The sequence below is a fragment of the Catharus ustulatus genome, chromosome 1 (genome assembly GCF_009819885.2).
Source record: "Catharus ustulatus isolate bCatUst1 chromosome 1, bCatUst1.pri.v2, whole genome shotgun sequence".
Lineage (NCBI taxonomy): Eukaryota > Metazoa > Chordata > Aves > Passeriformes > Turdidae > Catharus > Catharus ustulatus.
Genome location: NC_046221.1, coordinates 33,233,154 through 33,294,101, shown reverse-complemented (window position 1 = coordinate 33,294,101; position 60,948 = coordinate 33,233,154). Strand labels below are relative to the sequence as shown.

The 60,948-nt window shown below is 40.2% G+C and overlaps 1 protein-coding gene across 2 annotated transcripts; it reads left to right on the top strand.

The window, feature by feature from the left end:
• Window positions 1–10,176: 10,176 nt before the first annotated feature.
• On the top strand, window positions 10,177–54,193 carry FAM126A (family with sequence similarity 126 member A). 2 transcript variants are annotated; one of them, XM_033065475.1, is made up of 11 exons: window positions 10,177–10,256; window positions 30,151–30,230; window positions 31,079–31,180; window positions 35,680–35,859; window positions 38,524–38,604; window positions 39,010–39,125; window positions 39,449–39,544; window positions 41,195–41,311; window positions 42,053–42,140; window positions 42,631–42,790; window positions 49,836–54,193. In XM_033065475.1, the coding sequence occupies exons 2-11, from the start codon at window positions 30,180–30,182 to the stop codon at window positions 50,390–50,392; spliced, it is 1,548 nt and encodes a 515-aa protein (XP_032921366.1). In that variant the 5' UTR covers window positions 10,177–10,256; window positions 30,151–30,179; the 3' UTR covers window positions 50,393–54,193. The 2 variants fall into 2 exon arrangements, with proteins under 2 accessions (XP_032921366.1, XP_032921374.1); XM_033065483.2 differs by lacking the exons at window positions 10,177–10,256; window positions 49,836–54,193 and adding an exon at window positions 48,678–49,787.
• Window positions 54,194–60,948: the final 6,755 nt, after the last annotated feature.

The following is a 60,948-nucleotide window of genomic DNA, read 5'->3' as shown; positions in this document are numbered from 1 at the left end:
TGCTCAGGAAGTTTCACAAAGGGCACATCAGGATTCCTACCCATTTGTAGACCAAGCAACTGCTCAGCTCATATCATACATGGTTCTCTCTCTTGCAGACTCTGCTTCATCCCAGTTTATCCTGCATTATCTCACACTGCTGTCAGTATCAAGATCTAATTTTGCCATTTAAAGCCTTCAATGTCTCTTTATTGCCAAGTTTAAGATACAGGGCCTTGCTGTCAAAGACCCTTATGATACTCATTCTAGCCTCATTTTTTTCTCTTTTTGCTTCCCCAAAAATAATTCCTTCATGTTATTCTTCTGTCCTCACCTCTCACTCTTACTACAGTGAATATTCCAAGTGTGGAAAAAATTTTCTCATTTTGTATACAGTGATCTTTCTGAAGAATTCATTAATATCAGACTACCCCCTCATCTGCAGGCACCTGTTACTGTTTCTCTTCCTGCACAAGAAAACAATGGGAGCTCTAGGAGGCAAACTAATTATTTTCTTAATTAAAGCCCTCTTTTACAGTGAATTTATTTTTGTGCAGACTTATTTGCAAGTTTATTTAATCGGGAGGATTTGGGTTATTTGTTTGCAAATTTATTTGATCAGGAATAGTTTAGTTTGGTTTGGTTTCATGGCAAAATCTGGCCTCTACTGTGCACTTCTTTCCTGGGAAATTCCTCTATAAACTTGCTCAGAAGCAAGAGCCAGCATCCATACACACCCTCTCTATCCCAGACACAGACTGAGCCTGCAGACACCACCTGCTATCACACAGCATTTGCCCCACCTTATTATTCTCTGCTCCTGTCCATTGAAAAGGAGCAGAATAGAGTGAACAAAAGGACAATAGAATGGCTTGGCACATGCCACCCCTCATGCAGGTGGTGGACCTCTAGTGGCTAGGAGGAGGCAGCTAAGGTGCAGCCATAGCCTGGCAGTGGAATGGACTTAAACCAAAATAAGTGTGTTTCCCTGCATAATTTTATTTTGAGAAAATGTCTACAATGGGTAGTAACTTCAGTTTCATTTAAACAAATTGCAGAAAGTATTTCCAACAAGAGAAGTCAGATATGATGCTTGAGAAAGCGTATTAATTCTCAATTCTCCTTTTCAGTTATTGTGAAGATCTATTTGTATTTTTGTATTTGCAAATATGAAGTGAAAATGTAACAAGAATATACACTATTTTTTTCACAGCAACATCTGGTATTTTTATTGTGGAGAAAACTAAACACCTCATATGTAAAGCATTGCATATATGCTGGTTTGCATAACTGATTTCTAATATCTCCTTTGTTTTAACAAACCTGTGCTAGAGGTTACCATATCTTTGGAGTGCCTCAATAATACATATTATTGTACAGTTAATGCATATTTGAATCTTTCAAGAGATATTTAACAAGTCTCTTTTCATATAATAATTTTAAATTATATGGATGTGCCAGTTTTATTTACAGATATTAGATGAGGTTTGAATTGTTTCTTCTAATCCTTTTTCTCATGTGTCTCTTGAGGGACTTGCAATTTAAAATATCTAGAACACTAACGCTGTCATGTTGCTCTCCACACATTTCAATACTGTAGTAGTTCTCAGTGAGTGAAATTACACCAACCCTGCTGATGTTAGACGCCTTCACACTCAGACAGCAAAATCCTTGTTCAACCCAATCCCCTCCAGTAGATGTCATCGTGGCAATGGAGAATACTGCTGGGGTACTGGGGATTAGATCTGCTTTGCTGACGAAGGAACAAAGCTTTGCAGTAATGGACTTTGTTTCTGTACATTTTTACATTTATACATTCTGTACATTTGTTTCTGTACATTTATGGAGAGCTTTTCCTTTCTATAGTGGTTTGAAAAACACGTTGAATAATAAAACTGCAGACCGTGGTCAATGGTAGTGGTGTCTATACGCTCTGAAGATGATCATAAGTGTAGAGAGATATATATAGGGGAAGAAATGCATGTGCAATACTCAGTTTGTGGTTTCTTTGGTTTTTGGGTTTTTTTCCACAATTATGCAGTTTCTTGTATACGAGACCCCTTGCTCAAAGCCATTGTATCCTTTCTGTTCTACCTTCCCACTCCCTGCCCTAATCCTCTTCAGAAATAATTTCTCCAAAGGAAAACCCAAATCCTCCTATTTAATTTTTATCACGAGTGAACTTCTCCACACCCATCAGCAGCTGAGCTGAGTCCAATCAGTTTTAAGATTCCTAGCTGCCTGAGTGGGTCATTGAGCAGTGAGTAAATCCACAACCCTGTATTATTACCAGGTGTAATTTTAATCTCTCAAGCAGAGAACAAATCCCCAGAAAAGCCAAGAGAAAAGTCAGTCACTGGCAGTTTTACCTGTGCAAGGGCTGCAGGGGTGCAAGACGAATCTACACATCCATGTAATTTGAAAATCATATTGAAAACATACTGAGTTATTGAAAATATGTTTAGCTATTGTTCAATAGCTGATCTGAGTTTGCCACAAAGGTCATGCAGTTCAGGATTAGGAAAAAACATCATACACTTTTCTCCACCTTGGAAGTCCCAACAGGTTTGTTTGAATGTGTGATATGTATTTAGAGTGTGTTGTCCCTCTTAAATTTTATTAGAAGTGCTATATCTCTGTTTTTCATGACAGACTGACAATATGTAAGATGTCATCAGATAAAATAGAGCGCAAGCTGAGCTGAGTGAAGCAAGCTGCTGAGCTGAAATGGGACTTTCTAAAAATCAACAGGGTGCAGCTATATCAAACAATAAGTACATAATCTGAATGTTCTCTTTTGTCTAGATAATAGCTCTATGAATAATAAGTTTTTATTTTTTTTAAATGACAGGCTTTGGGGAAGCAGATAGCAAGAAGGCAGAGCAGTAATGGCCTGATTAACTTAAGAGTCTGCTTCTCCTCCTTAGTCCAGTATGAAGCAAGTCTCTGTGACTAACATAAATTCTAGAGGAAATGGCCTGATAACTACAACAAATTTGTGACCTTGCAACGCTAAGAGGAAAGTAATTCTTACTGGCAAGATTTTTGTCATTGTTCAAATTCTTAAAAAAATGTTGGCTGGAATTTTGTCCTTGACCATGTGGAAAGGCTCTCTGCTGGCAGGAAAACAATGTATTTAATAAAAACAAAGCAACTGACGCTTTTGACAGAACGAGAACAGACATCTGTCTGGCTGTTCTGAGTAAGCAAAAATAGCAGAAAAGCCCCATGAAGTTCTATTAAAATAAATGGGGTAATGAAAGGGTTGCAAAGAATGCATTTGTTTCTAAGTTACCACCTCATCTGGGTACTATCAAAGAACATGGGGGAAAAAATATGTCTTTTATCCTCAGGAAATGTAGGACGTTATATTATCAAGGTTAAAAATGAAAGTAAACTGTAAAAAAACCCTACAGTAACATTTTAAAAACTGTGAAGATACAGCTATTAACTACAAAAGCAGAAGACAAACTCAGCTATAATCTATCAGAAAAGGTAACAAAGACAACTGCTTAGCTCAGGTTCATTTTGGATTTTGCTTCAAATATTTGAGATTTTTGTTAGATATATAGTCCTATTTAAGAATACTTATGTTTCCATTAACAATGTTCCCATCCTTTTTCTAAAAGCATTTCATAGCACTGCAATTTAATTTCACTTAAGTCTTAAAATATTCAGTCTCTAACTCACTGCTTTGAGATGAGAGAATAGGCATCACAGATAAAAGCCCAGAAGCTCAGAAAGGTAATCAGGAAGAGACATCACTCTGTTCTCTGTGTCTGTCTTAGAGCAAATATGCCCAAACTCTTCTTAAAAACCCGAGCTGATGGTAATTCCACATTTTTCTCCAGGGATCTGCAGCTGCAGTGCTATCAGTACAGTTAGAGCAGCTGCATAAGAAATATGGAGACAAACTTTTTACTACGGCCTGTAGCAGTCGGGCAAAGCAAAATGGTTTACAGTAACAGTGTGGTTGAGATGGGATTTGAGGAAGAAATTTCTTATAATGAGGGTGGTTAAGCACTGATTGCCCAGAGAGGTGGTGGACATCCCATCCCTGGAAACACTCAGGGTCAGGTTGGATGGGATTCTGAGCAACTTGATCTAGTTGTAGATATCCCTGCTTGCTGCAGGGGTGTTGGACAAGCTGACCTTTAAAGGTCCCTTCCAAGCCTAACTGTTCTATGTTTCTATGATTTCCTAATGCCAACCTTCTGTCTCCCTGGCAGCTTAGCTTTCAATTTGTCATCCTATCTGCTCTAAAATAAACATTAATCTCTCTCAGGATTATGAAACTTAGTAATGTAATTGAAGCCTTAACTTTTCCTGGGGGAATTGCTTGAAATGTGAGTCTCTAAGCCAGTGCTGATTCTTGTACACTGGAAGAGCTACAGCTGAGAGCAGGATGTGGCCATGGCAGTGGAGCTGGGTCAGACCAAAAGGATGCTTCTGTACAGACACACTGACGCTGTTCAGGGCTGCTTCCCCAGGTCTGCGTGGAGCCAACCACAGTACACGTCCTGAGGATTTCCTAACACTGCCTGGGTGTCGGGCTGTTTCTCTGGATTAGAGGACACATGAACTTTGTAGGCTTGGCTCTAGCACCCTGACTTTGGGGCTAGTGGGCTTACATCAGGAAGGAGAGCTTCCAATACAAAAATGTGACCCAAGAGCCAGCAGTGAAATGTCACCGAGTGGAACCACAGCCCCTTGATGATCTCAGCGCTGGGCGAGGGAGGAAGCGGTGAGTGCGGCCGGGCAGCCTCGCACACCCCGCCCAGCATCCCCCGGCTGCGCTGCCCGGGACACGGGACACGGACACGGGACACGGACACGGGACACGGACACGGGACACGGGACACGGGACACGGACACGGGACACGGACACGGGACACGGGACACGGGACACGGGCGGGTTCGCTCCCGGGAAACAGCCCACGGCTCTGAGCTTCTCGCAGAAAGAGTATGCAGCCCCCGGGCTCGCCAGGCTGTCTCACGGACGGCCCTTGTGAACCCTGCTGCTAATTTTCTGTAGTCCAGCAGCGAGACAATAAATGCACGCATTCAGGATGCTGCCAACGTGCCCGAGCACACAGGGGCGGGAGAGGAGTTTTCTGTAAGAGTAACAATTAGCAAGCATCTGAACAACCATGAAAAATTTAAATATCCTTGAATCCTTTGAAACATTTTTCCTCGTGTCTCTCAGAGCATCCTCACCAGCCCTCCCTGGGTACATGGCGAGGAGCAGCCCCCAGCCAGGCACTACCAACAGTTGTGGTTAGGGAGAGGAAACGCAGCTCAGCCGTGATAATTAAGATAGCTGTGATATTTTAATTGAGCTGCCAATACCAAGGCAGAGGTGTTGCGTGGAAGGCCTGTGGGTAGCAGCTTTTCTTTGAGTCCTTTGCTGAGCAGGAAGGACTGTAGTGCTGTGTACGTGGGGACTGTGCCACAGGACTCACAGGAGATGCTCTGTGCAGTGGATCCTTATCTCTTCCTTCTGGCTTCCCCCTCCCAAATGCAGCCTCTCCTGCTGCCAGCTCTCTCATGATGCTCTATGTTTGTCTGTGCTTCTCAAAACAGCAACCTCCACGTTGTTCCTCTCTTCCCCTCCCTTACCTTGAGGGCTCATTTCTCAGATTTTTGATGCAATGCTTGTGTCTTTCCAGTCAAACTATTAGTCTTGTTTGAGTCTTGCTGTGCTTACAAACTATTTGCTTTTAACGTCAGCTTTTTAAGTGTGAGGAAGAAAAAGTAATGGATATCCTATCTCTTGTGTCGTGAGGCTAGTTTATTTATTATTTATGTTAATGATGATTTGGTTGCTATGTTTTTAAATACTGCCTTATGTTAGTGGTATAGTAAGAAAAAGACTTTTTCTGTTATCAAATCCTTATACCATTTTCCCCTTGAAGTTAATAGTAGTCAGAATCTATGATCTTGTATTTTCAGGTATTGTAAGCATCATCCCTTAGTGAAAAATACTGATGTGGAACATACTGTTTAGATAACAAGCCTTCAACAGCAAGTCAGATGCAGTTTTAAATTTGAGTTACATGAATTTTTAAATTTGAGTTACATGAATTTAAACTTTTGGAAAGCCTTTGCATAGTAAAGCAAATTATTTTTTTTAGTTTCAGTTCTTCTGTAGTGGTTTTGATATAAATATTTCTTTGCAGTATTAGCAAATCAAGCCATAGTAGCACTGTGCCTATAAGCTTTGCCATGGAAAGTGAAGTATGGAGAAAACCAGGTTGTCAGGAGAACTCCCAGCTAGTAAGAAGTGTAAGATGAAAGCTATCTTTATTTAGATTATATAAAACTTACCCCAAATTATAAGTAAAGAATACTTCTCTATAGTTCTATGCTAATGTATGACTTTTATTTTTAATTTGACGTTCTAGCAAAACGATTTTATTAAAAAATTAATCAACAAAATGTTTATAGAATCCTTCCTTCTTGAACAATTTCCTTTAAAATGTTTAAAATCTGAGACTGTGAGATATTCAGTGTTTCAGAGTCAAACAGATGTTAGCTAGCGATTTTTCACTTTCTGAAAAGATCTGGTAAAGAGCTCTCTGCTGGAGCAATTTTCTGTCAAAACATGGATTTGATAAAATGTAACATTTTGTAGGAAAATATTGATTTCTTTTATGTTTTCAAGAGAAAGTTATAGAAATATTTTATTTATGGTTGAAACAAGAATAGGACTAAGAAAACCGTAAGTCAAAACTGAACATCTGACACTGTCAAAATATCATAGTCAGTTGTTTCTGAGGTCCTAAAATAAAAATTGCAGAATTTGTGGGTTTTTTTAACAGAAAGTGCTGTCATCTTATTTCTATTAGAAAGGAAATTTCTGTTTTTTATTCCTAGCTCAGCATGATTTTCAAACTTTTTTTTTCCCTTGACTTTTTCATGCCTTGGTTACTGAAACTGTTTTCATGGAAAATGCCAGACCAGGAGTCTCCAGAGCTTTCTGCATTTGATACAAATCTCTTGGACCTCTGCTGGTTTGAAGAATGACTCGATGCTTCCTCATAGAGCCAATTAGAGGAGTTAATCAAAGGCTCTGTAGGAGTGCAATGCAAGTTCTGGGCATCTTTGAAAATCTTAGCTGAATTTCTAATCAAGATTACTGATTGCTGTTAATTCTGCAGCCAGTGTTGCTCCATCCTAATCAAAACAGAAGGGCTGCTCCACAACGGTGCTCCCATCCAGGGAGCAGTGTGTGCTGTTACTGTGGTCACAGCCAGCCTGGCACTGGGACAGAGGACCAAGACATTGTCACTTCTGGAATTCTGTCTCTCTCCCTAAACATGCCCTTCTTGTTGTCTCATAGGCTACAGATTTGGTCCAAGATCAGATGACTGGAAATAACTGGTGTTTTTTTCTCCATGGCCCAGATGCATTATCTTTTAAAAATGGTCTCTGTGTTGGATTGAGCTTTAAGAACATGGTCATATGACAGAGATTAAGGTTGTTAGGTATTTATTTATCAAGGATTTCTAATTTTAAAGAAGCTTACAACTCCATTATATATCTAAATATAAGAACTTGTAATGAATAGGCAGAGATTGAAAATTATGAAGCAGACGGAAGCTCTAGGTTCCAAATTATATTTCTGAGAAATGAGAATGTTTTATGAAATCTGAACAGATCTTCTTCCTGGAAATACTGTTTGTGGAACAGCACTGAGCAGTCCTGACTGCTGTGAAAGTGGAACAAAAGTTCTGATTCTTTGTGGCCCTCCTCAGAGAGAGCAGTTTGAAATGGCCTGCTAAAGGTAAAAAAACTCTAGGATAGACATAAGAATAAACTCCACTAATTGATGTGTACATCTCTGCACAAAAATGTAAACACATTAAAAACAAAATGTGTTGCATACTTTTTTAATGCATCTAGAATATTTAAGGCTAATGTGCTAAGAATGCCTGAAACACTAAAATAATTTAGGAGGTAAAAAAAGAAAATCTGTGGAAGCAATATAAGCTGAACTATTTTCCTTTGCTAATGTGACCTGACACCGAAGGACAGTTTGCTGCATGAGAATAATTTGCCTTTTGTTTGCAGACGATTCATTACTTTTGATAATCATTAGAGTTGTAACACATTATTAAAAGTAAAATTAATAACTAATGATAGCATGATCTCAGTACCTCTGTTTGCAGTTATCAGGGTCACTTAGTGTGTCACAAGCCACACCAGCAGCCAGTCTCCCTCCTGACACTGGGTCTGAGTGTGCAGGCTAATAAACTCCTGCACTACTGCATCTTTGCTTCCATTGCTTGTCCTTTGGTCCTCTCAGAACTGCAGAACTGAGCAGTAAACCAGCTCAGGGGACAGAATCGTGTTTAAAAACACTTGGGGTTTTCTCCTTGATTCTCTTCAGACTGAATTGACTTGGCCTTTTTTGCAGCTGTTGGGTCACAAAAACCAGGAGGGTCTCGGGAGCAGCTACAGGCAGCAGGTGGGAAAGAGACTGTGATGGAAGCTGTGTATGCCTGCAAGGCTGTTGGCAGAAAGAGTGATGGGAGTGCAGAGAAAGCCAGTCAGGTAAAAGGCTTTAAAAAACCAAAATCCCCAAACCGTTAAGTATTCTGGCTGTGATACAGATGTGTACTCTTTCAAAGGTAAAAGTTTATTGTCTCCCTTTAAAAGTTCCACTTGGTTTTCCTAAGATTATGGCATTTAACTGTCTGTCTTCATCTTAGTGAAATAATAAAGCCTTTGTTGGAAGGAATATCTATCTTTTCAGGAGAACAGACCTATTTTATCCAGTGTCATAGAAACTGATGACAGAATGAATTTAGACCATAACACAGTGGGAGTATTCTGAAGACAAATGGCTTAGTAAGACATTTATACTCTAAAAGCAATTTTTATGTATTATGGTTTATATTATAAAAGGTCCTTGAAAATAACACGTTTTTTATTGTCAACAATACCTATGGAAATGAATGGTACAATAGCACAAGCCTAGAAACAGCTCAGACAGAGTGATACTGATGTCCACGTGCAGGATGGCCAAGAAAGTGGATTGAACCTGGTATTTTCTCAGGTTCCAGGCTCCAGAGAAGTCAATAAACTTGTGTGTGAGCACATTATCTACCTGTACAGAGTAATTGAGGAAAAGAACCTGTGCAAGGCATAGAAGACCATGGCTTTTAAATGAGACAGCATTTAAATGGGACAGCACTTTGTGACAGTGTTGGTGGTGTTAATTCAGGCTCTGTCATTATATATTTGACACAGATCAAATCACAGCCTCCTTGCCTTAATTTCACCACACAGCAATTAGATTACTGATTAACTTAATCTTTATTAATCCAGAGGATTACCACAAGTGCGTGCTTCTGAGGAAGAAAACATCCTGAAAGCATATTTACAAAGAAACACTGGTGGAAACAAAAAAAAGTAAAAATAAAAAGTAGCTATTTGTGGGACACGTTTTATATTTCAAGACGCAGAGTAGTCCAAGAATGTCAGTAGAAAAAAAGGAATAGGGGAAAAAAATAGTACTTGAATTTGAAAAGGCCTTGGGGTGCTGTGGAGTGAGATTTGCCCACAATTGCTTCACTTGGGGAAGGCTGGTAAGAACCTAGTATCCAAGTAATGATTAAGACACGCCTGATGAAAATTAAGAGGCATTCAATTCCTGTCAGGATGCCCGTAAGCATCTCCTGCGGAGCTGTCAGCCGTACCTTTGCTGGGCTGGGGCACTGAGTGCTCCCCTGCTCCTGCCCCAGCTCTGGTTGTATTTCCAAGTGACAGCCGGGGCAGTGTGTGCTTTGGGACAGGGGTAGAACACAGCAGCTCCGGCGCTGCTCTCTCGAACCCATCCCAAGCGCTGCCACCCGCGCTCGCAGAGCAGTTTCGGGAGCGGGCGCTGCCCCGGAGGGCGCATCTCCCCGCGGGGCACGGCTCTGCCCAGCGCTCCGGACTTCGCCCGAGCTTCCCCCAGCACCTCGCTCCCGGCCGGGCCACAACGCGAACCCCAGCCTTGTGCGGCTTCCGTGCCCGCCCCGGGGCGCCCTCACAGCGCGCCCACCGCTCCCGCCCGGCCTCGGGGCGGGCCGGCCCCGCCCACCGGGGAGCGGGGCGCGCGCACGGCCCGCTCTGCCGCGCCATTGGCTGGCGTGACCGCGCTGCGCGCTGCGGTTGGCTGCGGCCGCCGCCAGGCAGCGGCGGGGCCGGGCGGTGTCCGCCCGCCGCTGCCGCTCCCGGCGGGAGGCTGAGTTTGAGTCGCGGCCGCGGCGGAGCCGCCGGGCGGGAGGGTGAGTTCGATTCCCGGCCGCTCCCGCGGGGACAACTTTTTTTTCCTGCGCGGCGCTGGCGCATCCCGACGGGGCAGCCGCGGCTGTCGGGCAACTCGCGGCCGACTGAGCGGAGCCCCCCGGGCTGCGGGTCCCGCGCCCCACCCTGGGGCAGCCGGCGGCGCGCGGCTGGAGCGGCCGTGACTCGCCGGGGCGGCGGTGGGTGAAGGGCGCCGGGAGGGAGGCCGGGAGGGAGCGGCGGAGTTCCCCGGGGGCAGGGCCGGTGTCCGGGGGCGATGGAGTGACAGGGCGGCTCCCTACCCCGGTGCGGGGCTGCGGGGAGGCGCTTCGGGCACCGGTTGTAGCTTCCCCCCTTCCCGCGGGTCCTCCGGGGCCCCGCCGGCATCCCGGCCGCGTCTGGCCGCCCGCTGGCCACGCACCGCCCGCGCCCGGTCCGGCTGCGGCAGGGCACAGCGGGCAAGCGGCGGCATCGCCGAGGCGTCTGGGGGCGGCGGGGCAGCGGCGCCTTGTGCGGCCGGGGCTCGGGAGAGACAAAGGAGCTGCTCCCGCGGTGTCCCCGGAGCGGGGCGGCAGCGCCGTGCCTGGCAGCGGCTTCCCGGCGCCTTGGCGGGGAGGCTCGGGGCAGAGTTGGGCGGCGTGCCGTGTGTGCGAGCCTTCATCCCAAGCCGTGCCGTGGGTGTGCTGGGCGCTGTGGCCGCCGCGGGGATGCGGGAGGTGGCAGCAACAGTTAGAGCCGCGGAGTTGGCGGCTCGGAGCGGGCAGCGCCGCGGGGCTTGTGCCGCCGCCGGCTGCGGGCTTTAACTTGGCGCACATTGCATCCGAGTGACCTTCCATGTGCTTTGTGTATCCAAGGTAGCGGTGGAAGCAGGGATAGTGCCCGTGGATTTGTCTTGTCCCGTGTAATCCCGACAGCCATCACGTTTGTTTCCCGTCCAATTGAATTCTAGCTCCCTGCCGAAAAAGCTCCCCAGCCTTGGGTTCACAGGGAGAAGATTTGTGTACTTGAAGGTTATGAAATCCTGCTAGTATCGAGCTTTCAGAAGTTTTAACTTCACTGCCAGTGTGTCGGGAGATGACTGCAGAAGAGCAAAATATGAAAATTTTTATTGTATGATTAGTGTTAGGGTCGTTAGCTGCAAATTCAGATTTAGTGACTTCTTTTTTTTTTAAGGCAAGCTGAGCAAATTGCACTGCAAAGAGGCAAAAGGCAGAGTTATATGGAGCAAAGTGTAGAGTGACATTGATGACTGCATTTAGTGGTATCTGAAAGGCTTTTCTGCAGTTTTTCCCTCCAGTAACAGACTTGCATGCTACAGTGACTTTTCAGAAGTTTGTGCTTTCCACAATATCATAGAAAGGTTGGGGTTAGAGGAGACCTTAAAGATCATACAGTTTCACACCCCCAAAGGTGTCTTGCTTTTGTTCTCTTCACCTTTCAACAAGTTCTTTTATGTTCCAGAAAGTAAGTAGTGTTGTATAATGTGGTCAAATGAATTTGCAATCTATTGTAGTTTCATCAATGAAATAGTTTTGGTAAAAGTAATATACTTTGAGGTTGAATTTTAGATCCTTCTGGCAGTGTTTTTGGATATATTTTTTCCTCCAGAGTAGAAAAAAATATGAAAACGCTAGTTTTGAAATACAAAACTGGTCTCCTTCTCTTCTGTGATAATCTCTTTGTGAGGCAAGGGACTTCTAACAGGCCTTCTATATCAGGGGTGATAGTTTTGAGGAAGTTGGGTACTACTTGGGATAATCTATTAACTGTAACAATTCATTTCCTTACAGTGGTGAGCTGTTTTAAAGGGACATATTAAATTTAATCAGAAAACCTCTTGCAAGGCAAAAGGCTGTCAGGGGCAGAACCACATTGAAATTCTGCTGTAGCCTCCTGAATGGGTGGGTTTGCTTTCACTTGAGAGAGTCCATGGGAGACGTGTTCCCAGGCATAGCTGGGTAGTTAAGTCACTTGGATTCTAATTTTGTGAGGTCTCGTATCACAAGCATGTGCATGAGATATTGTAGGGCTGGGCACTACAAGTGGTGTGTGTCATCTGTGTTTTACTTAGCACGGTGGGGCTGGCTCTAAGCTGGGAGACAAGCCCATTTGCTGATGCATGTGACTGGGTCAAACCTGATAGTAAGTCACCGAGTTAAAGTCTCATTCATTGTGCACATTCCTCTAAACCCCCAATATCCTGAACCTTCCTCATGTTCCTATCAGGAAACTGATTTTCATTAAAGCCTGCCTCAAGGTGCATATTAGGTTGTCTTCTTAACCTGTCACAGACTTTAATGCAGGTGATGTGAAAATCACCTTGTTCATTCTGGAGGTTTAAATTACTACTTTTGAAATGTTGGCTAATGTCTGGTTATTTAAATTAGAAAATAAATGGTCTGATGTGACACTGTTTTTTCAGGTTGTATGGAGAATGCGTAGTTTGCAAAATGATTTTTTAGAGAAAAGTCACAGTTCCCAGGCTTCCCTTTGGGACTAGGAGCTTGTGGAGTATTTGAGGCTTTCAGATGAAACTTTCATGAGGCATAAATGTTTACGTTGATGAGAATGTTAAAATGTAATAACTCTTGGGCTCTTGACAAAGATCACCTGTGCGCTCAGCAAACATACAAAGCCTCCATGGAGGAGCTTAGACTTAAATCCGTTAGGTGAATTGCCAGGTCAGGTTTCATTCCCAGCCCTTCCCTTTGACAAATGCATAACCTGGCGTGCTTCCTCTCTCACAAATGGAAGATTGGGTACAAAGCTTATCCTCAGGTCTCCCATAGGACTGTGTGGGTAGTTTTGTTAGCAGAAGTGGAAGTTATACCTGTGAATCACTGCACTCGCGTGCATTACATCCAGTGTTACCAAGCAGTCAGTCTTCCAAGTGCAAGGTGCATGAAATTCAAGCAGATCTGATCTTGCTGTGTAGGAAATGAGAAGCCTGACAGTGTGACCTTTCCTGCCTGCATACTCTGTTTTCTTTGAAGACAACTAGAGTCCAAGTCTTGTATACTTAAGAAAAACAGAAGACTGCCCATCTATATCTTCTGAGGTTACAGAGTTTGACTGGAGTGACTCTGTCTAATCTCTGATACTTCCATGGGATTATGGAAAGACAACGTGGTTAAAACCTGCAGTTTATATGCAGTGTCTTTCATTCAGTGTGTCAGTTTGTACTTGGTAGGATGTACTCTGAAAGAGTTTGCTGATTTACTGGAATCTTGTAGTTTCCCTGCTTAGGATAATTACAGCTTTTGTTTTGTTAATGCTGTTCTGTTTAATTATGCAAGTATATATATATATCAAAAAGACCGCTTAAATTAGAATTTTAGGCATGAGATCTTTTCTTTAAGTCTGTGTTTTCTTTCTGTTCCAGGAAAATAGCCCCTTTGCTATTTGCTGTCCTCAGTTGCTAGAACTGAAATGGTGATGTATGAAATGCACATTTGGAAGTGGAGAATGTGTTGAAATTAAAGCATTTTTAATTAACATCAGTTATTTAGAAACTTAAATTGGATTAGTTTATTTGAAGTACTTTGTTAGATAATCTTGGAAGGCAGCAACAAGGTGTCAGGATAAGGACAGAAATCTGTGTCAGCGTTGTTGAAGACAAGGAGTACTAAAGTATAAAAATGTTTTTCATGTGTAGCAACTGCGTATTGCTTCTAGGCTGTGTTTAAAGCTGCAGCTCAAGCTCTGCATGCCATTAAAATGTTTATCCCTGTGATGGCCAGACTCTTTTCCGTACTCTGTAATGTGTAAGTGTAGGTACACACTTTTTAGATGAAGTACTTCTGCATGAACTTGAGATTTTCTGTATAAACAACTGACACTTGAATTATATAAAGTTATTTGAAGACATTTAAAATTTTGCTCAGGGCTGACAGGTGAACTGCTTCTGCATTTGCTCTTTCTGTAAATCAGATTTCGATCAGAATTTGTTGGAACTTTGCTAGTATGAAAACTCAAGTACTCTTGGATTAGATTAAAAAAAAAAACCCAAAACACCAAAACCAACATCTGAAAGATGTAACAACTGTAATAGTTTTCATTTTATAGCATTTCTAAATTGGTGCTGGATATGAAGTATTTTCTTGTGATGGAACTGGTTTGGAGCCTTTGCCCTAATCAGGACCACGTTCAAGAGGAGCAGAATAAAAATAGCATCTTGGCTGAGTCTGTGAGGGCAGCTGTTATTTATGGCAATTTCTTTAGTCACATCCCCACATGAACTTACATGCTTTACTAACAACTGGAAAGACAGTGAATGAAAGCACTATAACTTAAAGCCAATTGAGTCCTGAAATTGTCTGAATGTGACCTTATTTTGTCTTGTAGTGCCAGAAAGGGGAAGGATGTTGCTTGTAGGTGTTTGTGTGATGAATTAAGGATTCTGTTTATAAGGCTTCAGCATAACTTCTAAATGATGTACAAATCTAAAACAGATGAGTTCAATAAACAGTTGTTACTAGTAGCATTATTTATTAGAACTGGAATCAATAAAGGACATGGAGTTTGGATAGATATTTAATTATCATCACTTTTGTGTATGGAGAATGCCACGGAAAGTGAGGGTGTGCATGAAACGTTTCTTAATTTGTAAAGGACCATCAATGCTGAAGAATCGTCTGATTGTTGAGACGAAGACTTGTAAATGGGTTATCTCTTCAAAACAGATGCATGTTTTTGTTTTTCTGTCTCTAACGTCTCATGACATGAAATGCTGTGTAGCAACTGAAGCATAGCAAAGAAATTTAGGTGCAAGTAATACCAGTAAAACGTGCTTAATGCTGGTGCAAAGGTTGCGAAGTATCTGTATTCCATCCTGATGGGCACAAAAGCTCTCATTCTAAACTTTGTGACCAAAAAAATGTATGTTTGGGGCACTTCTGGTAGCTATTAAGGGCAGCTTTCTTAGGCTGTCTTATCTCTTACATTTTGTAACTTTCCTCTATTTGGAATATAACCTTTATTTTAAAATAGCATAGCATGCTCTGAAGCTGCACTGGGTACTAATTAACACACTTTGGTGCTTAAAGCCATGCTGTCTCCCAAGGTTTCCTGCTGTTTGCACTGGATAAATATTTATGCTTCAGCAAGGCATTAATTTCAACCTGATGAACAGTACATACAACTTTAATATTTTGCTAATACTAAACACCATGATTCACTACTTTTGCTCCATTTTATTGCAGTTTTTTTTTTTTTTAGGAAGGGGGGAAAATCCCATTACACTTTAAATATGTGGTAGGCAGTTATATCTAATACTTAACAATTAAGCTGTCTAGTAGTCTGAGTATTGTACAGGAGCTAGTGCTGGATAATATAAGGTCTCCATGAGTGTCTGGTTAATGGACAAGGCTGTACTATGTCATTGTGATTTGTTTTCAAGCAGTTGCATCCTGTTCTCATAAGTAAAAGCAATTGTTTTCTATTCTTAATTCTTTTCAATCCTTTAATACTATTTGCTATATTAAAAGAGATGACTGGAATATGTGTATAAGTGTTAAGTTGACCTAGTAAATTTTTAAAAATTGCATTTGACAGGTTTTTGACACCAGCCACCTTCTCTGTCAGTTAGGATACTATGAATATTTTCAGTGTACTGTGTGAAACACAACATGTATGCTACAGTCACATCTATACCTGAGGAAGTAGACTAAACTATCTTCAGGTAGAAAAAATAATTTTTTTCCTCCCCAGCAAATGCTCCTTCACAGTATTTGCTGGCTGAAGGAAATTGTTTCTTCCAGATTTGAAGTAGGTAGACAGCAGCATCCTGTATTTGGTGTTAGGCTGATGAAGGGGAGAAAAATGTGATTAAAGCGGGGGGAAGAAACAGTATTGGGGGGTTCCTTAGCTCTTGGTACTTTGTGCTAAATTTTTCTTGCAGTCAATTTAGACTTGATTTGCCAGTGAAATTTTGAGTATTATCTTAATAATAGAACAATACTTCTGTATTGTGGCTAATAGCACATCTCGTTAAACCAATTACTATATACTCAGTTAAAAGAATATATTTCTTATTGACTTCCTTTAGGCTGTACCAAAATACCTGCCTGTTTCATGTCACATGCTGCAGATGTGCTACTGTTTTTACTCAGTTCTAGCTTTTAGGCTCAATAAGCCACAGTCTTTCCGCTCACATCTCTTGTGTTCCTAATTATATCGACTCCGTATGTCAGGTATGGAAAGACTAATAGGCTCCTGCATTTTTTTTCCCCACTTTGAACTAAATTCCCAGTGCAGCAGCCAGAGGAGCAGGTGAGAAGCTTTTGACAGTAATTCTGCACGTCTGCTTATATGTGCATCTGTAGCTTTGTGAGTGCTGTTAATCTTTACGAATTTCTGCCTACCTTAAAAGAATTTGATTTCTATTTAATTGTAAAGCTGAGGGGGAAAAAATGAGTTTCTTTACCTCACTCCCTGTTTTCTCACCAGCATTATTTGCCAGTACTGTAAATGAGGGGTATTTTCACAACAGTTGTGTTGTGATGAGACACTTCAGACAATCAAATTTGTTGTTACTCAGTGAAACACAACAAAGGAAACATCTGTTTTGCTTGGTCTGTAATGATGCAGCTTGAAGTAACAGGATTCTGTTGTCTCAGCTGGAATTGGTTGAAGTTTTGTTGAATTTTCAGTTATGTGTACAAATATAGCAGAACTACTCTTCCAGCACTTCTGCATCATGCTGGGGATTTGCTGAGTAAATTTGCAGTCTCAGCTACTTTTAATTCTTCTGCTGCTTTACTTTAGTTTGGTATATGTATTTTCAATATAATTCTCTTTGTTCTTAGGCTAAAATTTAATAATACCTGAAGCATATGCATTTGCATTGTTTACCAAGGGTTTTTACTGGAATGGAATGGTTATTTGTGCAGTGGTTTTCTCCCAGACTGTTACTGGCAAACTGTAGCTGCACAGGGAACAATAATTATGATTTTCCACCCAAAACAACACAATCAGAGGAGATCTCTAAAGTGTGCTGTTCTCTTGCATTCATAATGCACACATTCATTCATTCATTCCTTAAGGAAATAATGGAAATCTTTGGTTCATTCTTATTTTAGTGGTATTCGAAAGTGACTTAGAGGTTTTGTCCTGTTTTGGTAAAGAAGTGAATGCTAGTTCACCTGTGCTCCCAGAGCTGTCCAGTTCTGTGAAACAGTGGCAGGGACTGTCTTAACCATTTACACCTGCTTCTTGATGTGTTGGAATTAAAGCCCTGTATAGATTCCGTAGGTGGAGTTGGATGTGGATACATTTGATGTCAAGGGAAGAAGGAACACCTGGAATGGAGGTCCTGCTTGTACAGTAAATAGGGGAACTGGAAAAAGTGAGAATAAGAAGTTAACTGAGTGTTGAAACAGAAACCAAAGTGATGCCACACTTAGCCTTTAAGTTCCTTAAATGCATGTATTGATGTTAAATAATAGGTGTATGATCTTTTTGTTTTGTGCACTTAACCCCCACCCCTCAAATGCCGTATTGTTTGAAAAGTGGCCATTCACTTAGATTATATTTGGGATTTTTTTCATCCAGTGTGAGGGAGGCTGCTTTGCTCTTGTAGTTCATTGTAACGCTGCTTTCATGTGCTTATGGCAGTTTTTACAAGCAGAACATGTTGTGTCCAAGAGTTGTCAGGCTGTATTGCTGTCCTTTGGCTCTGGTTCATCCAGTCCACTGTGCCCCAAATACATGTGCAATCAATGACTAATTTCCATGTATTGTCACAACTGTGTCTGCCATTCAAGTGACTTCTCCGTTGCTGCTTGTAAGCATAATACACTAAATCAAGTTCACAGACTTGAGATTATTATAGAAATAAATTTTGACCACTTTGTAGTTGGGCTACAGAAATATTTGCCTGGCTCTAATATTTAAATCTGTTCTCTAAGCCAGAACTCTGAATTGATGCCCGATTATTAAAGCACCACTCACTTCTTCTAGAACTACTCCATATGTGGGATATGTAAGAATGCTCTTAAAAATCAGGCCTGAAGAAGTGATTTAATGAGAATGCAAATAAAAGAAACAAAAAGAAAATGCATGTCCTGTTATTTTAAATCTTAAACTGTTTTCTGCTACTCAAGTGGTAACAATGTAAATTCCTCAGAAACTTTCTGTTGTGACTTTGGAATAATGGCTGATTACTTGGTAATACAAATTATCCTGGAAATCTGAACTCAAATAAAGAGTCCTTCCAGAACCTGTATAATTTGAGTTTTATTACCTCTGTTTCTTGGAGTAATTAATATTCTGACCTTCAGATGCTTTCATGAAATGGGAACTTTTCATTTTAAAAGCTTTTTCATCTAACAAGAATTCAACCTAAATTAATACATCTCTTAACATAAGACAATTATAGTGCTTTTATGCTTTGACACTATTATGCTTTTGGGATTTGACTTTTTTTAAAAATTACAATGCAGAGCAAGACGTACAGAGTAGTAAATTCTCTAGAGATTCTGAGTTGCATATATTTTGTCTGTACTACAGCATTTGTATGTGACACTAGAGCATTTAATGTATTGGATCCATCTTCTAAATGAGACAGAAGCATGGGTCCTGCCCTTAAAATTTTTAGTTGTGATGTCATGTTTTTCTGTAGCTTTTAAAGTATGTAAAAACCCCAAAAAATGTTCTTAGTTGCTCTGAAATGTTTTTCAAATGAATGTGTCTGGTCTCGTGAGTATATGCAGATGGGCTGTGGTGGGGGTGGGGGAACGTGAAGGGATGAGGAAGAATAAGAGAACTGCCATGAAGAGATAAAGCATGTTTCTCCTGAAACTGTTTAAAACAGCTAAATACATGCATTGCATGCATATATGGATGGATAATTTTAATTCTGTAATTTGACAGAGAGCAGTTATCAACCACTAAAACTAATCCTAAGGTTATTTGCAGTACTGATGCACCCCTCTTCTGGAAAATGTACATTTGTATAGGTTTTTTTATTCCCTGTGAAAATGAGCTACTAGCACACCTGTCAGTAGACTATCATATACCTCTTTTTCCTATAAAATCTGAGGTGTATTCCTGATAGTAAGGTTCCTGCTTTTCTTTTATGATCTTTGAGGAAATGGTGGAATCGCATACTGGAGGTGATGCTAATGCTGCTGCACTGGTAGGGTTAGGGTGATGGGATGTATCATAGCACTTACTTAAAATAAAGGCTCTGGAGCCAAATAAAATCTTTCCATTGGAGTTGTATTTGATAATGTCTGATATTTTGCTGTATTGTGGATCTTCCCTTGGGAACCCAGCACAGTGATACAACGATCTGGAGAAGCAAATGGGAGCCCTGGGGAGAGTTCTCTTTTCTTTGTGAAGGGCTGGGTGCCCTGGAGTGGGTTTGGCCTGAAAGAGGGGTTTGTGCTTTACCAGATAAGGCTGTCCTGGCATAGGAATTGTATTCCCCAATTTAATGTTCCCACCGAAACCTTCCAAACCGCGCCTACTCGCTCAGTCTCCCTTTCCCCCTCCCCTGCGTAGTGATGGAGAGGAGAATTAGGGGCACAAAAAGTAAAGGTTACAGGTTGAGATAAGAACAATTCACTGGAAACAGAAATGAGATAAGAAAGCAAACAGTAACAGCTACACTATCAATAACAAAGTGTACAAAATAGGCAAACGATTCACACATGATTGCTCAACATGCAGAACAGGCTATCCCGAGTGCTTCCCCTGGCAATGATGAGGTGGTATAGAATGGGATCTGGATTCTGGTTATGCCCTTCCTAGCTACTGCAAAAATTAACCTTGGCCTGGCCTGGACCTGACCTAAGTCACTTCTGAAGCACATGTGACTTTTGCAACCCAGTTCCCAGTTTGTGGGGCTCCTCACATTTTATGGAAGCAGAAGGAAGATTCAGTTGAAATGAAGTCCCAAGAGCTGCTACAAAATTTGTCCTTCATTTGGCTTGTGTAGTGTCTTCTAAAGTTAGTGTCTGGCTTCCAGATAGATATCTCTGCTTTCCAAATTGGATGAGGTGCAGATACCTAGAGCAGGGTTGGAGATAGGCAGTCTCTTAAAATCTCATTCTCAGCCAGCAGAGCTGGGAAGTTTTGGTCAAAAGTCTTGCATTCTTAATGTTGCTGCTAAAAAGTAAATGAAGACTCTCAAACTCCTTCCTGCTTTGGCAGCTATGTCTTTTTCCTTCTGATAGGTCACTTCTAAACTACTTGCCAGATGAATGCTTCTGGACTTGTACTAGCTGAAACTATGTGCTGTAATGGTAGAAGGTGCTAAAATTGTGTCTTTTACAGTCAATGCTCAGAGATGGAGTTCAACCCCTGCTCAGTTCTCCACATGGTTTTTAGTCATACTCAAACTATTGTGCAGCATCTGCCTGTGCATGCTTTACTCTGAGAGTCTTTCAGCAGCTGAATTACCCAACACCTTTCTTTTCATATGACAATGTTCTGAACAAACTCTAACATGAGATGACTTGCAATTTTCACTTAGAAAACAAAACTTGGTTTTTAAAATTAGCTTGCTGCGACTAGACTTCACAAATAGATTAAGTGAATAACTGCCTGTAAAGGTAATACTGTGGTAGCATTGAAGGTTGAGGAGGCAAGGAACTGCATGTCACAGCATTGCTACCAAAATAACGCTCCATGCTTTTCAAAAGACCATTGGTTGGTTCAAGACTTACATGCAATACTAAAATTAAAGCTGCAACACAATTATTCTCGCTATAGTTTGTTATATTTCACTGTTTTAAGTTTGCCTTTGGGTTTTGAGAAAGCTTCCTGACTTCATAGGGATGTAATATACTTTGGGCTTAGGGAACTAAGATATAAAAGAATAGTAAGTTTGTTTGGGGTTCTGTACAGAATGTTTTTTGTAAGTGGTGGACTTGTGTAGCACTGCTTTCCCTTACAGAAAAGAGTGCTGTGTCCATGTACTCTGGAATTGCCAGTTCACTGATGTCCTCAACACAAGAAGTCTTGATACATAGACAACAGGCAAGATTTCTGAGGCTTTCTAGTTCGTTTGGTTAAGGTTGTGCTTGTACTCATTTTAATGTTACTTAATCTAAACTCTGTTTCTGTATGATGCATATAGTTATTATCTTGGTTTTTCTTTGTGTTGAACAGTTAATTATATTAATCCAGAAAACATAAGGATTTAAGATTTTTCAATTATGTGTGCTTTATTCTGAGATTATGCTGTTTATATACTGTTCTTTCTTAGAGAGTCAGTAAGATGTAAACAGTAATGTTTACATGAAATTATGAAGAGAAAGCAAATATATTTTAGCTACTTAAAAAACTGCTTTGAAAGTAATAAATCTTACTTTATTTCCCTATTATGAAACTATTGATGAATTACAGGTTATAGAAAAGCTAACACTTGAGGATACACCCAGATGAAATAGCTTGAAAGAGGATACACTCCAGATGAAATAGTTTGAAAGAGTAGAGATTCTGCATGCCAGAGAGTGGGGTGTAAGTGGGGTAAGTTGACTTGCAGGCAATTTTGACTGACTGTGTGTCCCGGTTTAAAGGGACAGTATTACCAGGAAAAGGAAATTCAGGAACTCTCAGGCACAAAAAAGGTATAGGTTGGGAATAACAGTTCTTTACTGATATATTTATAAGACAAACAAAAACAGCATCAGCTATATGAAAGAAAAAAAACAGTGACAGAACAGAACGGAATTCAGTCCCAGTCCCTTTTTTTTCAGTCACCGATGGCTCTCCGAAGGAGCAGGGCAGGCGGCTTCTCAGTCGCGGCTGCTGCAGGGGCAGGGGAGGGGGCCAGGTGGCCTCACCGCCCCAGGTGGAAGAAAAGGGTGAGGAAGGAACTCTGCTCACCGTGGGCGTCCCAGTTCCCAGTTGTTCAGAGGAAGCAGGAAACTTTAGCAGTCCAAATCCAAGAAGCCTGATCCCAACAGGAGAAACGGAACCTCTCTCCTCGAGTTCGGCCGGGGAGCTGTGTGAGTTCTCCTACCCCCAGTGTCCTCTTGCTTGCCGAAAACAAAAGCAGGACTCCACCTTTCCCTAATGGGGCCATCAGGTTGCTTCAGCTAGTCCTTTGTCTCCAGCTCTTAACGGCTAATAGGAGAGCCATCCCGGCTAGCTTAACATAATAATGGGAAAAATTTCTAAACCTCGCCAACCCACAACACTGTGGTTATCAATATGGCAGATATGCATTTGGGAAGAAATAGTAAAGCAGGATTAAAAAAGGTAGCAAGGAAGAAGTAGTAGAGGATAATGAAAAAATAAAATTCAAGCTGTGGAAGTTATTTCCTCTTACTTCATTCTGGCACTATTGTTAGGGCTGCTTTTCTTCTGCTTAAACAATGATTTATTATGGCTTGTATAAATTCAAGTGAAAATATCAGTAATTGTAGCCTCATATCTCTATCCTGGTCACTTGTTTGACTGGCATGAGTAATTTGGTTGTCTTGGGTGACATTTCCCCTTGATGGTAAAGGGTGAATACAAGGTTAGTTGAGTGCAAATGTGGTTTGTAACTGATTGCTAATCTAAAATTGAGCAAATGAATTTGCCAGGAGTCAAAGATCAGGATTAAAATCTTCAAATACCTGTGCTATTAGGAGTCTTACAATCTGCTTGAGACTTTTTAGAAAGCTTTCATCAGTAATGTTTTGGGTCATATGTGCCCATGTGACTCTACCAGCAATCTAAATAGCCTTGTGGTTTCATTACCTCAAGCATAGGTTTGTTGGTTTTTTTGTTGGTTTTTTTTATCCCCTCTTGACAGAATTGGAAGACTGTAGAAGACTGAGTTATAATTTGATACATCAAGTTTTGATGCTTTTCAGCCCAGAAACCTCCAAACAGTATCCTGTGGTACTGGATACTTTGCAACAAATGCATTTAAGACAGTATTTGTAGTTTCTGTATGGTCTAGTTGACATATGGTTGCTTTCTGTAGACTGTTTTTTTCATTAATTGCTGGCATCAAAACTGAATTGAGATCTGTCCTCTGTGGCTGAATATTAATAGATCTATTTTTTTTAAAAAAAATTAATGGATATAATTCAGGAGAACTTTTCCTTTTGGTGGGCAAATATGTATCACTTTGTCATAATCCCAAAGGTAAATTATTTAAGGAGCGCAGGATATGTGGATATGTGCACAGGATTGGGAAATCTTATTTAACTCTATGTATGGAAGAGTCCATTGACTCCTGACTCCTTAAGGCTCATGTTCCACATTGTGATGTAAAGTATAAGATTTAGATAAGAGCTTTTATCTGAGGTTACTTCTATCACTGAAGAGGGGAGGGGAAAATGGGAAGCAAAACTGAATAATGCCCTTGGCAAGATGAAATTAAAATTGACTGCAGTTTCACTTCCTGAGGTTCAGTAATCTTTACAAACCACTGGAAACAAGTGTTCAGAGCAGTTATCTTTGTGTGTTCACTACTGTGCTGTGCAGAAGACTGCAAAATGACCACAGTGAATCAGACAAGAATTTCTCAAACCTTGTTGTCCAGCAGTGGCTGCTACTAGAGGCCAAGAAAGGAACTGAGAGAAAACTGGAAGAGTGTGCTTGGGAGCAAGCTTTGACTCCAGCTTTCTGAACTAGAAGTGCTTATATATTTAGTGTCCCTGGGTGGATTTTTCCATGCACGTGTCCACATGGGGGTTTTTTTCTGTGCGTTTATGTAAGGTTCATGTACCTGGACCTCAATGCATACTTCCTACATTGGTTTTGGTAATTCTTGTTTGTTTTGAGCCTGTCACCTCTAGTGTCACCTAAAACTTGTTACTTCTCTTGTCAGAAGACGGTAAATAACCGTCTCTCATTTTAGGAATTTGCTTGAGCCTACTCAGTGATGCTTGGTGCAGCATAGCTGTCTTGTCTTGAAGATGGCAATTATCAGAGAATATTTGATACCGAGTCTTTGAGCACTGTTTGCAGTTGTATATTTGAATAGTGCATGTGACTGTTTCAGGCTTAGCACAATGGGGTGTTTGTTTCTTTGTGGAAGTTTGAAAAATATCAAGAAGTCATACCTGACCTTTGTGGTTTCTGAAACCCGTCAGAGTGGCTGTAGTCACAATAACATCTGTTTCTTTTCTCAAGAGACTTCAAGTGTTTTGTTGTCTGTTATTGCGCCTACAAGTGTCTGAACAGAACAGCTTGGCCATATTAAAAATTGTATAGAAAATGAACAGATCACTGCATCACTGAACTGAGCTGTGCGTTGACATCAGGAAAATATGTTCTCTACTTTGGCAATTGAATCAAGAATATACCTGCCTGAGTGCTCTTTCTTGTTCTGTGGCTTAACAAGGATTGTGTCTTTGTCTCTGAAACAAAGGAGAAAAAAGGGTTCAGCAATGTGACTTTGAAAGTGTAGACTGTAGTCCTTTAAATGAACTTGATGAATCAATAGAGCTGACTAGAAGGTTTCTAATATTTCTTGTACCACTTCAAAAGGGAAGAAAAGTTGAGTCCTAATGGGCCCATCCCTACTTCAGTGTGCAAACTACTGTAGAAAGAAGCTGAACATTTACTAGGGGCTGGATCCCTTATGTGTCTGATGCATCTTAATGGAATGCTCCCAAGTTTACTTTGTTTGTATTCTGGGGTGAGTTGACGGATTCGGCTGATGGTTCATAAATAGCTTAACTTTCTGCTACATGTTTCCCTTAAGCAAATTATTTTTTAAAGCAAATAATACAGACTTCCAAGCAGATACTTTACAGATTAGGTCAAGACACAATATATGCTTACTTTCCTCTTCCAGTAATTCCCAGAGGATGAGACTTGAGCAGTTTTTGGCTCCTGGTTTTGTTTTTTCCAGCTCTGTGACTCTGTCTGGCAGATATCTAGTACTGTGGTTTCAGAAGGTCAGTTCTGCAGAACTCAGGCATTCATTCTTTATCCAAGTCCAACCTCCTTGTACTTAATCCAGATTTCATTTACACACATGCATTCTGTGCATGAATTCTGCAAACACTGGATAGCTGTAAAGTGCAAGAAAGCTACCTATTATGAGAATTTATTTTTAAAGAAAAATCTGTGCATGTGTTGTCTGGGATTTCACTCAAAGACATAATTTGATGTTATGTTGAAGTCTTGTGTGACAGGTATGAAAATCCAAAGCCATTTAAGTAGATGGATGCATTAGTGAGTTTGCTAGAGAACATGTCTTAATTTGTCTTGGCTGGCCCTCTACCAACTCAGTGCCTAGTAACTTTTTCTCCCTCTTCTATTAAAAACAGGAAATTCAGTAAGTTCCTGATGTATTTTGCTGTAAGGGAGGGGGGGTGCGAAATTACCTTTTTAGCGACTTTGTAGAAGTCTCCTTCTAAATGAGACTTGCTTTTGTCAGATAAATTTCCTTGGTATCTTACTCAAGTTGTATTACTCACCTTAAAACAAAAACTGGTATCTCCAAAGAAAGGAGACCTACATTATTGTATTAGAATAGAGCAAGACCAATTAACAGCTGTCAGAGGCTGGTTAGGACTTGGAAACTTGTTAATTATTATTTATTAAAAACCTTATCTTTGGCTGCTAATCCGGGTTGCAAGTCTTGTGGAAAATACTCCAAAGTGCTTTTAACTCACAAGGCACAAGAATACAGGTTTTATTAGCCATATAAATGTAGACAATTAGCCATGTCTTACCTAGACTGCATAAGCTATGCCTGCTTTCATGTGTCAAATATGAAGATAAGACTTGCAAAGCAAGTGTGTCACCTAAAGTGGCTTTACTTAATTTCTGAGATAAACTAAGAATATATATATGTCTAATAAAAATTCAGCAGTGCTGAACCGCCTGGCTCTTACTTAGCCGCATCACAAGTAGTTTTGTGGTGTTTACATGATTGAGACTTCTCTTTCTTGTAACAATCTTCATCAGGACATCCACATGAGCAAGGAGTGTGGGGACATTTGAAGCTGCTCTTCACATTTAATCAAAATATTGTTGTATTTGTGGTGATAAAAATTTATTTTAAAGAAAGTCTCAAACTCCACTCATTTGAAATCTTTGCAGGGACTTAATAGGAGGAGACCAAGAAAAAATATTAACTTAAGGAGAATTACATGCTGATGTACCTCAAAACAAGATATTTTTTTGGGAAAAATGCTGTGTAGTGTTTGCTGTGTTATTTGAATTTCCATTACAGTTTTGGTATTTATAAGGTTTCTTTAAAATTTCTTAATGAAATTTTACTTCTTTTTTTACTTTCTTTTTTTTTTTTTTTTAAATCCTCAAAGTAGCAGGTATTTATTTTATTCAATTGATATTGCTTTAATTTTTGTAGTGACTGGGATATCTCATGCTTACAGTGGCCTATATCTTGCAGTTATATCCACTGAAACAAAGCTGTAATTAAGGCATGCTTTTTTAATCCTCTGGGTCCTTTTTTTTTTTTTTTCTAAAGGTTAACAGATGCTATAAATTAAGCCTTATTTTAGTGCACTTCGTGTTAAAAATCCCAGTCCAGAATTACTTTCTAAAAAACTTTTTGTGGGCTTCAGGAAAAAATTATGTTGTTAACTGAAACTTCTTAATCCTTCTTTTGGAACAGTCTTGGGTTTTCCAACTCTGTCCAAATATTGTGCCAGTCCAACTTGATCTGTTATTTAACAAGGACAAAATGAGGCAATCCTCAGTAAAGCAGTAGGTTGTCTGCCTGTTTAAATAGATCCCACACAGCTGATATATGGAATTAAAGCTTTTTTTTTTTTTTTTCTTCTGGGAAACATCAATTGAACACATAATCCTTGTCTTCATGGAAAATAATTGTAAAGTTGAGTTCTTATTATAGTCAAATGTGTGTTGTTGTGGTTTAAGCAGATATATATGGATTTTTTAAAGCACGAAGGTAAAATAAGGACAGTGTATCCCCTGTATGTTTCTACTGCCTTAACTCTCAATGGAATGCCTCTGCTACTTTAAAAATAAATATAAAAGATCTGATCAGCAAAAACTTTGTCCTGTTTCTTTTTTATAAATGTCATTTCAAAAGTTCATGCTTTTGCCAAAAAAAAAATAGAGTCATCTTTAAATACTTAGTCATAAAATTAGTCATAAAAACTTGAAATATTATTCCAATGTATAATGCCAGCCAAAGACGCTTTTACTGTTTTTACTGGTCACATGAAACCTCTGTACTCTGGGAACCTTTAATCTGAAAATAGTGCTTGATGGACCACTAGAGAAGAGTGAGAAAAAAATTAATTTCTTGGATAAATGTGGTATCAACTATGGATTTGTTGTATCCAGCACTCTTCTTGGCTCTTCTAAATAATGGGATTTTTGCTTTGAGCAATCAAAGCAAAATTATTTTGTGTTTGTGCTGTTAATGGTTCTCAGTAGGGAATGGTTACTATTGTCAGCCTTGCTGAAGCATGAGACACTGCAAAAGCCTTTCTCCACCTTGATAGGAATGAAAATAGCGCTAGTAAATTGTGGGATTCTGTAGGAACTGGAGAGGTGATTGCTTCAGTAGTTGTAGTAGGACTGGTCTTTGTATTTGTTAGCACATGGTTTTATCCTTAAAAGCCTCACTTCACAGTGGGGTCTCACACACAATCTGTGCTGAGCATTCAGGGGCTGCTCCTCTGTATTGTCATTGGTACAACTTCAGAGGCTGCCACTGCTAATCAGAAGGACTTGGTATTTACCTAAATTAATATTCTTCATGGCAATCCTTCCCATTTCCTCCTTGATGGAGGATGACAGAATAGATGAGGTCTGAGTGGATCTTTGGTGATCATGAAGTCCAACCTCCTTTGTACACAGTAGTGAAAATTGAAACAGGCTGCCCAAGGTCTTACCAAACTGGGTTTTCAGTGTCTCCACAGATGGAGACTCCTCAGCCACTCTGGCACTTGAGGCAGTTTTTTGTGCTCTGAGATGTGAGGTTCCTGGGGGCTGCTCTTGCTGGTGACAACAGAAGCAGAGGTGACAGTGAGCACCTTGGCCTTTCCTGTATCTTCTCTCAGCAGATCCTCTGCTAATTCAGTCATGGAGCTCTAGTTTTCCTGTTGCTGCTGCCGTTTTTGCAAAAGCCCGTGAACCAAACCATTCTGGAACATTCTTGATCATCCTCCTTGCTTTGATCCTTCTTACTGGGATCCTGTGATCTGTTTTGTCGTGGTCATTGCAGCTGTGTCTGTCCTGACCTTGATGTCACTAGCCAGTTTTTACACGTGCATTTTCAATGCACTTGTTCCCTCTTCTGTTTTCCCTCCAAGAGACAGAAGGGTAGTTTATGTTCTGTGTGAGGATCAGGTGCCTGTAATGTGAGGCTGCTTCTGCTGTGTAGGAAGAGGGCCTCCTGTGTTTTGTGTTGCTCAGGTGATGAGCAGCAAACACCTGCCATAATGTCACCCATGTTGTTCTGCCCTCTCATCTGTGACCTGTAAGCTCCCAGCTGTCTCATCATCCAAACTCCATATATCCCTGCTGCTCTCCCAAATAAAGGGCAGCTTTCCTCCTTCACAATCCTTGAAGAGCCCATATCCAGCCATGGCAGTGGTTTGGTCTCTAGGATAATGCTTATGCTTCCTTGGCCCTTCCCTGCTGTCCTTTCACCCTCCAAGTGCAGTGTTTGGTAAGCTTTGTGCAGGCTTGTGTGTCCTAGGGATGAGAGAGGACATTGCCACAGCTGGTTCCCTGTAATTTCACTCTGGTTGCCTTATGGTATTACTGTATTAAAGTGATTCTGGACAGCTGGTTCCATTTTACTCCTTTCATCATTCATGTGTTAACAGTAATTTCCTCACAACCTTGTCTGTGCATTGAAAGATCTTGGTCACTGCTTAAAGCCTTATTTAAGTTTAGGCTTTCCCCACTCCCCTTGCTTTGGAAGGTTATAGTGAGCTCTTGCTATTGCCATATCTGGTTCTCCTCCCCTTAGGCTTCTTAAAATACACTGTATGTAGTCTGTGTATGCTCTACTGTAGTCTGGATTTCAGAATAAAATATTTGTGTCTGTGTTACAAAATGCAGTTCTTGTCATTCATGGACAAGCTCATACTTGGATATCAATACTTCAAAACTAATTTTAAACTGGCAAAGTAAAACTTGATGGGATATCTCCCATGACTGAGCCTTTCACCAAGAAAGTGTTGATTTTTTTCTTAGGTGAGTATTTAATTTTGTCACTGGTTCAAGTCCATGGGCACAATTTGGATAAACTAACAGCATGCTCTTTTAACTTTTAGTAGTTTTGTGTCTTTTGGTCTGTTTTGGTCTTTTATGTCAGAATAAGCTGCTCCAAGGGACAGTTATTTTTAAGTGATTTCTCAAAATTGAAGAGAAATCAGAAATTAATTTCGGTAGCCACTCTGCATCTCCTGTGTTCAAGTCCTACTGCTGATGAGCTCTGTCTGTGAGAAACTGGGCAGAATGTTGAGCTGGGCAGCCCATCTTAGCTCCATGCTGAGGCAGCAGGCTCATTGTCTTGCAGTTGCCATGGTGGGAGAGGACTGAAAGGTTTTCCATCTGCCTTTATTACAGTGACCTTTTCCAAGCTGGGAATAGCAGTTGACTTGAAAAAACCTAAACAGTCGTTTCTCTTCAGTGAGTCCATACAGTTTCCGCTTGAGTTTTGTAATGAAAAATAAATTGAAATTGAGGAGCTAATATTTTGTGTTTTCAGAATGCCATTTCTGAAAATCTTTGACTTACTGAGCTTCCCACGCAATACATAGTTGGAATTTATTAAACTGCTGTATGGGAAGACTCCTGTGTTTAATGCTTCCAGCAGCATGCCTAAGTGAGGTACAATGAAAGTTCAAAGTAATGTCAGCATGTAAAATGTTAACAAGTACAAGCACGATAAGATTCTTTAGATATTCACAGAGACTTAATTTTTCGTCTTCTGCTTAGTGCTGTGACTGGAGTATTCACAAAATGTGTTTGTTCTTTCAGGCTGAAGGTTTTGAAGCAGATGTTGGAAGATGTTAGCTGTGGATACTGGGGTTGTGGAGGAGTGGTTATCAGAGTTCAAGGTAATACGCTCTTCAGTATTTAGCCAGAAGTGTTTGAATCACTGCTGATGAAATATGCAGGAGTGCTTGCAACCTGTAGAAAATAAAAGACAGTAGCCTTGGGCTTGACTGAGATCATGTGATAAACACAATGTTTGCCTGAAGTTATTTTTTTCCTTGCCTCTTTGGGTTGACAGACTTCCTGACAGAGAACAGTGAAAATGTATATCATAGATGATTGATATTATTGGTTTGAATACCAGACATGACTGTAGGTTTTGCTCCTGCTCTGCTTAGATGAACTTGAATTTTGTTTTCCTGTCTGTAGAGTGGAGTCCTTTGAAGGACTGGAGATAAGAATTTCCGTAAGACTTATGTACATTTAAATGCACATCTTCTAAAGGATTGTTAAAAAGATTAAATTTTTACCTTCTTCAGAACTGGCAGAAAATATGTTCAGTGTTAGAGAAGAGCTGGAATTTGTGTTTTTCCAGAGTTATACTGTATCTGGTAAAAATGTATTCACTACTTGTGTACAATTGGTCTTGAGGACTCCCTGAAGTATGGATCTGAAAACTGTAGAAGTTTTAGAGGGCTGACATCTCACAGAAATTTCAGTGGTGTTTTACATTTTTGTTAGTTGTTTTTTATCAATTTCCCATCCACTGTTGTTACATTCTGTATGAAATTGCAAAATGATCAAGTGCAGTGTGTCTTCTGGAAATGGTATGAAAATATGGGGATTTCTTTATGAAACAAGGTTTAATTTATAGTAAACTCTGATACATGATGACTTGTAATGGAAAATTGTTGTTGAAATAGCTGTTATATTTTAATAATAGAAATTGCTTATAATATTTTTATTTCAGACACTACCAGAAGCATCCATATCCAGCTATGCTACTGGCTTGAAAGACAAGACTGCTTTGATATCATCTCTTTACAAAGTAATTCAGGAGCCACAGAGTGAAGTGAGTAATTTGGATCTCTCACCCAAAATGTCTGACATAACACTGGCAGAGTGAAATCAAGACCTTGCATGCTGGTTAATTGATGAAGAGTCTCCTTCAAAAAGTTTGTTCTTAGCAATGACTTGGAAAAAAATTTTTAACTTTTGTAACCTACTGATCATAGCTAAGCTTGGAGGTCACACTCATGGGCTTCAGGACTTGGATGTAGAATTGAGAAATGCATTACAATATTTGTGTCTGACAATTCTTTCTGTAATTATCACTTGAATGTGGGTCTCTTGGTGTCAGAAGCTGGTGCACTACAATGCAAGAGAACAAAGTTAGATAGGTTAGCCATCCTTTTTATATTGTTGCTTAGGTTTTTGGTTTTTTGTTATTTGAAATGCATATGATATAAAGACATGGATTTATACAGTGGATGTACCCTTACTGAAGTGAGGGCAAAATATGAAGAAAATTGTGGGGAAGGGAGGCAAGTTTTCTCAGTACCTGTGCTAAGAAGGTTCCATATCCCATGACTGCCCTTGTTTTAAAGTGTCCAGGTATGTTCAGAACATCCTGATCTGGGTTTAATTTTGTGTTGCTAACTGCTTTCTACCATCCAGAAATCCTTTCTGCATTATTTTTAAATCGCACCAAATTTTTAATTCTACTGAAAAGACCCAGAAATAAGGCATCTTCCCAAGGTTTGCAAATATGCCAGAACTGAAGGTCAGAGGAAAAAATGCTTTCGGTATGTATGCTTTTAGAGAATGCTGATATGAAAGTCCCAGGTTGTCCAGCAAAGAAGAAACGTAATTTTAATTTGCTGCTTAGAAAGGCATTCTGAGTCATTCCAACTACTGAGTCAAACCTGTCTGGTCTTCAGAATTCGTATCAAAATGTGAATTAATCTGATGAGTCTCTCTGTTGGTAGCCTAATTAATACTTTCATGTGTTTTTTGATATCTTACTACTTCTGACTATAACTAAGTTTCTCAGGGGCCTTAGTAGCAGGATGCTGTTGCAACTTCTGCTTGCAAAGGTTGTTGGGATAATTCCAGGGGCAAGGTATTGGAGATTTCCCTGTTAGTGAGACTTTGAATTGAAGTGAAAAGCTAGTGCTAGCGCTGAGTGTTGTGCTGTCTTGAGAAAAATTCCTAAAATCTTTTTTGGACTGTTCTCCAAGTAGCCTTTGCTTTGTGGGAGAGGCTACTTGGAGCTTTCCACATTGTGAAAATAATTACAAGCCAACAGTTAAAAAGAAATGTAGTATCTTTTAACTACTGTTTGAGATCTGTTAGCTGCACTGTGTAATGTCAGCATGCTGTACTGTGGAGGGTATGTGCTGTCCTCTCTTATCTCACCTGTGTAATGCAAAGGGGGAAGATTAATGCATGAACACTACAAATACTGCTGAGTTTAAAAATGGACAAACAACCCCATCTGTACACCTTTGTATATATGTACTTACAATAATTACCAGTACTGTAAAATTGTGATTTATCTTGTTTTGCAGGATGGAAGTGAGGTTTTTTAAAGCATTTGTAAAATAATTATGGGTATTTGCATCTGTAACTGCATTTTCCTCCTAGTTCATGTTTGCTTTTCCGAAAAATTAGTTAGCCATTTGTAAGATAAATTAATAAGTAATTTCACGATTATAGGCCGCACCTAATTATAAGCCGCACGTCTGGGTGTCGGCAACTGTCTTGGGTTACAATACAGAGTGTGATAAAAAGTATCTATTCTATCAGCATCTGTTGAGGGTGGGGGCAGTGATCCTTGTCTCTGCGAAGATATTCTGCTAATGGTCCATCCATTGAAACCAGGCGGGGCATTGTTCTTTATCTTTGCACAACCCATCCTTCCTCCAGGGAGTCATTTTCTGCTAATGGCCCATTGAGTCCCACTGTGTGACTGATAAAATTACTGCATCCCATTGGAAGTTGCTCCAACCAGGGGGAAGAGCCCAACATTTCTTACCAAGATAAAAACAGAGGTTTGGGGACACTAAGGGAGCCCCTTTCTCCACTGGACTCCAGTGGAAAACTGGATTTTTCCACATCACCACTGGACCTCCCGAGGGAAACTGCACCTTGTACAGGAGCACTGCTCCAACTGAACCACATCTGTCACTGCAGGAGGATGCAGCCACCATTTAATGGGACTGCTACCAACACCCTGCCTGACGGGGTGTCAGGTTGTACTCTGACTTTGTCAGGGTTTGGAGTTTGTTTCTTTGTAGTACTGTATTTCTATTTTAATTTCCCTAGAAAATAACTGTTATTCCTAATTCCCATATCTTTGCCTGAAAGCCCCTTGATTTCAAAATTATAATAATTTGGAGGGAGGGGGTTTACATTCTCCATTTCAAAGAGAAGTTCCTGCCTTTCTCAGCAGACACCTGTCCTCCAAACTAAAACAGCAACTTTTTGTTCTTTGTCCATATATAAGCCGCACCTGATTATAAGCCGCAATCTGGGCTCGGACCAAAATTTTAGTCAAAATGGTGCGGCTTATAATCATGAAATTAACATCCATTTCATAGAAACTGTATTAGTAAAGATTTTGTTAGTTACTTTTGAGGTTCCTGGGCCGCTGCTAGGTGAAAAATGTAGTTCAATGAAAGGAGAGTCCAGAAGAAGTGCAGATTTAAAGGACTTATAATTCACTAGACTTCCAACGGTAAAAAATAATTATATAAATATGTGATTTTTTTTTTTTCAAGAATTGATGATTTTTTGCTTTTTACTTAAAACACTCTTGCTGTCTTTTTAGATAGGAGCCAAACTGGGCATTTGCATTAGGAGATAGCCAGTCTTTGGAGTGTCTAACACACTTGGGTGCAGCTGAAAAGGAAGAGGGATGAAATTACTTGGACATTCTTCTGTTCCAGCATTAAAAAATGTCTCAGTCTAGATACCTTTTAGAACTGCTTAGTTCAAAATGATGTCTTAAAACAGCAACAGTCGTTAGTGTGTTCTGATATTAGGTTGTAGCATGTGGTGGCATTTTGAGGAAGAAAATATGGTTTTGTAGTGATTATGCATTTAAATGTGCTGATACAAAGCTGTCTCAAGTGAGATAACGATGTAAACATGGATACCTGTCACAGCTATTTATGTGCCTTTTAAAGTTCAAGCACATCGTTCTCTCAGAACTGTTTCTTCGTTATGGGAAGGATTCAAATTGTTTGGAAAATACAAGCTGAAGAGGGAATGCAGTTCTGCTGGTAAAGTTTTCTAGAAGGATCTTTGCTGTACTGGTCTTAAAACTGATGACTAGTTTAGCTTGGCATGGCTTTTTTGCCTTTACTGTAGATTTTTCAGAGATGATTTTTCCAGAACGAAGCTATATCTTTTACAAGTGAAAAGTTCCTATTTTTTAGAATAGATCAGATTGTCCCAGATTACTTCCTTAAAAAGAACTCAAATCTGCTAAAATCTTTCAGTTTCAGAAGTAACTTTGAGGTGAGAAATGTTGAGTTTTTTTCGTGTTCAAGAGGGAAAGCCTAGGAAACCAAGCAGGTATTTTTCTAGCATGGTCTCCCTGGTGATTTTGCCTCCTTTGCTTCAATAAAGGGATGAATATAGAATTGACTTTCTGATTTTTGTGAAAACTCTATTAAAACTAAAGTTGTGACGTAGGCAAGTAGCAGAACTGAATTCAGTAGTTCAGCTGGCTTTCAAAGTGACTGCTATTTTTTACAGTATTTTTTAGTTGGAGAAAATCAGGAAATCTCGTAATTTCCATACATTGACACATTGTGGTGGTTAGCACAATGTTTCATCGTTATAGCAGAGGTAGGTGGTAGCGCAAGAAGGCACATTAAATCCAGGAACACAGTGCAGGCTGATAGCTTCATTGTTTTAAATCTTTTTTTAACACACTCATCTAGCTCAGTGTATTATTTCCAGTTCTATGTTATACATCCATTTGTATCAGCTTAACAAGTTTGATTCTAAAATTACTCTTGAGGTTTCCCATTACTGTCTCAAATGTATAAATACATTGAAGCTTCTAGGAGATTTTAATGAGAGTGGGAAAATAAACTAATTCTATTGTGTACTAAGATTTATAATACTTGGAACTTAGGTGTTACAGCTCTTCTCACTAGGTGGGTAAAACTTCTAGCTTCATTTTGGGTATGCTGTTGCAGTTGTAGAATAACAAGATACTTTGCCTGTATATTACAGATATTGAGAGGTATGAGGAATGTGGTAACTATTCTATATTTTTTGCCTTTGAGACTGGAGAAGGTGAGCTGAAAATGAGGCAAAAGCAGCCTTTGGAATTTTTTTATTCACGTAGGGTGAATGGCTCTACTTTTATCATCCAAAAGTATGTAATGGGTGTGATAGTGTGTAAGGTGACTTGAGTAGTTATTACATCAGTCATACCCTAATAACTAAAATGCCATATTTATCAGTTTACAGTTTTGGCTAAAGGATTGATCCACACAAAGTTGGAGATTTTTGTAATGTTTTATTAATTCATGATTGCAACTTGTATTTCAGCTTCTGGAGCCAGTTTGCCATCAGCTCTTCGAGTTCTATCGCAGTGGAGAGGAACAATTGCTACGCTTTACGCTGCAGTTCCTGCCAGAATTGATGTGGTGCTACCTCGCTGTCTCAGCCAGCAGAGATTTGCAGAGCAGTGGATGCATAGAGGCTCTTCTCCTAGGAGTTTATAACTTGGTTTGTATTTCAACATTCTGCTGTAGAATTGAAATGAAGTGATTATTTCAGTCTCAACTCTTCAAATTGGTGTCTGTCAGAAATCTCCAATATGAACTTTCATTCTTTGGTCAATATTTCCTGTGCTCTTTCTGTGATTATTGAATTCTTTGTTACTTATTTCTTGGTATAGTGATTAAACTCACATTCTGATTGAGAACTTGCCCGTATTTTCTGGGGTATTTTGACTATCTGGACTAACCGCAAAAAAGTACTCTCAACTAGTACTTGACTGCTGAACAACTTGCCTAGCTTTGAGAAATTAAAGGTGTCTCTTTTGAAATAACTTAGACATTTTAAAAATACTTTTTGTGAAAATATCCTGTTTGTTGCTAAATCTGTGCTTTGAAGAACAGAATTAATAAGGAACTCTTAAAAGTGCTACATTTTAGTCTTTTTATGACTATTTAAAAATATTTAGTGTTTCATTATGTCTGTTGGCATTCTTGTCTGTGTAGTTTGTTCTGGTTGTTTTAGGAAGGCTTTTTTGTGAAATAGTGATGAGCTTCATGGTTCTTCATTCTGAAAATCTGGAGAAGGCAGTTGCTATCCATCTCCTAGAAATAATCACAGGTGTCTTCATCAAGCAAGTGAAAATCTCTTTCACCCTGGAGTCTAATTTAAAAGACCTGAGCCCTTATGTTCTGCTCTTGAGTCAGAGAACAGGCTTCCTGCCTTTTCTGTATGCTTGGTTGTATCTGACAAGAAGAACATTCCTGAAAAGCATTTGATCTTACCTTATGCCTTAAGGCAATTCACTCCTTCATATCCATGATGAAGGAATTTAAAGTGGCTCATGGATGTGGCTGTAATCACTTGTTTTACTTGCAGAAGAGAGTATATTTATAGTTAAGCTAGAAACCAGTCTGGTAACATCCTCTCTTAGCTGTGAACAGTTTCTTCCTCAATTAGTAACTTGGCTTTCCATCTCCAGCTGCCTGGGGTCATAAGAATTTCACAGCAAGCTTCTTTAGGAAGCTGTAGATCAGCATGACCTTTGGGAACTTTTTTCCCCATTTTGCTTTAAGACATAAGGAGTGCTTCTGGTAAAACAGTGCCACAGTACTCAGGCTGATTTCTTCCCTGCTGTTGGCGCTGCATAAAATTTATAACTGAAACAGTCAAGATGGTATTGTTCTGTAGTATACAGTGGAAAAGGTAGTAGGTGACCTGCTTAGCTACTTATTTTCTCTTTAACCAACTACTTTGTTTTCAAAACCAAGAGGAAATACAAAGCCTAATATAAATAGTAATTCCTATGTAAAAATGTGCAGTGGACTTTGGGAAACTTAACATGTTCAGTAGGAGTCCTTCAGATTCTTACTGAAAGAAAATGAAAAATGATGAATATTGCTCAAAATAATTTTAAATTGGCTACATTGTAAGGGATGTGGAATTATTGTGGCTGAACCTTGAGATCATGAACTGTTTTGTTCTACCTTCAGCTTAGGGATTTACAGTGGTAGTGCATGCAGTTAAAATTGTTTGCTTTCCTAGCTGTAGTTTTCAGGGTTTTTTAATCCACTTTGGATCTGATTATAATGAAGTATACAGATATTAATATTTTTAGAATTTAGAAGTTAGGATGTAGCCATTTTCTTTTCCTTTCTCCTATATATTGAGGAGCATGTTTTCCACTTTTATGCAAGCGCAGTATTAAAAATTAAGGTATAAGTGGTTTATGTGGAGAGTGGAGGAGCTGTGCAACTTTTCAGAAGAAACAGCTCTGTGTGGCCTTTTGATTCTTTTCAGTATTCCTTTACTACTTCATATTTTATTTTAAGGCTGGAGTTTAATAATTACTATGTGAAGTTAGACCTTCAGCCTTCCAATGCATGAGTATTAGGAGACACTGGAACTTCTCTCTGATTTTTACTTCTGGATATATGAAGTCAACTGCTGAAGTTTAGAGAAGAGAAAAGTAAAATCTAGTGTGTGGTGTTTGTTTTGATCAAGTCTGCTTTGAATCTTTAAAAGTTTATTATGTGAAATGCTGCAGTGGTCTTCTGTGGTACAAAACCATACCTTGTTTTACCTTACCCATTAGTCTTCTGTTAACTTACAGGAGCAAGAAGTTTGCCAGCTACTGCTGTGGTGGTATCTTTCAGGGAAGTAGCTTCTCTAAAGCTTTGCATCCATGCTTCTTGTAATTCCGTAGAGAGAATTGTCAGACTTGGGCTTTTGAAATGCTGTGGTCTGCTGCTGTCAAACCATATGAGGCTGCAGTCATTTCAGAGCTGTGGTATTTCCAAAACAAATTACTTGTAGAGTAATTACTTGATGGTTAATAGTTTTCAGTACAGAATTGTTGATTGTTAGCCTTCACAATTAGCAAATAGTGTATAATTAAAAAAAGATAATGCTGTTTTAAACATGATGTTTTCTGTTAGTGTTTTTAAGTGGATTATGTATGCAAATGGATGTGCCCTTGGCTAAGTTATTTGATGAGTTTTCATAAACAAACAAAATATTCTGTGTTAGAAAGTAAACAGAGATAATTTCTAGCTTGCAGCTGTGATTGTTATAGTATCCCTGTCAGTCCCTCTAGTAAATAGTATTTAATATTTTAGGATGTCTGTTTTCTGTAGTACAGTGTAACTATTGATATCTTCTGTCTTTTTTCAGGAAATAGTTGACAAAGAAGGACATAGCAAAGTGCTGAGTTTCACAATTCCATCTTTGTCCAAACCTTCGGTCTATCATGAAGTAAGTGACACCTACAAAGGGAAATTCCTGATAGAGAAGGGCAGTATGCTTTGGGGGCCTCTTTGTTAAGAACAAAAGTGAAAAGTAGTTTTGACATGTTGTATGATGACATAGGAACATATTTCTGAGATTTCTGAGTACTGCTAACTGGTCTCTGAAGCCTTTTCAAGCTGGAATAGTCATAATTACATAATACCCATGCAGCAGCTATGTCTTTTTTTCTTTTCTGAAGCCATATATCCTATCTGGTGTAAAATTAACAGATTGCATCTAAACAGTCAGATAACATTAAGCCTTGTTGAAAATTTATGTATAAATATGGTGACGCTTACTGTTGTTTATTTTCACTTGCATTATAGCAACATTTGAGGTGGGCATGCTCTGAATGACCCTTTTTTCCTTTAGCCTTCCAGCATCGGCTCCATGGCTCTCACTGAAGGAGCTTTGTCACAGCATGGGTTGTCCAGGGTTGTGTACAGTGGACCTCATCCTCAGAGGGAGATGCTGACAGCCCAGAACAGGTGAAATTGTATCGTGGGATTTTGCTTGCGAGTCCATAATAAATCTGAGCTGATAATTTTTAGTATAGCTGCAGACTGAAGGAGGATAGGGATATGTTGTGTTTGGTCATGTGCTTTTTTTGTTTCTAAACGTGTAAATGTCGATGGAGAAAGATCAGCAGGGCATGTTACTACATATAGAGGAAAAGCTTACTCAATTGTTGTTTGTATTGAAATACTATGCCACATCTGTGCAAATAACCATTAAAAATCTCCCCGTTAATTTGTTTTCTTTTAAAAAATAAAATTGGTAATGGAATTCCAATGTTTCTTTCAAATCCCAGGTTTGAAGTGCTGACTTTCCTTCTGCTCTGTTACAATGCTGCCTTAAGCTACATGCCTGCAATGTCTCTTCAGTCATTGTGTCAAATTTGCTCAAGGTAATTTCTGTAGGTTGTTTACTCTTGGAATGGCATTTTCAGCTTGAAATGCAGTCAGTTTGGATTTGTTTTATAAAAAGCTTTGAGTTCCCAAAGGCCGCTTTTAAACTTGACTTTTCTCATGTTTACAGCTACATTGTTTGCTTTTGAAGTATCTCTTATGTAACTTTGAGTTGAGATCTCAAAATGGGGAGCAATCACCTGGCTTATATGCAGGCTAAGCTTCTCCTTTAAGAGAAGAAGTCAAGGGGCAGTGTTTGTTTTTATTAACAGTAGTTGTAGTTGTGTTAACTAAAGAAAACCAGAAGTGTCTCTTACAAGTGTGGTATATTTTGCATTGTGGGTTTGCTAAATAAATTCAGATGCTGTGCAGGTTGAAACTTTCTTTTAATTATAGTAGGTGTTGGAACTAGAAATTAATCCATTTTTATGGATACATTGAACATTTCCAAAATTAACTGTTGCTTCAAACAACCAAAATAGCAATGCCAACATACCCCTCCGGACCTCAAAACAAACAAACAAACAAACAAAAAGCCTGCCTCAGCTTTAATTAGTGTCTTTTTTTATCAGTATCTTTTTTCAAAGAAGAGAAATGGATAGTAAACCTGTTTGTCTCTGGATTTTCAAAAGTAGACTGTATGTAAAGGGAAAAATTAGAATGCTCTCCTTAACCTAGGAAACCAAAGAGACTGAGAAGTCAACTGCAGCAGCTTTTTTCTAGGATAGTTCCTAGACTTCTCTCATAACTAAAGCATGATTTTGGATGCCTGTAAGATTTCCTTCTCTTCCAAGGAGGAAGGAGGCTTTGGAGTCTGGAGCACTTGGCAGTATTTGCAAGAGTAATTACAAGATCTTTGTTAGATAAACTACTCTAAAATATGAGGTAAAAATACTTAGAAGCTAAGGATTGTGTGAAGGAAACTGATGTTGCTTATTCTGCTTAATTAGGTTTTGATTGTATTTGGAATAAATAATTTTTAAAACATCAAAAAAAAACTCCTGAGCAGGTTACCAGTAGATGCAAGCAAGTTTTCCTACTTCAAAATGTTCCTACTTCAAAATGTTGAATGTCTTGAAACTGAATTATTAATGCTATACAATTTAACTTCTTTCATTGTTCTTCATTCCTGACTGGTTTTGTCATTCATGTTTCTCTGCTTACTGAAAATCTTACCCTGACAACATTTTAGAGTAGACAGCATGTTACAATATGGGAAATATATGTCAGAAGTCCCAAAAATCTTTCAGTGTCCTATTTGGTTGTGGTGGAATCTATATTCTGCTATTTGGATATATAGAATGGCTCCTTTAATTGGTTTGAGCAATGTGGAATTCAGGGGATTTTCTTCTAGTAAGTCTAACTCAGTTTTTATCACTTTCTTAAATTGCAAACATGAATTATAAATGTGAGAATTACAGAATAAAATGTTTTGTGCTGATCTCAATTTATAAATTCAGATATTTTGCATCTGGGCAGTTACTAAGTCTCTCTTCATAAGAATGTTGTCTGTATGTCATTCTTGAATTTTTAGAAGAAGTAACTCAGGGTTTCTAAAAACTGATCAGTATTGGTGAAGTATTGAAAATATATAAACCGCAAAGGTGATTCCACATTATTTACTAATGACAAATGTATGATTTCTTTAGAATTTGTGTCTGTGGATATCCTCGCCAGCAAGTGAGAAAGTACAAGGGAGTCAATAGTAGGATTCCAGTTTCATCTGAATTCATGGTGCAAATGCTAACAGGGATCTATTATGCCTTGTAAGTGGTTTGCTTTTTTGTTTTTTAATATGCAAACAAAATAGAGAAAAGCCAACCTAATTTGTGTGCTTATTCAGACATGTTACCTTGGAGGCGTTTCTTTTCCTGGTGGACAGATGTTGTGTGTAGCATTAAGGTCCTTGGGAAGAGACAGTTTTCCAAGGGAGATGAAGTTACCTGTGTCATACTGGGGAAAGATGGCTGAAGCAGCACTTGATAGGTATAACTGTTGATGGGAAGAAAATACTGTAAAAAGCGTTTTCCTGCCATTGTCTGCTGTCCACATTTTTGCATGGTTAGTTTGGACATCAGTCTAGTTAAGGAAAAGAGGTTATATTTTTTTCTCTGAAATGCTGATGTCATCTACCCTTTGATAGTCAGTTGATGTGTGAAGCTTACTTAGTTACTGAAATAATTGGAGACTAATAATACAGAAATATTCAAAAGGTGGAGTAATATTAAAACATCCCATTTGTATTTCAGAATATTTCATGCCTAACTGATCAACAGCCAATGAACAATTTTTAAACTGCTTGGGGTAACCAATGAAAATAAAACTTTGTGTTCATAGCAGCTACTTCCAAGTTCTCTAATTAACAAGCTTACTGCTAAAAACCGCAAGTAGTTCCAAGCCACTAAACTGAACTCTCAAGGAACACTAGAGCTGTGAAGGTTATGTGACCAGAAAGGTTTATCTGTTGACATAGGTGCTTATTGTTACATATAATTTTACCTTTGCAGTTATAATGGAGAATGGGATCTGGCTCGTAAAGCTATGGATGATGTTTTGTATAGAGCACAGCTTGAACTCTATCCAGAACCTCTGCTGGTAGGTATTTTATTTCAACAGTATGTTGAGTAGGATTTTTACCCTAGGAAATCCTTGCTGTGATACAGGATGATGTCAGGAACCTAAACTTGTGTGTGTGCTTGTGCAAACAGCTCAGTCTGTAAGTGCACAGTGTAAGTGTAAGGGCTTTTCACTGTACTTGTGGTGTCATATTTTCCCCTTGTGACCAAGCTGTTTTCAGCAGAATACTTCTAAGTCTTCAGAACTGAGATAATAGTGCAGCAGAATTCTGAAGGAGTAGCCACATCTTGAGACTAGAAACTTTAAGAAAGTGACAAGTGTAAGTTCTGAGTCTGATTTCAGCCAGCATTCTTTATAGAACATGCAAAAGGGTGGTGTGTGTTTTTTTTGTGACCATAAATTGGAATTGTACACAGTATTATTCTTGGAATAGTAAGAACCCCTGACAGAATTCTTCTAGAATTTGGACCTTTGTGTTAGGAACTTAAGTGCGTCTCTTCTGTTCTAGGTTGCGAATGCAATAAAAGCTTCACTGCCTCAGGGTGCCATGAAGTCTAGTAAAGAAGGTACAAGATGCATTCAGGTTGAAATTACACCTACTTCATCCAGAATATCAAGAAATGCTGTGACTAGTATGTCTATAAGAGGCCATAGATGGAAAAGGCATGGTAAGAAACGCATTTTGCGATGAATTCTTAGCTTTTTCCATGTTTTTAAAATAATATTGAGAATTTTATTATTTCACATATTAATCGCTCATAGTCAAGCAGGAGTTTGGAAGTTTTTATTTTCTTGAATGGTGAATGGGAATCCCAACACAATTCAGATGAAGTATATTCCTTAGCCATGTTTTAAAAAACCCTTTTTGTTAAAGGGAGATGCAGACAATTACTGCTCCCTTAGGAAGCAATGTTCCTGCTTTCTTCGGAAAATTAGTTTCTACTACCTGAAGCAAAAGAAATATTTAAGAAATTTACCACAAACCTCATCTTTCTTAAAGTACTTAAATAAAAATTTGATTTAAAGATAGAGGGATAAACTACTATATTTTGGAGTTGTGGTTTAAGCCCACACAACAAGTAAGCCCCGTACAGCATTCCCCATGGTGGGATGGGGGAAAGAACTGGAAGAGTAAAAGTGAGAAATCTTGTTGAAATAAAGCCAGTTAATGAGATAAAGTAAAAACTGTTCCTACAAGTAAAGCAAGACAGGGAATTCATTCACCACTTCCCATGGGCAGGCAGGAGTTCAGCCATGCCCAGGAAAGCAGAGCTCCATCATGCCTAACAGTTACTTGGGAGGAAAACCACCAAATATCCCCCCTCTTCCTTCTTCTTCCCCCAGCTTTGTATACTCACTATAAAGTTATATGGTCTGGGACACCCCTTGGGTCAGCTGGGAGCAGCTGTCCCAGCTGTGTCCCCTCCCAGCTTTTTGTGCACCGCAGCCTGCTTGCTGGTGGAGTGGGGTGAGGAGCAGAAAAGGCTTTGGATCTATGCAAGCACTGCTCAGCAACAACAAAAATATCCCTGTATGAACAAAATATCAACGCCATTTCCAAATGTACTGCAGAAGTAGCAGTACCAGCAAGAGATTCTGTGAGTCTGAATGTTGTATTTCTCCACCTTTGCCGTTTTCAGATGAGGGAAGAGCCAGTGGAGCAGTGATCAGAATTGTCAAGTGTTCTATTGGGATTGTGATCCTAGGAACAGGCTAAGAGCATGAGTGTAGATAAGAGTGCTTTTCTAATAGAATCACTGAAGATTTTGTAGTACCATTAAAATTTCTGTATGATGTGATCTAAGTGAGCTTTTGTAGTATATGGACAGTTCAGTTAGAAAAATTTGGTAAGTTACTTGTCATAAATTGGCCAAGAGTAATTCAGGTAAGTGTTGAGAAACACTTGGTAGTAGAACACATTTGTGGTAGTATATCAATAATATGCTGCCAGTGGGGGTGAAGCACAGAGAAGAAAGGTAAAATAACCAAATTTCATTTCAGTTGATTAAAAACTACTTAAAACTGTCAGACAAACCTGAGGAGCAAAACATTGTGTCTTTAGTGAGATAGAGTGGCAGGTCATTACTGACATCTCAAGGCTGCTAAGGACCATTTTATTTTTGTTTCTTCAGCCTTGAAGTTATTAAGCATGGATTATTGACCAGATACAAGAAAACAGTATGATACCTTAGCTTTTAAATGGCTAAATGCCCTCTGAATCTTGGCAATTTTGTTAGCTATTATTTTTCAGTGGTTTTGATGCTTGTTCAGATGAGATGGAGAGTAACACAGATCAAGGATATTGAGTGCTAGGTCATCCAGAGAAACTGAAAGTAAAATAAACATTCCCTTTGTGTTTACAGGAGAAAATACAGGCGACCAAAATGGTACCAGGAGTATTGGATACACTCTTATAAGATGCAAAATTTTCAGCAAATACAGAAGTAGGGAGGTTTCTAGAGTTACTGCCTCCTTGAAGAGAGTGTGGCTTGGTGAAGTTCAAGGAAAAAAGTGTGGGACAAGTGTACCCCACAGCAGATAACAGTAGGGTGAAAGGAAAGTGAGAATACCAATTGAACTCGGAAGTGGAGTGGAATGCTGTGTTTTTATGAGTCTTAAAAAGTAGGACAAGTTGAAAGAAACAAGAATAATCTAGTAAGTGCAATCCAAACAAGGAGTGAATAGTCAGTGTTCAGGGATGAAGACTGAAAGATTAAGGACTTTTTCAAAACAGCTCATGCCAACATTTTTTTTGGGTTTCTCTGAAAATGTTGGATTTGTCTCAACGGTACAGGATTTAATGAAGAAGAAGAAAAGGTGGGTTGGAGTGGAATACGTGGCAGTTTGTAGGAGTAATTGTAAATTTGAAAGAAATTCAAACATTAGGCTAATTTAGAGTCCAAAGCTGAATCTGTGGTATCTAGCTAGGTGATTGTCAGTTGTGTTGTTTTAAATGGTAAATATTCCATGCATAAATCACTTTGGCTAATCTCCTTAAAATTCTCATTATAAAATCCTAACACAACTTTTCTTTGTGACTTGGACAGCCTTTTTAAAGTCAGAGTGGATGGTCTTCTGTTTTCAAAATTCCTACTAACCTAATTCAGTGCCACACAATTCCTGAGGAAAGAAGGATGTGAAATACATCTTTGGGATTGGCATGCAGAAAGAGTAACAAGGGTTGTGGTAGAAATTAGATGACAAGCCTCACACCTCTAGACCAGTATTCTCTCTCTCTCTCTCACACAGTGGAAGAGGAAAAAGATATTTGGGGGATTATTTTTATTTTCACGATAAAAATTAGTATTAAGGGATTCTGAAGTCAGAGGAGACAGTAGAGAGGAATTTGGTGTTATACATTATGTGGACTAGGAGAACCAGTGAAGCAAATTGTCTCTCGGGGAGGCAAGGGCAACAATTTTCAATCACTAATTATGTGTGTAAAATAAAATGGAAGAATCTCAGTGAATCACATTTCCAGCTGAGAAACATGGGCTTTATTTTCTTTATATTTTAAAAAATTAATTTTACTATAAAAGTTTTCAGACTTTAGGTCTTGCTAGCCTTTGGTAGAGCTCTAGATTGAAGTCAGTTCTGAATAAAGGTTGACTTAACATTGAATCTTCCTGTGATACTAACCCTGTAATTTGTACATCAGGAGCAGTTACTTAGAAGGACTTTTTAAACTCAATTGGTTAATGTGACTTTGGACTTCACAGATAGGTACTTTAGAGGTACTAAAGTGATTTGCAAAATGGATCCATCTAATCGCAAATGGGTAGTGTTTATGGAGTGAGCAGATAATTGCCACTACTTTAGCAACAAATTTAGTGCTATTGGATTGGATAGCTCTGTAGATGTGTGTGTAAGAGAAATACTCTGCTGTAACAGACTGAGAAGAGCTGACCAGATGTTGGTAAGATACATAACACAAGGACAAAGACATCAACTAGCGAAGGACAAGAAGTTACTATTTTCTTTACTTCAGAAATTTACTTTCATGTAGTACACAAAGTTTAGAACTAGTCTTTGAATTCTCTCTGTGGAGAGAATAGTTTTAATTTTTTTTTAACAGTATTAATTCCCGAAATAATTGTAGCTTGCAAGAATCTGAAATTAATGCTAATCTTGCTTTTATGACTAATTAAATATGCTAACACAGTTGTGCAGGACAGGCAACTTGAGCTTGTGGGGGTTAAAACTGAATTACAATCTGAATGGGCAGTTTGCCTATGCAGTCTGAGGTAAATGATCTGGGCAACTGTAATAAGGTAGACTATGATTTTGGATTAAGTTTTAGCAGTTAGTAAACATGAAGTGCGTTTATCAAGGTTGGTTGTATTCAGAAGCATTCAGAAATGTGACACCAAATAGATTTGTCTTCACCTGCTGTGGGTGTATCTATGTTAACAATCACAGTGACACAATTATTCATTTTCATCTCTACACTGTTCAGCAGTGACCTTGGTTTTCTCTTGCTACATTACCTCATGCACTGGGTATTAATAGCTCTCTCTCAAAGGCTAGACCCCCAGAACAGTCCAGCTTGAAAACAGGATTACCTTCACCACCAAGCACTATGAAGCTGAAGGGTTTGCGTGTCCTTAGAAGTTGCAAAATAAGGAGAGTATGCTTTTGAAGGGCATGGGTTGTATAGTCTTATCCCTGCCTCAAGACTGTAGATGCTACGTTAGACAGTGTTAATGGGAGTTGAGATACCCAGTATCCCATTTTTTCCATTAGTTTCCTCCTGTAGTCAGTTAAATTCAGGGAAAAGTATATTTTCTTTGTAATAATGGTTACTCAGCTGTGGGAATGCAGCAATATTGGATAAAGTGCTGCTGTCACAGCTGGATGTTATATTTAGAAATGCACACCACCAAATGACAATAACTGGGTATTGTTTTTATACAGAATGTTTTACCAAAAAGGATCTTCCTCTATTTTTCTGATGTCTGCTGTGACCTTTAAGTCTTCTTTGGAGTTGGATAATTAGTGCTTTTCTGACAGTTAAGCTCTGTTCGGTCCTCTTCTCTCTCTGGGGCAGCAGGAAGGAGTTTCAAAGATTGCATTGGAGAGGCATGAATTCCTGACTCCAGGGAAGTTAGAGCACTGAGGCCAATCAGAGCATTGGTCTCCTCACTAACCTTTCTGCTGTGTTTTTAGAAAAACAAAAAGGCTATATTTGATGGTGGTATAATTATCACAATTGTTTATTTATTGTTATTACTATCGCAGTTCATGGTGCTCTTTGTCACCTTTGCTACTGAAGAGAGAAGATTTTTGCAGAAAGTGTTGTTACAAGTCAATGATTCTATTTTGAGTTTCCTCACAAATATCAGGAATTTGGTGAATAAAGGTGATTGAAGTGAATTCAGGAATAGCATCAGTTATTCATGCCATTTTCTTTGGATGGTGCAGCTTGTTAAATAGATACTTTGATGGCTCATTAATTAGTTAGAAAGACTTAAGATTATTAGAATTTCTAGGTAAAATAAGGGATAGCTCCATTACCAGGGGACACTGATGTCCATCCCTGTCAGAATAACCTGGCTCAGTTGTGATCAGTGCAGACAGCACAAATGGTGGTGAAAAGCCCAGTGCTGGAACCACCTAACCTAAAAGTACACTGTGCCTGCACAAGAGTGTTCAGTGAGGAGACAGGAGGAGGAGGAGGAGGGCATCCTCTTGAATTAAAGAGCATTAGAACTGCAACTGAAAAACCATCTCGTTTTAAATTCCTCTGGTTTTGGACTTCATACTGTCAGTTCAGTGTGCTGCCAGCTTCTGTCGTGTGCAGCAACAGACTGGCAGGATAGTCTGGGTGATCCTTATGTAACACATCTTTTTCAGACCAGAGGATTACAAATAAAACTGGGACTCACTTGAGTTTTATTCTGAGCTCTTGAGCTTTCTTTTAAGCTGTGCTTTTAGTGCATTTTTAGTCGTATCGAGTTTCTGTGCCACGGTGCTCTTCTCCACTAGTTTTTCTGGGGTATCCAGAAATATCTTTCTGGTTGAAAGCCATTTTTGAAATGAAGGAAGAACATGGAAACCAAAGTGTGCTTGAGTTGGCTTAGTTGTTTTACTTAGTTTTCAAGCTGACCAAGGTGCAGCATCATGATGCAGAATTTCTAGTCCTGAATGATAATATATGAAGTTAATATGCCATTTCATTTTAAAAGTAAGTTTCACTCTAACATGGTGATACAGAGAATATAGTCATAAAAGGGAATTATGAACTGTTCTTTGGATTCTGATAATCTGTTTCATGACCCTCAGAAATTTCAGTTTTGAAAGATCAAGCGTGGGCCTTTCCAGCATTTGGTGCAGGCCAATAACTTGAAGACTGAAGACTGAAGATTGAAGACTGCCTTTTTGGAAATAAAGCAAAATTCCATATTTGCTAATGTTGCTAATTAACAAGAGTTTAATATGTGTACATCTGCTTTAATTTATAATGCTTAAGTCATCTGTATCTGTTGGCTTTTGTTTCATGTTTTGTTTCAGACATTTTTTGTTTTGTTTTTTTTTCTTATCCATCTTTAATTCTAGAACAACCAGAGAATGGTAATGATGCTACTGAATTGGGCAACTTTATCATACCTGAGATTAGTGTCACAAGTGTGACTGGAGAGAGGACCGGGAATGGGGAAAAGAGCAGAGCTCTAGCAGAGAATGATGTTCAGCATTTACAGGGAGTACAGGAAACAGCTGCAGATCCTAGAACTGACAGCAAAGGCATACCAGAAATCAGGAGGCAAAAATCTGTAAGGAAAATGATGGAGGATGGAATAAACTCATCTGGCAGAGTGCAGTTTTAGCAGAGCACTTGTAGCTGCACTCTAAGGTACTGCTGTTGATTGAAAGGGTCACTGCTGCATGTTTCAAGAATTAAAGTATGCAGTTAATATATTTGCATGTGTAATAACACAGTTGCATGTATTGCACACAGCTTTGTCTGTGCCACAGACAACGATGACATACTTACAAGTAGATGTATTTAATCTGGAGAAAATACACTGAGACTCAACACACCTTTGAGTTTATTAGGCATATTTATGTGAGTTTACAAAATCCAGTGATCAATAGTATGAAAAATCCATCAAAATAGATGCTAAAAGTATTTTGCTATGTAACTCAGATTTCCAAAATTCTAGCTTTCACAATGTAATGGAGATCTCATGTTGTGCTTGAGTTTCCAACTCTTACCACCAGACCTGTGATGCAGAAAGTGACCTTTCATTCCTAAAGCATTCTTGGGTTGCTAAACATGCAGGTGCCATATTGGGTGTCCTGGGGCATTGATCACATACCTTTGTAATTAACAGGCTTTGCCAAATCCTGTAGTGGATCACTTGCTCAAAATAAGATTTACACTTTTTTTTTGTTCTGGATGGTACTTTCTAATCTCGGAATTTCTAATTTTCTGCATGAATTAACATGACTGCATTTCTTTTATTTTTCCTTCAAAATCACAACAAAATGAGATTGGGGGCATGCTTTTTGATGTAGTTAATGCAGCATTACTTGCTGTAATTCTGTATTCTAATGAACTTTAATTCCAATATGTCATGGAATAGGTAAGCATTGCCTTCTGTTCTACTGCTTTATGGCTTTGTGCTTATAAATATCAAAATTGAACAATATGTAAAATGAATGCATGTGAGACAGTCAATTGCTAATTTTTTATTTCTGTTTTCTACCATGCAGATAATTCTGATTTAGCAATTGAAGAAGAACTGATAGAAGTATCTGAAACTGATGAAGGGTTTTACTCTAGGGCTACTTCTGGTACAAGTCAGACTACCCTGTCTAACAGCAGCACCACGAGCAGCAAGAACCTCTTAGGGAAGAGCCAACGAAGGTCTGGAGGAAGCAAACCTGGAGGAAAAGAGAAAGAAGGGGAAACCTGCAGAGAGCATTTATCACGGAAACAAACTCAGAGAGCCATGAGTGAGAATCTAGAGCTTGTCTCTCTGAAGAGACTGACTCTGACAACCAGCCAGTCTCTGCCTAAGCCTGGCAGCCATAGCCTGGCCAGAACGACCACTACTGTGTTTAGTAAATCCTTTGAACAGGTCAGTGGTGCCCCAGTTCCAAATAATCGTGGTGGTGTCTCTGGTACAGAGGCAAACAGGTTTTCAGCTTGCAGTCTTCAGGAGGAAAAATTGATATATGGAACAGAAAGAACAGATCTTCCTATTTTAAGCAAACAACCTAATCAACAGCGACCTCCTAGTATTAGCATAACTTTGTCAACAGATTGATTAAATTGGCCAGTATAAAAAATAAATTACTGAGACTTCATCCTGATACTGGTACATTAAGCTCTTAATATGCCATACGTTACTTCCTTAAGTCTCAAACCTGTAAATTCTAACTTGGCTCATGTTTGACAATAATAGTGAATAGACAGCACTTAAAATTTTTTTGAGTCAACTTCAGTTAGCTTTACAGCTTCATGAAAAGTTCATACCTTCACCAGCTGAGGAAGTGTTAATTGGTTGGTTGTCACCGACCAAAGTGTGTGGCTTCTTACAGATGTACAATGTGGGAACAAAGAGAGTGTCTCTCCCAGATTCTACTTTTTGTCTTCCGCTTGGCATAGGCAAAACTGCAAGTACTTAGTTTTTTTTAGGAGGAGTCTTTTGCAGTATTGTCATGCAATTTTGGAAGAGCATTGTAAGAACAAACATTGTCTTACGTGTAAGCTGTTCTTACATGTAAGGTTAAATGAGAATCATCAATTCAGTGTTTGATGTTCTGGTGGCTTTTTGTATTGGTAATTAGTACATGTAGCAATGTTCATACTTCTTTATGCCTGTGTAAGTGCAATTTTAGATGCATTTTGGTTTACCTGTATGTCTTCAAAACTGGGCCTAAACTAATACAGCAGCATTGCTTGTGGCTGGGAGTTATTATCAATTGCTGTAGTAGTGACTCTTTGCACTTAAAAATTATGTGACAGACTCTTTCTTCAGGATTCTTGCAAAACTACTCACTGAAAAGTTGGTCATCAATATTTTTGTCTGTGGAGAAGAGATGTGCTTCTGTACCAATGTTACGTAGAAATGTGAGCCCTTTGCACTGACTCAAGCAAATCAGGAGTGTGAATGTGCTTAACATGAATTTCATGCTTGAGACTAAGAGAATACTACCAAAGGATGTGTACTTTCAGTAACTTGCAAGCACAAAGGGAAACTATTATGTAAATATAACTAGCACTGTAATTCCTAGGGTTTTTTATATCTATTCTTTTTCTAGTTTGAAATTCTAAACCAGCAACCTGTTCAAGGTTTTACCTAACCTTTAATCTTCAGTGAGTTTGATAACAGCTTTTATACTGTTAAGATTTTAATTTAAAATGGACATTAAAACTTCTTATGCAGAAATCTGAAGAAGCAGTTGCTGACAAAACCACTCCAGTAGCAGTTATTACGTACTGAGCAGACAATATATTATTATGAGTGTAGAAGTGGAGTGAAGATCTAATGTATAGTTGCTCCCAACTGTCCAGATTTCTGCAGCTGTTAATCCATTATTGTCAAGAACATTGTAAAAAAGAAACACTAAATTTCTGGTAGACTTTCCCATTTTCTTTTAGATAAGTTTAAGTACTTTTGGCTTAAACTGAAGCACAAGTAACTTTTAAACAGCTAACGCTATTCAGGTTTATAGCAATTATTAAGCTGGTTAATTAGTGAAAAGAGTACGCAAATTGTGTAATTGTACTAATAAGACCACAGACTGGATATGTACATTCCTAAAAATTCACCAAAGTATGCAGAACAATCCCATCAGTCTGTAGGGGTTCATATTTACCTGAGAGCCTGAGTTTAAAGGAATATACCACAATTGCTCATTCCTCATTTTGTTGTGTCACACTGTTCTATTCTAGTAATGCAGTACTTCACCTTTTTACAGTGAAGTATTTTCCTAATTTTTCATAAAAATTTATATTCCTAATGGATAAACTGCAATTTTTGCCCTATTTAGTTTTTAATACTTTGACCAGTGAGAAAAACTGTTTCTTTGAGGTTGTTTTTGTAAATACCTTTCTACAGCAGAAAATTTAGCCTCTTTTATTTTTAGGTTTTTCTGCAATACACATTAGACAAGACATTTGTTTCACTTTGACTAATGGATCTGGCTGCTGGACATGCATGGCCACAAGAAACAGCAGGGTGTTAGGCAGCCGATAGTAGGCACTGGCTGTCTCCACACATTGGATGTAGAGCTTTTCCTTCCCTTGAAATTTGATCTAAGTGCTGCAAAGAAATAACCTGCAGGACTTAACAGCAGTTTCCTGATCTTTTGCAGTGTAGGATCTAAAGAACACATTAGAAAAAACTGCAGTAATTTAAATTGACATAGAATAGATAAATAAAATTGCAGTAGACAAATATTTGTTGTTATGGTATTAGTTGCGAAGTAGCGTTGAGAGGATAGAATTTCTGGGAATTCTGCTGGTTTTGGTTTGTTTCATTTAATTCATAATTGTTTGTTACCTCCATGGTAGGCACTCTTTCAAGCTGGGTGTTGGTATAAAAGATATTTATTATAGTGGGAAGATTTAACTCTAAATAATTAGGATTTCAAATTAGGAACTAATATGCCATAAAGTGTAGATATGTAACATAATGTTTCCAGTACTCTTGGCTACAAGCCAAATGGTGTTGAAATGTAGTTAGTTTATCCTTTTATTTTATCCAGCTGGTCTGGCTTGAACCCAAGACATAGGCTCATATTTGTACACGTGAAATAACATAAATCTTCATGCTTTTTTGAGAAAATGAAAGAAGGAAAGGTTCTTGGTACTAAAGACTATTCTGTCCATACGTGTGTGGCTTCGTATAAACATGTTTGTATTGGTGTCTGGAGTAACTTACCCAGTGATGAGTGTGTTCTTGTGAGCTGACATCACACCTTTGTACTGATCGAGTCTAAAGAATTTCTTTCCTCTATAACAAAACTTGGAGTTGTACTTCTGTTTTTTCTTAAAAATCAAAAAGTTGCAAAAAAAAAAAAGGCACAAAAAGCAGGGAATGAGGGCAAAATTATTTGTTGTCCAAATATCCGTGGTGCCAGGATTAGGAGAGGGGTGGGAAGAGCAATGGGGGAAGTAGGGCAGGAACCAGATATTTCTAAAATTGTCAAACTCTGGGGGTTTGAGTATTATCCAATCACTTCAGACTGTCAAATGGAAAATCTTTGTTGTAGATGTCTTCTAAGAGTGTAAAGGAAACCTATTAAGACACCACATATTATAGTCTGCCTGGGAGTGGGTAGTTCTGATGAATACCTTCCAAACATACACAGCTGCACCATTCTGCAGGGAAAATGTTATGTAGGAGTGAATCATCTCACATTGTAAAAAGAGAAGTTGTTTCAATGCTGACGTTTATAACTGACCGTACTGTTCCAAATCAGAGGGCACTGTTTCCAAGGGTGGCTTTGAAGAGCAACACTTGCAAAACTCATTGAAGCTGAGAAGAATTATTTTGTTGTGAGAATATGTAACGTGTGCAAAAGGTGTATGGCCTCTAACCACTTGCTGTAGAGCTGCAGTGACTTTTCTGAATGGATTTAAATGTCTTGAATTGCCTTGATTACCTAACAAATTTGAAAGGTACAGAAATAGAGCTATTTTAGCCACACTTCTCTCTATGAGGAGGTTTCTTGTGAGAAATTCTAGAAATTTCCAATGTAATTGTCCAATACCTTTTGTTGGTGTTTGAGGCTTACAGTGCTGTATATAGATGTATAATATATTGCCTTTTGTATTTGTATAATTCTACTTCTAAGACTAGATGTGCACATTTGATATTCCCTGCATCAGTCTATAGATGCCTGTCTTCACATGAGAACCTGAATTTAAGCAAATGCCACACTTTCATTCTTCAACTCATTATGTGACACTGTTGTAGAAACACAGTTCTTCACCTTTTCTGCAGTGAAGTGTTTTCTTGATTGTACATGAAAACTTACATTCCTAATGTATAGGCGACAAGATTGTCTTTTTAGTGTTTAATAATTTTAGCAGTAAAATAAATTTGGTTTTTTTTGAAGTTGTATGCTTTTGTAAATACTTTGTACAGCAGGAAATTATGCCTCTTTACAGACTTTGTTGAAATACACGTTACGTAGCAACATATTTGTTCAGTTTTCATTCTACACATCCAGAAGTCATAGTAAGGCTGACTGCATTACTTAAAATATGCTGAATACCCATTGTATACAATGTAGGGTCTGAAAATGCAGCCCTGTCAGGAAGGACACCATGGCTGAGAAATGCTGATGGTTGGAGGGTGAATTGTAGCAGATGAGTTACAAATTGGCAGAAGCTGTCAGTAAAGCAGCGCTTCTTGGGCAACAGTGGTAGTTTTGGTGGTGTGAATATTAACAGTGGTTTGATACACAGCCATTATTCTGCATTGTGTCCAGGGTATCTCTGGGGGCTGTTCTTGCTGGTAACAACAGAAGCAAAGGTGGCAGTGAGTACTCTGGCCTTTTCTGCATCCCTGTCAGCAGTTCCTCTGCCCCATTCAGCTGTAGTGCCTTATTCTTCCCTTGTCTTCCTGTTGCTGATGATCTTGCTGCTAAATCTTTTGGTTTTTTCCATTGCCTTTCACCTTCCTTGCCATATTTCACTTCATTTGAGCTTTATCTTTCCTAACCCCACCTGTGCATGCTTGGATTGTGCATCTCCCCAGGTTGCCTGCTCTTGTTTTCACCTCTGTATGCTGCTTTTTCATGTCTAGTCAGGAGCTCTTGGTTTGTGCGTCCATGCTTTCTGCCACCTCTGCTTGCTTTTCTGTGTAGCCATAGACAGTTCTTAAACCTGGAAGAGATGGTTCTTGAACAGCTCTCGTGGGCCTTTTTCTCTAGGATGGTCTCCCACGAGCATCTGCAGAAAAATTGCTGTGCAAGGCAAGCTCTGTTCTGTATGGCCAGGGTCATGATCCTGCATTTAGTACAGGGTTTTTACCCTTTGCCCTTACAAATGTAGTCTCTGGTGGAATGCTTTAGAGAAACTTGGATGAATGAAAGAGCGGTAGTAGAGGGCAGCAGTGGGAGATCTCACTGCATAGTTTCCTATTTTTCAGGGATCAGTCTTTAACCGTGTCTTTTGAATGGACAAAACTCAATTTCCCTTCATTTAAATGGGTGAGAAAGGAAATCTGATTCCAAGCATCCGAGTAGGTGGAAGTTTTCATTTGCAAAGGTACAAATTAAACTTGATGCTGTGATTGTCCTGTAAGTGTGTAGGATTTGCAATTTCAGTTACAGTGAGTGGAAGGCAGCGCTTAAAATGGGCTTTTACGTCATTTCAGATCAAATAGCTATTGATTAGTGAAAGACAACATGAATTTCAGGACTTTTTCTCTTCCCAAAATGTGGTACTCCAAAATACTGCCTGTATTTGAAGGATGAGAGTATATCTGAGAGCCTGCTGGACAATTCACAGGGAAAGGGGTCTATGAAGGTATTACAGGCAATTAGTAATAAGCTACAGAAATTACATTTGTTCCTACAGACTTCACAGCTGGTTGCCTGCAATAGTTTGTAATAGTTGTTTTTCATGATTTATGTTAATCTGGCTCTGTATTAAAGATGACTTCAGTATGGGGGTTTTCTCCCAGCCCACAGCTGCCAGGTAATAAATACACCTGCTAATTTAGAGTAGTGGGAAGAATGTCACTGTGAAGCTCCAGAAGCCGTTGCGAAATAAGCCTTCACAGTGCATGGAGCTCACTTTGTTAACTTGATTGCTAAAATAAGGTTGTGTTTAATCATCTGTTACTCTACATGTGCAAGGACAATGCAGAAATGTAATGGTGCGGAAGGACGTGTGGAAGTCAGTCTGAGTCACACACCACTTCTGACAAGCTGCCTGCTTGTTCTCATCAGCAGTGCTGACTAATACTGGCAGTCCTCCACATAGACTTGCTTGGTCTGGAGTATGGTGGTAGGTTTTTGTGCTGTGAGAGGGCACATTTCAGAGGTGATAATGCACAGCAAAGTAAATGAAGGTGTGTCACGTATTGGCATGAGAAGTCCTTGGTGTGGATATCATTTCTGCAATACAAATACTCAACCAGAATTACAAATGATCAGTGCTTTCTCTGGAAGGATAGTTCATGCATGAAATCATGGAATCACAAAATGGTTTGGGTTGGAAAGGACCTTAAAGATAATTTGGTTTCAGTTCCCTTGCTGTGGGCAGCACCCACTAAGCCAGATTTCTCAGACCCCCATCTAACCTGGCCTTGAACACTTCCAGGGATGGGGCAACCCCAGCTTCTCTGGGCAACCTGTGCCTGTGCCTCACCGCTCTCACAGTAAAGAATTTTTTCCTAATATCTAATGTAAACTTACTCTCGGTTTGAAACCATTACCCCTTGTCATGTCACTGCATGCTCTTGTACATCATCTTCGATTTCACTGAATATCACTCATTTTAAAGTTACATATAAAACATAAATGTTTTGTATGCATGTATTTTACACATATTGTATTCCTCTTCAGCTATCTAGGTGTGGAGATTGTAGAACTGCCATGGAGACTGCTGGATCTGGCAAAAGCTTGGACCAGCTCTGGTGTCAATGACCTAGGATACCATCTGAAGTAGATGTAGCTAGGCACTGAAAGGTTATATAATCACTTGTACAGTAATTTCACGAGTACAAGCCGCACTGAGAATAAGCCACATCTCTGGGTGTTGGCAAACATTTCGTTCTTTGTCCATAAATAAGCCGCACCTGAGTATAAGCCGCTCTGTCGCACGCAGCGAGGACCCGCGTGCAACAAAGTTGCCAATTAGTAACAGAACCGCGGCAGGGCAGGGTTTACTGGCTCGGCTTGGGCTGTGCAGGCTCGGCCCACTCGGGGCTGCCGACGGGGCTAGGTGGCCCAGCCTGGCGCTACCGCTCGGTGCAGGCACTTGGGGCCGGCCGCCACCTCTGGGCTCGCTCGCCCTGGCCCAGCGCTGCCCCGTGGTGGCAGGCAGGGACAGAGCGCTCCCCCCCGGCTCCCGCGGCGGCAAGCGGGGACGGAGCCCCCCGCCTCCCCGAGCTGCGGCCATGGCGGCACGGGGCCCCCACCACCTCCCCGAACCGCGGCCATGGCAGCATGGATACCCCGCCTTCCCCCCGAGCTGCTGCCATGGTGGCACGGGGCCCCCGCCACCTTCCTGGGCCACGGCGATGGCGGCACGCGGCCGCCCCGTCTCTCCCCTGGGCTGCAGCAGAGGAGGGAAGGAGAGAGCTCTCCTGCCTCTCTCCCTGCCCCCCGTGCTGCTTGCAGGGAGCCAGGCTCCACCCGCGGCCCAACAGAGTAACAATTTGTAACAATCACTAAATGCTGGCTTTTACCAGCAGGTGCTCTGAAAACCCCCCAGGACCCCCCCAGACCACCCTGGGACGCCCCCACTCACCTGATCCACTGAGTGCAGCGTCCCACAGATGCTGGGGAGAGACACGGGGGGATTTGGGGAGGAGTCTCAGGGGGTTCCGGGGGGTCCCAGGGGGTTTTGGGGGGGTGGTCATGGGTGGGGCTTGGGGGGGGGTTCTGGGGGGTCCCTCTGAATTTGGGGAGGGGTTCCTGTGAATTTGGGGAGAGGGAAATCGGGGGGTCAGAGACCCCCAGAGACCCAAAAAACTTCCACAGGGACCCTCAAAAACCCCCCTGAAATCCCCAGACCCCATAGAGCTCCCCAGAGACCCCAGACCCCTCTGGAGCTCCTGCAGGGCCCTGGGCCAGACCTGGTGGGGCAGGGCGGGTCAGAGACCCGTCCTGAAACCCCCCAAACCCCCATTACCCCCCCAAATCCCCTCTGTCCCCCCCAAAACCCCTCTCTACCCCTCCATAACCCCCAGAAACCCTTCTTTCCCCTCCAAAAACCCCCTCAGTACCCCCCATAACCTCCCCAAATCCCCCATAACCCCCCCAAAACCCCTCTCTCCCCCCAAATCCCCCATAACCCCCCTGTACCCCCCCTAACAACCCCCCCAAACCCCTCAGGGACCCCCAAGTCCCTCCCAAACCCCCTCTCCAGGCGGAGGTCCCAGGTCAGGAGGTGTGGGGTGGTCCGGGGAGAAGCGGGCGGCGATCAGGACACGGGCAGGGATGTCAGCGGAGTGGGGGGAGGCAGCAGCAGCACCGGGGGGTGGTCATGGCTGGGGGGGGAATATGGGGGTCATTGGGAGGGTCCTGAGGTGGGATTTGGGGGTCCTGAGTGGTCACAGCTTCAGACAGAGCCTGAGGTTGTGGCTGTTCCTATGGGCACCTGGGTAAGGAAGAGACAAAGTTACACGGCGTTTCTGTGAGCGAGGTGGGTGTGCCCGTGTGCTGTGAGATGTGCAAATCCATCTGCCGCACTTGTGAAAAGTCTCAAAGGCTCACAAATGGACATTTTACACCGTACTGCCTTTGAACCACCCCCACCCACTCTAAGGTAACACCTAACTGGATAGCCTGCTCACCCTCCCTCTCCTGGTCACAGTCCTCCCTTTACTCGCCTGAAGCTTCAACCTCAGACATATTTAACACAGGTCAGATGCCTTTTGTCATACAACAAAGGTGCTGAAAAACATCTCAGGTGTCATACTTTACTCAACCTGAAATTTCAGGAACCAGTATTCCACCAAAAAAAAAAAAAAAAAGAAAAGAAAAAACACAAAAAAACCCCGAGAACAACTAAAAATTACAAAAGCATCTTATCACCTATGAACACACAACCCAAAACTATGAACTTAAATGTTCACTGTATTTACTGCCATTTTCTTCACACAATCGTCAAAGCCTCTGCTTTAGATGCCCAAAAGCATCTACTGAAAAACAAACTGAGATAAGGTGAAACACCCTCTTCATTAAAATGAGAGGAGAACCCTTATCCCAGCTGATTCCCAGAGAGGGAAGGGAGGCCCTTAGCAAAGGCTGTGGTTAATATACCCCTATATATATATATATATATAAATATATATATATATATATATAAAAAAAAAAAATAAAAAAAAAATATATATATATATATGGGACCGCCTCTCGTTTGCACGAGGTATAAAAGGCCTCAGAATAGCTGCAGCTGTTTGGCTCCTCAGACTTGAATTCGAGGTGAGGGAATTCAACAAGAGAAAGGTGAGTCATTTTTCAATGCAAATAATTTTATAGGAAATGCACATGCTTTCCTTTTTGCAACAAGTGCGTTCAGAAAAAGGGGTAAAAATTGCATCAGAAATAAAACTTTGTGTTTCGGCAGCATAGCTAGATAATGTAGAGCATTTGTTAGGTGGCAAAATTAGTCCTTACTCAATGCAAAAGCTTACTACACATGTAACTAACTAGGATGGACAAGAACAGGAACGAGAAGAATGGTGTAAGTGTCACAGAGACCTCTATTCAGGGCTATCTATGTTTAAAAAAAAAAACAAAACACGAAAAAGAGTAAATTCTCTGTGAAGTAATTCTCACCCACCCACACAAGTCCATCCTGGGCAGCACCTGAAAACAATGTGGGAAAATGAGAGTGTTTTCTGTCAGAAAATTAGTAACAACAACAACAATAATAATAATAATAATAATAATAATAATAATAATAATAATAATAATAATAATAATAATCAGAACTTCTGGAGAAATTTAGTAGCATCACTTTCATATGATAAGCACAGGCCCTGCCCATCCTTCCGGCCCAGGTGAAAACAGGAGGGAGAACTACAGGAAAACCAGAGTCTCTTATTTGGATGTATTTCCTAAAGACTCTACTGCATTGGATGCTCTTTGTGTTCTTTTAAAAAATGGATTGCTGCTAAAAACGTCCCAGGCCCAATTTTATCAGCCACAGCAGGACCGGGTGAGCTACAGCTGCAGAGGCAGGGAGATGCAGGAACTCAGCACCCCAAAGGCAGGAGCAGGGGAAGCGGGGTTTTTCTGCTTAACCTGTATTTCAGTTCTGCTTCCCTTCACGGCTCCTATTCTGCCAAGGTCAGTTTTATTTTCAGAAGCCTGTAGCCAAGGTTGGGAATCCTCACTTAGGATTCCCACATCACATCTGGATTTGCCAGGAAGCGTGCACACGCCGATGCGCATTTCTGTGATAGGTCACGCAGAAATCAAGCCAGAAAAAACCCAAACCAAACAACAGCCCACAAAACAGAGAGCTTAGTGCAGCTTAATCTTCATGTTCTGCCCAGGGATGGAGAGAAAGGGGGAAAACTGTTCTTCCAGTTCTGCACCGAGCAGTTTGAAAGAGCCAGCACTGCCCTCAGCTGCAGCTGTGCAGTCTCTCCCTCCTCCCCGCAGCCTTGCCCCGTGTCCTGCTTTGGAGGACAGGTTAAGGGGGTCTCAGGCAAAGATAGGCGTTAAGCAATAACAGTTCTTCACTAAGATATCTACAGGACATCCAAACCACCACCACCACCAGCTATGACAATTAGCGACAGAACAGAGCAGCAGAACGAGTTCCAGCCCCCCTCGGCCCCAGGCGCCGTCTCCGCGCTCTCGGTCCCGGCGGGTCCCCCCGCAGCTGCGGAGGGCAGGACAATGGCCCAGGTGGGAGAGGGATGGAGGAGGGACCCCCTGCTTACCTGTGGCTCAGAGGGGTGTCCGGAGGTGGCAGGCTGCTCGGGGCACAGCGGCAGGGCGGCGGCGAACGTGGCTCCCCGCTCGGGGATGCCCGGGGGTCAGAGCCCCGCGCACCTTCCTGCCCGAGCACCGAGCGAGAGAGAGACACAGAGCGTGTCCCGGAGCACACAGAGCTTCCCCGTCCTGCCCCCAGCCCGCCCCTGCTCTCAGGTGTCCTCCCCGCCTCTCCTTGTGTCAT

Bases quoted from the DNA above. Each gene is read 5' to 3' on its own strand.
- FAM126A (XM_033065475.1), top strand. From the start codon at position 30,180: ATGTTAGCTGTGGATACTGGGGTTGTGGAGGAGTGGTTATCAGAGTTC. The intron at 30,231-31,078 runs GTAATACGCTCT...TTTTTATTTCAG, and splicing joins AGTGGTTATCAGAGTTCAAG to ACACTACCAGAAGCATCCAT. The intron at 35,860-38,523 runs GTTTGTATTTCA...GTCTTTTTTCAG, and splicing joins TCCTAGGAGTTTATAACTTG to GAAATAGTTGACAAAGAAGG.